A 71211-nucleotide genomic window follows, 5' to 3' on the forward strand; every position below is an offset into this window, starting at 1 on the left:
CATGCAGCTCACATGGTTATGGGGACAAACTCCAAACCGGGGGGAAAAAACATCTCTCTCTTTCTCTCTGGAAAAGATTCTAAGAACTCTAGAAACCTTCCTGCCTGGGGTCACTCTGAGCTGGCCATGCCATGCACAGAACCCCAAGCCTGGGTTCACGTTCTGCTCTCCCCATATCCGAGTCTGTTTTGACTCCATTCAGTACCACTTTGCTATTTCTCCTGTAAATGCAGCAGTCCTACAGCTTCGTGGTGCTTCAGTATGGAGGAACCATTTCTATCTTAACAGCCAGTGACCCGGGAGGTTTATATATATGGGAGGACACTAACCTTTGGTCTAAGTGTTTCATCCTTGTTCTCAGCTCAGAGAGGGATTTTTATTTTCCTCTAAACATCTGTGAAATACTTCTTGGCCATTTTAGAGTCCTCCACATATGGGACTTGAAAAGACACTTCCTTCTCTGTCAGTAGTATTTCAGACACTTTTATACAAAAGGTAACATCAGATGACTATTTGCTTGTGTCTTTTTTAATTACATCAGTCCTTGAATGAAATGCTCGGGCAGCAGGGCCCATCCTGCCTGCTAGGTGAGTGCCTTACTCTCTCAGAGAAATGGTCGGGCTCATGGCTGCTCTCACTGCCTCCAGGGATCTTTCCAAATTGCATTTCTCAACAGGAGGGGTGAAGAGCAATTTCTCTCCTGGTCCCCTCACAAGCTTTTCCCATAGAAGATTACAGTTCAGTAGCCACAGCTCCCTGTACACAAACCTCTCAGGCAGAAGAGAAGAAACCCACGTCTCCCTCTGCCTTAACCACAGGGCTTCACTGGGAAAAATAAACCAAGGGAATGGCAGCACATCTCCCCCAGCTCTGTGAAAAGCGAGACCAGACAGCACAGGCAAGGCTGGGGGATGTGATCAAAAGCAGAGCAGATGGAAGACCATCTCCTTCTTGCACCTCAAGTGATGCCAACCTATGGAGCCTGGTCATGCTGGAGGATCTTCTGGAAGCATGGATCTGTGTCCACTTGAACTTTTAACTTTGAAAATTAAGTTTAAGCACCTCAGAAATTAAAATACAACCAGGTAGTATTTCTAAGATCAGGAACCTGAATTTCACCTAAACTTCTTTTTGGATCAAACCCTTGACATTTTCTACAAAATGTTATAAAAATTTAATCTTTATGGTTTGACAGAGTTTCCACATGATTTGAGAGCACTGTTGTGTAGGAATGGACATGAAATACATGTTTAAAACTTAAGCAAATGCACAGATGCTTTTTTGAACCTGGGTGCCCAAAAGTATGTCATGAAACTTCTCCTGGCTTGACCTGTGCCAGAGGAGCAGAGGAGGGTCATCTCTTATGCTGTATTCCATTTATTCATTTTGAGTGTTGTTTTCCTTCTCCTTTGAGGTTGCATTGTAACCAATCAACTAGAAAATTTCCAAGCCATTAGTGTGTCCCAAATAGGAGAGCCATGTTTCCCCATTGCCAAAGAGCAGGAGGACAGGGCACAGTGGCAGCACATCAGGGTCCCAGCCAGTGGCTGAGATGAGCCTTGGCCATCACAATGCCCTCACCAAGAGTGACAGGTGCCCATTCAGGCTGCAGGGTCCCTCCCATGCCACATCCAAGGGTGGCAGTGCAGGTGGCTGTCTGGGTTGACGCCGGGTACAATACTAATTTCATGAGGGATTTATTGGAAACAAGACTTCAGATTGAATTATGGTGTAATTATGAACTGTTTTTGTGTGTGCTACAGGACTGGGCAACTTGCCACTGGGCACAATCCGCTGTGCATCAAGCAACCGCAGGAGAACCTGACAGTGCTGCCAGCCCTCCCCTCTCCCTCAATTAAACACTCCTTCTGACTGCCAGTTACACGAATTAAACTGTTCTAGCCTCATTTAGAATATCATAAGTGAAGAGCGACAGGCTGAAACCATCAAACACCCTCAGCTTTCAGCAGCCCTATTCCTGCAATGACCATATGCTTGTGCACAGTTGTCTTTCTCAGCTGATCTGATACAGAATTAATTGACACTCAGATTTTAGCTTTAACATACCAGCTGTTAGCTGTAAACCAACAATCAGGGCTGCTCTTTAATCAGAAAAGGTACTAGCCACCTTAAGGGTCTAATTTTTTTGACAGCTACGAGTGATTTCTTATGCTTACATGATCCAGGCGTAATTTTAGATGAAGCTGAAATACTACTAAATGTACTGCTTAAAAAACCAAACACATCCCACTCTTTTTCTCTTTGGCTGGATGATGTTTGGCAGTTGGCAGAGATACAGACACGGGGCTGGAAGATAAAGGATGCGTGGCTGTGACAGTGGGCAAGGCACAGACTGGATTTCCAGCCGGGGAATCTCCGCCGTGGCCCACGCCAGTCCTGGCTCCTCCCAGCAAGCACCCTGAGCCTGATGCTTCTGTGGGTAGCTGGGAAACCTCCTTGGACAACTTCTCAGCTGGTATAACAGAGCATGAGTGATTTACCCCAGCTGGAAGAATGGGTTTGAACTTGGCAAATGCATTTAACAACAAACGACTGCTCTTAAAAAGCAATTGTATCGCAGGATAAACTAAGCTGTGAGGGCACAAATGGGGCAGCAAATGTGCTTCTAACAGTACTTGGACATCTCACATGGGCAGCCAATTTCTAAATTTGGGCACCTAAGTCTCAACACATTTAAAAATGTGATATTTTTCCTGTTCTTTTGTTTTTGCTGATCTTTCATTCTGCTTAGAATGATATTTTTCTTTGAGTTCTAATAAAATGAGTTAAATAATTAATGCCACAATCCAATAACTGATTATAGAATTTTTTTCTAAATTGCATGTAGCACTGTTCACATACTAAATCTTTTTGATTAATGATTTTTAAAGAAGGCTTGTTACATACATAATATAAAAAAAGTAGAGAGATGTAAGCTACTGAAGTATAATTCTAAATACCTTTTATGAACAGTAATTTATTTTATAAGCTTGATTCTTGATGTGTATGTAAGAAATACTAACATGGAAGAGGTATTTTAGAGAAACTGCAGATAGAAGCCTCCTCTTCCATACCCCCCTGAAATCTAGTTTATGTCCATAGGTGAATTGCTGCTGTGAAGCCACTGCAATTTGACTTTGTACAAAAAGGGTCATTGAACAGAAGGTCAGGCAGCTGGCCATTTCCATTTCAAAGATGCTATCAAAAGGGCAAGAGGCAGTTCATCCAGCAGCCCTTTAGCAAACAAGATTTTCTCCTTTCTCATTTATGATATTTTTTTATGCTAAAATAGTTTATAGGCTACCGAGAGAAGGGCCTTGATTCATTTTCTTCGGAAAGAAAGTGGACTAAGTGGAGCTTGGAAAGGACTTTGGTTCAAGAAATCATAGGAGCTTTTGAGTAATGAGGAGCCATTTGGTGTCCACTTATCAAGAGCCTGGCAGTAAGGCAATAAATCATTACGGGGGACTCTCCGCTTCAGCTGAAGACAATTGGAAAAGGTAGCTCTTTTATTATAAATTACGGCTTATCACCTCCCTAATGGCAGGCCTCAGCTTTATGAATACTTGAGCTTATTAATCAAGATAAACCAAAAAGTTCAGAAAAGTTTGGGATCCTGCATGCCAACGTGCCATCGCAGAGGGAAGTCCTGCAAGGTTTGTAGTGCTGCCTGACAGCCAGAGGCACAATCCATCCCTCCTGCCACTTGCTGACAGCTCAAATGATACTGGTTCTTCTGGGATTAGAGAATTGCCTCTCACCACTGAGCAGCTAAAATTCACCCATTACAGCGATTAAAAATAGGCTGTTCCTCCGCCAGTGTTCAGTGTGCACTTGCATAGTGGGATGGACAGAGCAAAAGCTTCAACCCTGCCCAGGCCGGCGACCCTTGTGAAAGTGCCCCTGCTCAGTGAGGGGATTGGTAGCTTAGTTGTCACTTAAAGAAAAAGAAGAGTATCTTGCTCTCAGGGAAAGAATGCTTAAAACAATTTAGGTCCCATATTTTACTCTACTCACCATTCTGCTTGTCATCTCAGAGAGCTTCTGCACTGCAGCTTCATGGGCTGTGCTTCACAAATACCAGGGGAAGAAGGCTCTCTCAGCTGCACGCTTTGGGACTGAATTACCAGACTGCTTGTGGGCAGGAGGTGCGGGTGCCCAACTCCACCACCCAGCCCTTAGGAGGATCAAAACACCAATACGGAAATTTCTGAAAAGCAAATTAACCAACCTTTCTGTACAAATCAGTGTGAAAATTTTGGGCTTCATTAATTCTTTTTTTATTGATGGATAGAACAAAGGATGATTTATGGAGCAAATTTTGCAAGTGGGTCCCCACTGCAAACAGACTCCTGACCTGTGCTTGGGTTTGTACATGCAAAACAACTGATAACAGCCCGAAACTCTAGTGAATCTTTGGTCATTCTCCCAGGCCTTGCCATGTCAGAGATAACTGACTGAGTTCACAGCTTCTTCACCACCACAAATATTTTCAGAAACATGTCAGTGTAAGTTCAAAATATGTCACTGTAAAATGTTTATACAACATTGAGCTGAAAATCTATCGATATATCTGTGCTATACCAATACATCCTGATAATAAGAATGCTTCATCACAGCAGGCCAATATTTATTGGAATAAATCAACCCCTTGCCAATGTGGAAATGAAGGTGTCTGTTACCTGAAATTGGAAGAGTTGTATATTCAATTATAAAAACTAACAAATGAAGGCTTTAGCTATAATACAACAACATCACTCCATTGACTTGATGGAGCTGCATCAGTTTACATCAGATAAGTCTGGTCTTAAAAGCCTTACCAGAATATCTGGAGAGGACTTGAATGATATTTACACGGTGTAGTTTCACAGGGTGGTGCAGCCAGATATGCAGCCAGCAGAGCGGGCCCCTGGCACCTGACAGAGAGGGTGACATTGAGCATCAGCCAGTGAGCAGCACTCCCCACAGGCAAACACCTGCCCCCACTCAGCCCCCTGCAGCCCTGTCCACTGGCACCCAGGTGTGCAGGAGTATCAGTGGTCCTGTCTGGCGAGACCCCTGGGAGGCATAGAGGAAGCTCTGAGGCCCCACAGGCAGGGGCCGCATGCACAGGGAGGATCCTGGTCCTCTGGAAACTGCTCTCCCAGCTGCTTTGAGAGCACTGCCACCAGCACACCCCACTGCTGCCAGAGCCCAGCTGCGAGCTGCATCCCTCGGTGCAGAGTGAGTAAGATCAGGGATGTGGCAATGGAGGGCTGGGGAGGACTGTGCAGAGAGAAATGAGTAAATATTTTCTGTCATCCCTCCATAACTTTATCCCTGTTAACAATATTGATTGTGGAAAGTGAAGGTGAAGTATATGGTTTTAAATACAGATGTTACAAGTCATAATTCAAATAAGGACATTTCAAACATGTCTGAAGCATGGCAGTAGCAATCAGCAGCACAAGGCCACTTGAAAATACGGTCACTAACAGTCCTCTGAAAAGCACGAGGCAAATTGCCAGCTAAATAAGAGCTAGAGGAGCACCACAGCCCGCTGTGTTTTCCAGAGTGGTCAGTTATGAGTTAGTTCATTGCGTCCTTTGGAGAAGGAAAAGCATTTCCCACTGGCAGGTTTCTGCCATGCCCCTGCTCCACAAGCTCGGCTGCTCTGCCAGGGCTGCGGGGCCAGGGCAGCACTGCCTGCCCCGGAGGTGCCCTGCCCTGTGCCTCTAATGACACTGCTCTGCTCCTGGGCAGCAGCAGCAGCTGATGCTGCTGTTGTTTCTTTGACAATAATACAGATTTTAGACTTACTAGTCACGGAGACATTTTTCTTCCTCTCTTCCTAGTGCAGCATAAGCTACTTTGACACCCCAGGGACGGGCTTAGGCACAGCTCTGCAGTGGGTTTGGTGCTGCAGCGGTGAACCTGTGACCCCTAGCACTGCTGTGGGCATGCAAGTGAATTCAGAGGGACCAGAGGTAATTCTGGGGCTCTGCATCTTCTGCTCATCAGCTCTGCCTCAGCATCACAGCTACACCTTGCGCCTTTAGGCTTAGCTCAGTTTCCACTTGCCAGGAGGGGAATTAATTAAAATGTTAAGATCTGCAAATGTAACCAGACCTTAAGGTGCAGCTTCCCCCACCAGACTAAAGAGTGGGCTGCTCTGGGATTGCTCACAGCAATTATAAAATGAACTATGCAAAAAACTGTGAAGCAACCCATCAGCTCTCAGGTGGCTTTGGAAATGCTAGAAATTGTCCTCAGGTGTTTCAGAGGGGCCTCCAGTCAACCCCAAAGTTAGGCTCATTACCATAAGGGACATATGTTTGGCTTTTAGGTAAACCACTGGCTCTTATCAGATTTTAAGGTACTGGGAACATCAGACTGTCACCTTTAAGCATAATAATGTTTTCTCTTTAAAGTTCAAACATGGGTTTTGTAACCATCAAAGTCAACGGGAGCTTTGTCGATGAGACCATGCTTATGTAAAAACACTACTGAAGAGGCAATCATTTCAAGGTTTTGTATTTTAAAAGTGTAAAACAAAGAGACCTTCCTTTCTACAAAGCAATAACATGTCAGAGAAGTGCAGACTTATAACCCAAGGATCTATACCAAAAACCTGTAAAGGGAAAAGCTAACAAGAGGTTGTAAGAAAAGGTCGATGAAGCTATACAAAAGGGTAAATATTCTGATGGTTTCCTCTCAAATACATTGATATTAGGTTCAGAAAGAATTCTCCAGGTATGTCTGGTGCTCAGTTTCCCAAGTAAATACTGCTTACTTCTGCTTTTAATCCAATGTAAGACCATTGGTAAAGGTCTGAACAGTTTGTGAAAATTCACCTGAAATTTTCAATCTTTTCAGTGTGCATTCTTGCAGGTTGCAGAGCTGGAACAATTGCTATTTCATTATATAAAATGCTAACATTAAACTTGACAGCAATTCCAGGGCATAAAATTTCAGCAGAGCTGTGGAAGTGGTAGAGCAGCTATCTTCGACCTTTGGACCATCATAAATGGGGAAAGAGGTGTTTGTCTGAAAGGGAGAAAGTATTACACTTTTGGAGGCTGTTGCAGCTGTTATTAAGGCAGCAGCCTCCTGTCAGCTGTGCTCCTCCAGCACTGGCTTGTGGGACTCACACACCTGACAGGGAAGTACACCGAGTGATGTAAGGGTGCAGGGGAAAATGTGAGGCAGAAACACCAAAAGATGACTACACCAGACCCTATTGAGGGAGACAGTTGAGAAAAGCACCCCGATTGGACCTTTTGGGTGTATAAGCTGTACTGAGTTACTGTAAGAGACGGTCCGAAGATCCCTCATCTGCCTCACGATCATTGCCGAGGACAGAGACTGAACACAGGAGTCCTGGCCTGGCTGAGGTGGGATTGTCTGCCAAGTGTTGCCTGCAGGTGTGCCCGCTGGGAACTGGTACGCATTCCTGAGGAAATTTGTGCAGGTCACAGTGGACTGCGCCGTTCTTGCTGCCCAGGCGGGAAGGACTGCGCCGAAGCGGAAAGGAATGACCTGTCCTGTACACCTCTCCGGTACACCTGTCTTGTACGTCTGTCCTGTACCTGTTTCCCAAAGCAACGGGCCCCATAACAATGGCTGTAGATTTCCCAACCTCTTGGCCAGTTGCCCCTCACTTCTGAAAAGGACTATAAAGGGACCTTCTGAAATAACTGAGCCCGAGGTCTCCCCACAGAAAGAAGACGAATCTATTGGCGGAAGACCATGAGGACTTCGTCTCATCCATTGGTAGCTATTGCCCCCCCTCTTTTTTTCTTCCTCTCTACTTTGTTTTTCTTTATCTCTCTCTCTTTCTCTCCTCTATCACATTACTGTGTTGTGGGCACTTAATAAAGGTGCACTGTTTTGATTAAAACTGAAATCTCTTGTGTCCTTTTACACTCTGAGATCGATAAACGAACCATCACGACCCCCGCTTGCATATGTGGATCGTGACAGTTACCACCAAGAGGTGCCAAAAAACAGCCACCAAAATGGCTGAGGAGTGATTTGGGCTGAGTGAACATCAGTACAGAGCCAAAGTAAGTACTAGTAAGTAAGTACTACCTCTGAGTCCTGCTTCAAAGAGAGGTTTTCTGAGAGCCTTGATGAGCTGGGCACAGAAAATATTAAGGAAACACCAAGTACCAGAGACTTCTGATTTAGCTTAGGGTTGAAGGAGATCCAAGTTTGAGGGTATCAATAACAAAGGAAGATATAAATCTGTAATATCCTCTGTAATCTCATTTTTATCTCATAGCTGAAGAAGCTACTGATAATGTTTTAGTTGTGCTGAACCAAACCTCATTATATCCATCCCGGTCCTCTCCTCTTTTGCTCTCCAAGAGGCACTCGTTTTCCTGTCTGACTGCTGAGCATCTAAGCAGTTTTTCCCACTAACTCTGTGTTCAGGAGAGTGATGAAGCTGTGTTTTCATTCACAGCTTCAGAGCATGCCCCTGGTAGGAATGCCCTTGTCTTGGGTGCTGCATGTGTGTCCCCTCGGTACGCTCACTGCGATCTCCTCTTGCTGTCAGAGTGGTGCTGCTATCACTGACCTGTGACTATGCTGTGATTTAAGGGGCTTCTAAAGCCCCATAGATGGAGCCAGGCAGCCAAAATGGAAAAAAATAACTTCAACGGTTTTGCTGCCTTTGCAAGGAGAGAGTAAGGAGAAACATGGGTCACTCTATGGAAGTGAGGTCAAGACAGACAAAACAAAGCTGCAGCCTCAAAAAATCCCTCAGGTGCCCTGAGTGCTGCTGGCACCTTCCTCCCGCGGCCCCGGCCTCTCCTGCCCGCTGCCAGGGCTGTGCTGGTGGCTCCTGCTCTTCCTCTGCTAAGCCTGCAAAGCAAAGACAATCCCCTTTCCCACTTACACAGTGTTTGACCTGCCCAGTGCCCCGAAGGAATGAAGATGCGGGGTGGGGGAGGGCAGGGGAGGATGGCTTTGTCACCTGAAGGGAGAAAGCAAAGGAAACCAGTTAAAGTGGGTGTAAGGCTGAATTTTGCCACCAGACCTGCTTCAGAGGAGCCCTGGCCTGGTACCTTGTATTCCTGTAAATTCTGTGAGTTTTGAAACTGGTGAATTTGAGACTTTCCTAATAATACAGAAAATATTTCCCGCAGTGCTAATGACAGATGTAATATCACAGTTAAAATAAATAATTGGCACTTTTAAAAGCACTATGGTATTTCAACTGCATTCTTATGATTCAGGTATTTCTATGTCTATTCTATGGAATAGACATATTTTCTTTTGACACCTTTACAAGTTGGGTTCAAAATGTATCATTACGAAATATGGTCAGATGCATTAAAATTATAATTAAAAAATTACTTTTTACCCTGACATGAAAAATTTAAAGCTGATACCGTGAAACAAAGTACTTTAACCTATTGGGTAAAAGGAAAGCAATGTTTTATTTTAAAAGTGAATTATTTTTCAAGAGTTTATTTTATAATGGTATAATGACATTTGTGGACCCTTAACCAGAAATATTAGTCCTCACATTAGCTCTTAGAGGGAATTCTGCACACCCATATTATGAATTATAATTGCTTGTTTCTGGGTTCACAGTGAGGACATCAGAGAGGAAGCAGTACCCCCCCAAAACCTGTGTGAAGGCCTCAAACTGCCTTAGCAGCAGCACTGGGGGCGTGGGGGCCCTCCCCACTCTGCTGCTCCCCAGGGCCACCGAGCCACTGCCAGCTGTGGCAGCCCCTGCCCCTCATACAGCACCCCTCCCTCTGCTTTCATGGGTAACCCTCTCCATAGCAGGACGGTCAGAACGACACAAAATGTGCTAAGTCAGGGTTTTTCCATCATCACCAACTGGAAAACAAAAAGAAAAGAGATTCTGCTTTAAAGAGGTTGCACAAACAGGTTAATTGTGAAGGGACTCAGTGTGGGAAGCACGTGTTTGAGGAGTCATTCTCCTAGAAAGCCATGAGGTTATAGAAACTGGGAGAGGATTGGGATGGATGCAACTTCAAAACTGTGACCAGGAAACCCAAGTGAGCCAAAAGGTCTCAAAGGGAAGAGACAGCCACAGCCCAGGGAATGCAGAAAGCCAGAAGAGGGTGCTACGATATCTAATTACCCAGAGAACTCATTTAAATTAGTTTAAATATTTCTCTGAGTCGGCTGTGAAACCCTCCATCTGTCATGCACACAACCCAGTGGGTCCTGACAGGGCACCACTCTAAATCCAGTTACCTCCGGGGTTGGTGTGGGACAGGTTACTGGGCTGCTGCAGTCTGTGTTGGAGCCTGCACCCAAGGGGAAGAAAATGCAGGATAAAGTTACACACTGAGAGCTGAAGTCGGAGTGGGGAACACGTCTTTGGGCCTCATGGCTTCCCTGGCCACCACTGCCTGCTTTACACGAGTAGTAGCCTTTACTGCACCGGTGGTTTCAGCGTGTGGAGGTGAGGCTTAAGGGGAGGCAGGGGACTGTTGCTCAGTTGCTGTATTTTTGCTTGTTGTGTAGTGTTATCTCCAGGTAGTTATTGCTCATACAAGCAGTGCAGTTGCAGGAAGGCTGTGGTGTACTGTACTGTACCTAGTTCAGGTAATGTCACAGATGGCTGTTTTGCATCTCATGACCCATTTTAACTCATCTGATTTAAGCCTTTACCTGACCAAGAGTGCCATAAAACGTACTCATAAGACTTATATCGTTCATTACTTCAGAAAGTGCCAAACACAGGAGGTGAGACAAGTCCCTTTGCACACAGGGAATCATATTTCTCTGCTACCAACCAGCAATGCGCAGGAAAGGACAAAGAGCCCTGGTCCCAGTGATGACATGACACAAAAGCTGAAGTCAGGTGCATTTATAAATAGTTTCTGTAGGTACAGGTTTAAGGTTTCTCTTCTCTGGGACACTGCAGGGAGAGTTGTTGTCCACTGAGCACCTTGTACTGGGCATCTGGACTCCACAGTCTATTAACAGGAAATCTGGCGACTGAAATAAAAATTGAATCAGTCCAATTGCCACTGCTGTTAGTAAGTATCTGTAAGCTGCTGAGAGCACAACCAGTGCTTTGAGAACGTGAGGAGAAGCGATGATTTCCTGTCCTCGGGAGCTTTGCCACAGAGATAAAACAAGTCAGGCACAAGATGTAGCCTAATATTGTTTGCATGCCAGAAGCCTCTGTGCAGTAATTACAGGGATGCCTCGATGTCATAATTATTAAGAGCTGTCAGCGTTTCCATTACAATCCCCCTGTGCATGGAGCAAGTCCCAGATGCCCCAAGGCTTGTGCAGGTTGAGGCTGCATCTCTCAGCTGCATCAGTTTGGCCAGACTGGGTCCTTCCTGGCCACCACATGATCCTGAGGCACCCAGGGAGTGGGAGCCACTCTACACCAAGGAGAGAAAGAAAGGATGTTCCAAATCATGTTTTAATGATGCACTCAGTTCTTGCAGACCTTGGAACAAATCCTAACAAGGGGACATTTCCAGAGGACAGGAGTATCATGTTCAGGGTGTCAAATTACACCTGAGGTGCTCGGTCTGAGATCTCAAGCTGCTTCCATCACACAAGCCAAGTGGACTCCACAGCAGTTTCCAAATGGAGCAGGTCAAAAAGTAGTGATGGAAGTTGGTGGGAAATATTTTTAAAGCTTATACTTTTTTCCCTATCTTTTTGCAAAGTTACAGAGTTTAGAGTTTTTACGAGCAAATGTAGTCTTCTATCACCATTTTTGGAAATAATTCTAGCAGTGCAAAGGGTTATTGGAACATGAGACACTATGCAATGTTTTTATGCCAGTTATTATAGAAGCAGGAGATTTGGAGACACAGGGTGAAAATAGAGTGTTTTTTCTTGTAGGGCATCATTTTTCTATTCCCATTCTGTAATAGCTCACACTTGAATAAGTATGATTTAATGCATGCTGCCTTACAAAGGCAGAATTTTAAACAATATGTTAAAATGGACTTATAAAAAAAAGAATCTGAGGAGGGCAACAAGGTTGGTGAGGGGCTTGGAACACAAGCCCTATGAGGAACAACTGAGGGAACTAGGGTTGTTTAGCCTAGAGAAAAGGAGACTTAGAGGTGACCTTATTGCTCTCTACAACTCCCTGAAAGGAGGCTGTAGCCAGGTGGGGGTTGGTCTCTTCCACCAGGCAGCAATTGACAGAACAAGAGGACACTGTCTCAAGCTGTGTCAAGCAAGGTGTAGGTTGGATATTAGTAAAAAGTTTTTCACAGAAAGGATAATAAAGTACTGGAATGGTCTGCCCAGGGAGGTGGTAGAATCACCATCTCTGGATGTGTTTAAAAAAGACTGGACATGGCACTTGGTGCCATAGTCTAATTGAGGTATTAGGGCATGGGTTGGACTCGATGATCTTGGAAGTCTCTTCCAACCTCGTTATTCTGTGATTCTGTGATTTATTGTTCTTTGTCTGTTTGTTCCTCCTGTAAGCCTAAATACAGCTTTCTATCCATGGTAATTTACACTGATAGCAAAGCCAGTCAGTAGAACAAAATGTTACACATACTAGGGCAATATGTGACCAAAAAAAAGATGCTATTGAAGCTAGAAAATATGTTAAATACCATGGAGACATAAACAGAAACTGCAGACCCACATGTCCCAGGCTGAAACACTGGCCACTGGATCTGAGAGCTGTTGGGTGATGCAAGCAGATGTGAGGACTATCAGCACTTTTCAAGTGCCTGCTCTCTGCAGGCACCACGCAGGGAATTGAGAGGCAAAGACATCCTGCGAGTGTCCATTTCAGCTCAACCTAATTGGCTGTGGCCTTTCAATCAGGCACTTCATGAAGACACTCAGGAGTGTGCCTGCTGCTCTTCTGCATGGGCAAACTGGAGATGATTTGAGCCACAAGTTAAGAAGGGATGGGCCACCCCACTGCCATAATCAGTCCTCATCAATCGCCATGTTCAGCGTGGATGCAGAAAGGCTGAAGTGCAGCTAACAAGACTTTGTCAGTTAAAAGCTGGAGCTGAGGGTATCACAAGTGTTAAAACACTCTATTTACTGTACGTGAAGGTAAAGCAATCTATATCCCAATCGCTGGAGTCATTTGAGGCTCACAGTTTGCTGACAAATGTGGATGGACAGATATGTAAAGATGATGCGTCATGAGCTCTGCTGATGAGTTTACGGCAGCCCCTGAATTCACATCAAATGTGTCAAAGGGTGACAGAACTACATCACACAAACCCTGGCAGTTTAATTTGGTGTCAGCTATTAGTGTTGACTTTCAGCACTATTGCCGCTCAGTGTTTCTGCCAGCAAGGTGACACAGCCTCCAGATTGCTAAATTTCTTTGTTGTAAGAAATAGGGTTTGCTCACTGCACAGTAGTCCTCTAATAGAGGAAATCCAGAAGGTCAGAAAACTATTTTTCCAGGCTGCAGCACTCCATTTTGTGACCTAGACTTTTCATTACATTATTTTTGGTTAAGTATTCAATTGTGTCACTACACAAGGAAAATATCTGTGTCTTCGGTTTTTTAATTATTTTAAGTTGTTTGGAAAGGTCTTATTCATGTTATGGGCTCTGCTCAGGGATGCTGGAATTTACCAGGTGTACTGAAGGACTGTAGAAGTGTGGAAGGCTTTGAGAACTGAGTTTTCCAATCAAAACGTTTTTCAAGGCAAAATGTTGTTTTAATGTGTTTTGTTCATCAAACAGTTCCTTGGAAGATGGTTTGGGAGTCTGTCAGTAGACCCAGAATGGAAACACCACTGCTTCCCCTTCTTCTATCTCTTCTTAGCTATTGTTGCTAACCTTGCAAAGAATTTAAAAAAAAAAAAAAAAAAGAAAAGGAATAAAGTGGAGTAAAAGGCAGACAAGTAGGAAAACAAAAGCTACACTACTTGAGAACAGGAAAGGTTTTATGGGAAATGCACCCAAACCCAAAGCATTTCAAAATGTGTCATGTAGAACAGTTTCCTTTATCAACAGAATAGGTGGGCAAAAAGAACAGTTGTGTCTTCCAGAAAGACTTGAAATGGTTGGTATGTGACTGCACTCCTATGCAGATGTGCAGTGTGAATACAGACGTGCCCAGACACTGCTCCAGGAGCGCCCGCTGGGCTCCCGGCGGGGATCGGCTTTGGTGCTCCCAAAGATGGAGATGAGAAAATACAGCTCCCATTGCAGGGAGAGTGTTTAATACACACTCGCTATCACTCACCAGCACAAGTTTAAGCGGCACATAAGCCACTTTGACACAGCAATATATCATTCAAAAACAAAACCTGTGCACTCTGCACCAGGCAGGGGTGGATAGATAGCTCATCAGAGGGAGAGAGAGTCTTTCATCAGCTGCCTTTCACCGGGTGATGACAATAATCATTTCAACACAGAGTACACAACCTAGAGTGATGAAGGCAGCAGAACACATCTGGCCTGATCTCTTTAATACCGAATATTTTAAAAACCTGAGAACATTTGTCGGCGTGGTTCAACACAATGCCTGAGCCATAGGAGAAGAAGTTACATTTATTAAAAGAAGAGCCAAGAAAAAGGAAGACAAACTGTTTGTGACAAAAAAGCACAGTTTGTGCTGCATCCAGTTTTAACCGTGCTAGTAACTTCACACTGGGGATGTTATAAGGTCAAAAAAATTTTACGGCTTTGAGCATCTGATCCAAAACTGACCAAAGTCAGTTCATTGCAGTCCCATGTATGTCAATAAGCTCTGGCTTGGGACCAGTAGTTACACCAGCCATGTGCTGTTCTACATTCAAAATTCAGTCCTGAGATTGTGCTTGTCCTCAGGGTGCAGCCAAATGCTGGATAAAAGCGGCCAGCATCACCCCCATAGGTTCCCCAAGTGGGAAATGGATGCAGAGCAATGAACTTGGTTAACTGAGGCCACCCAGCAGGTTCAGGGCCAAGCCACACCTGGAAACAGGAAAACTCCAAGCCCTTAGGTAGCATTCAAGTACATTTGGGTTGGTTCCAGCCCCAAAGCAAGCTGCCAGGTCTGGGGGGGCTTTGCCAAGTGTTGTGTTATTTGCTGGCAGCTCACAAGTCCCATACAGGTACAATCCCGTGTGAGAACTTCACACAGATACCTCCCAGACACAGTGCTGAGGGACATTTTTGGTCTAGAGCTCAAGGACAGTTTCCTGCTTGTCTACTCTGTTCAAACAGCACATGATAAGGAAATAAAGATGTCATCCATCTTCTGTGCTAGCCCACAAAGGACTAGGAGTATGGGAGAATTGGCTGTGTGATGGGACATAGGGGTGTCTGCTTTCTCTGCCATTCAGGGCCACTGATATTCAGGAGAAAACAGCCTGTCAAGGCCAGGAGATCGTTTCTTAGCATCTGAAGGAACCTGAGTGGTTCCCACACACAGCTACCATGACATATTTTTTCTTTCAAGTGAAGTACAAACAATGTCCCAAAAAAAACCTGTTTGCATTCAAGTTAAACATAATGGGTATCATTCAGATTCTTGATGATCTGCTCAGCAAGTCTAGAGATAAAGCCTTAAAATGGAGCAAAATTATGTCTTAGTTTTTCCAAGGTTTTTTTACAGTATTGTCTATATACAAACCTGTTCTCTGCTCAGCAGCAGGAGTTTTTCATTTTCTGTATTTGACACAGAGACTTTATTAAAACTCCTCTCCACAGTTAAAGATGGATTAAACATGGATTAAAAATGGATTAAAAATGAATTCATATATTAACATGTTGGTCAGAAAAAAAAAAAAAAACAGATGGAGAAGGGCGTAATAAACAAGACAATATGAAGAAACAAAGCTAATTGCCAGCCTGGGAGAGCCATGCAGCACATTTCTAGTAAGCTGTCTGTCTTAAACCCTCTGGATCAAAAAGTGATTAATCCTATGGACAAATGTAGCCTTGATGGTAGAGATACTCAAAATCCCCTAAACAGAGCGATGCAGTGTTATACTTACCATTCTGAAGGCCTCAATTAAAGGCTCTTTAACTTCAGCCTTTCCCATTATGTTCCCTGATGTACCAGGAAGCCCCCTCCTCGTGGCAGCCTACTCTGAGCCTCAAAAAATGCCTGATGCCAAGCTTTTCTGGAAAATAGCTTTTTTAAAAAATAAAAGCTGCTTTCCTGTTCAAAAAAATACAGATTGTTTTTGGACTGTCTCTGCTGGATTATTTTATTCAGCACATCTCCTGTCTGGCTTATTACACCTTGTGTTAAGTGAGTCTTTTAGGCTCATCACTGCATCACTGGTGCAATGCACTAAAAGGCTTTAGAAAACACATCACACTAAAAGTATGGGTGCTACAAAGTGCTCTTGGCACTATTTGGCAAATCACGGGAGGGAAAGTCTTTATCAAAGCCAGGCAGCAGTTAAACAGTTTGTTGCCTTGCCAAATCCCAGTCTCCTGGCTCCGGCGCTGCCGTTCAGCACCGGGCACGGCGCGCCCGGGCAAACTGCAGCCAGGCTGTGTGTGAGGGGAGGGCGACCTGCCGGCACTGGTGCTTCTCCCCGCTGCAGTCCTGCGGTGGCAGCTGCCGAGGAAGGGCTTTGCTGGTGGCCCCAGGCTCCCTTGGATGCCTCTCAGTTATTCTCAGTGTTAAAGAAATGCTCAAAACAAACTTGCTGATACAGCGAGTGAAAACAGAAATTTGAGGGAAGACTAAGCAAGGACCTTTATTGATTGAAAATTTAGGATGTGAATTACGCCGCCGTGCTGGGGCCACTCAGAAATATGAGCCTCATATGTCCAAGTTCAGGGGACTGGAGTGAACAGCCACAAAAATGGGGAGACTCAACCCCATGTGTTTGATGCCAGAGCGAGAGGTAAAAAGTGTGAAACAAATGTATCGTTCAAATGTTTTGCTCCATTTGCGAACCGAAACCAGAATTCTGATGCTTACAGATAAGATCCTTGCTATGTACAGTGCAAGACCTGAACTTCCCTGCAGCACTGTGCTATTTCACATCCCAAACACTGCTCATCTATTGAACCAACCGGAAAAGACAGTGGTTCCCAGGGGAGGAGGGCAGGGAGTGAATACCTTCCTGACCCCTACAGTTGCTCATTTTATGCCGTGAAACATGAAATTTGATTACTCTTATCATTAGCTTGGCTCACATAGCTACAAATGTTATTAGTAGCCATAAAATTATTGAGGCCCTTTTAAAATCCGTTTTTAAAGAGTGTGTGACATGTATTAGCAGATCTGAAACTCTGATTTCAAATACCCTCACTCGAACATCAGAAACAAAATGTCGAGCTAAGCAACAGTGACAGGGCTTGAGATGTGCTAATGAAGAGTGGTGCCATTGCCTAAGAGAAACATTACACATTATTAACACATTAGCCCACTAAGGCACTGTGCCAGCTGTAATAAGCAACCAATTTGGCATGCTAACTTAGATACACAGGACCATTCAGAAAACCTTCATTCTTTTTTTCCTCCCCAATGACAAACACCTGGTGCAACTCGTTCCTACCTCACTAATGCCCCAAAAATCTCTGCTTAGCTGGGCCCAGATTCCTGTGCACGGTTGGTCACTGCACTATTAATACTTTGACACCGATCTTTCTGATGTGAGGTCCAGTTCACAAATTGGCTACATATATTATCTGTGCGTGGGAGTGTGGGAGGGATAAATCATATTCATTATTCACATTCATGAAATTCCAAACACATGGGAAGTACTGATGGTGTCCTTGGGGAACAAGAAACAGCTTGTCAGAGATATCCAAGTAAAAGGGGTGCAAAATCAATTATGAAAGGAGGTGTTTCCTGCTCTAACAAGCTAATTACTGTACATCAAGTCACAAAGGGAAAACTGATGCTTTTTATTTTTTTAATGGAGATGCTGTCAGATTAAATCAACTTGGAAGGACAACTGGGTTTAATGTATTCCCTCAGCTGATGCTCTCTTTAACACATTTACGTATGCAAACATGTTAATATTCTGTCAGAATCCATGAAGTAGGGCTGGCAGGGCAGAACCTAACAAAACAGTTACGTGACCCTGCTCCTGCAGCTTATTTGCGTCATTTGCATACGCTGGCAACTCCAGCTCATGCTGAGAGTGATTGGCTTGGCAGCCACCACTGTGAAAGCAGGAGCATCTCAACAGGGAAGTGGCACATCCCTGCTGCTGGAAAGATCCATTTTAGGAGACAAACCAAATGTATAAATTGCTAATGAACTATCCCTTCCTGTCCAGCATAGCTAGCAAAACTGCAGATGGTTGATTCCTCCTGGGATAATAGGTGAAACTGGGGTATTTGTTAGATGGCTTCCAGGTTATCTGCCAGGAGCAAACAGCCATGTCATGCTTCCCTTTCCACAGCAGGAATCAGAGCAAGGGGTATTTGCTGCCCACCTCTCCCAGCCCGCACCCATCAGGGCCCACTGGCTTTTCTTGGGGCTCCTGCCCCAGCGCTTGTCCAGGAGAATCCAATGCTTCTTTGCATCCCTATATCCATTTCTCCATCTGTCTCTGCCTTTTCTTACAGACCCACAAGCATGCAAAAGCTTGCAGTCAGCAAAAGCTCCCTGTGCACACAAACCTCCACACTGGGCAGTGATGCTCACCTGTGTTAGGGGTCGAGGCACTAATGTTTCCATTCACTGCTCTCAAAAAGATTAATTGTTTTCGTGCAGCCATCTGCACTGGAGGCCAGGGGTTACACCCTGCCCACAATGATACCGTGTACGAGCAAATACCCAGAGAGCAGTGTACAGATGAAGGCTTGCACTGCTCAGCACCCAGCATGACGCTTCCTGCAGCACCAGGGCTGGGTGACAGGGATGGTTTGCGCTGCCTGAAGTGCCCAAGAGCCCTTGCCCCAGGCACCAGCCAGCTCCCTGCCTCTACCAGCAAGCACTGGCCTCAGCGCAGTGCCAGGGCTGCAGGGGCTGCTGGATCAAGAAAAGGTCATGTCACTCCACGCACCTCCTGGACAGAGAACCAAACCCAGCCTCAGGTCTCAGTATCTCATCAGAATGGGTTTGGCAGAAAGCAGCTTTGGTGCTTTGGCCAGCCCAAAGCTGGCAGCCAAGCCCTGGCAGACAAAGGGCTTCCAAGGGAAGGATGCAGGCTGTGCTCTGTCCAGCTGCAGCTCTGCCGGCCTTGGCAGGCTCCAGCGGGATGGCTGCACCCATCTGTGTCAATCTGTTCCCACCTCTGAGCTGACTGGAGCTGAAAGACAGATGACCTGTTATATATTCTCTTACTTTTAACTATTCCCACATGATCGGAGTTTTTCTGGGATATAGATAATAGGTGCACTCTTGAAGTCTTTATCAGGGCCAGGTTGTCACTGGTCCCTGCAACACCAGGCATACAGAGGAAGATTAGAGGGAGCAATCAGATTTCCATTTGTGCAAAGCAAAGGCAGGAGAAATTTCTATACTTAGACGTGGTAACAAGCTGCTTTCCATCATAGTCAATGGGCAAAGCCTTGTCCTAAAAGAGCTGGAGCATCTCCCAATGCACACCACCCACCGGCAGAGCCAGCCAGGAGAGAAGGTTGTATTTTCCAGGAGCAGTTTCAGCTTGGGCACTGTCACAATGCTCCTTCAAAAGAGGAGCATAATCAAACTCCTTACTCAAGCAAAACTGCCAGCACGGCTCCACCTAAATGCAAAGAGAGTAAGGATTCGAAGCCTGCTTTAAGACAGGCCAAACACCTGTTTGTTTGGCTGTTGTCTTCGCTCCTACTGAGTAAGCATAGGCAATGCTAGGGAAACCATGTCATTCATAAAGTGTATTGATATCCTTGAAGCCATTCAGCTCCTTCTTGAGGAAAATGCACAACCTGTGGCTTACACTCAGATGGATTCACTCACTTGTGGAATGTATCCCTTGATACCATTGTCTGACACAGGCTTTCCTTCACACACACATCTGCAGACAGCAATTTCCTATTACAGATGCTGCCCATCACCTCCATGTTCCTTTCTTCCACCCACAAGGAATTCAGATGTAGGCACTTCAGAGCAAACAGGGACAGCCAAGGGAAGTCCAGCCCAAGTTGCCTGTGATTTAGCACAGACCCAGAAGCACCTCGTGGAGAGGGCAGAGCCCAGCCAGCAGTCCTGGCCAGCACACTGTGCCCGAGGCCAAAGGCACATTGTACAGGGGAGCCCTTTTCTCCAGACTCCATTTTCCTGTGCTCCCAGGCAGTGCTCTCTGCACAAACAGGAATGGTGATGCTGGTAATTATGAGGGGTGTTCCCCACAGGGAGGTGGGGTGGCTGAAACCTCAAAAAATTCACCCCAGAGCAGCATGCATGCTTGCAGGCAGATGGGAGCTGCTGCTCTCAGATGCACTATGCGAGGGCAAGGGGAAAGTGAAGAATGAAGAAGTGTGAGCTGCAGGGTGTGTCAAGCCCTGCCTTGCCACGCAAGGTCCCCCTGCTCTTTCATGGCTGGAGTAGATGACTGGGGCCTCTGGGAGCTCTCTGAAGAGCCTGCGTTGGCCCCACTTGCTAAGATGCACTGTCCAGTGAAGTCGTGTCTCCTCAATAAAGGAGAAAATGGAGAAGATGGAGACATCTGCGGGGAAGCTGTCAGGTTTATTAGATACATGCGGGTTTGGGGACGGAGCACCTAGAGGATCTCAAGGAATCTGAGCTCAAAGAAATAAAGGCAACTTCAAAAGGCACAACCAGACCAGCAGAATCACTTAACAACAATAATTTTTTGCTGGAAATACAATCGAAAACACCTGAGAATCAAATCGGGATTCAGCCTATCCCCCGGCCTGGAATTGCAGCTGCTATTGATTCTGGGCACTAGATCTTAGGAAAGCTCCTCTGTAAACTCCTGACACTGGCCATTACAAGCGATCCCAGATGTGGAAGGATTTATGGGATCCCCACACCTTAAAATATGCACAGATTAAAGACTGTGCTAGTTGTAAAGCTAGAGGGAGATAGTGCTCGCTCCCCCTCCTCCTCAGTGCTGGGTGTCACAGAGGTGCCACTGGCTGGCAGGGGCAGCGTGGGCTCAGTCTGGGGACCATGGAGCCAAAGCAGCTCATGGAGATGGAACAGCACATCTGTAAACACTCTATAGCAATCCATGTGAGATGACTTGCTGTCTCTACCAGGAAATCTGGTACGAATCACGAGTCAGTGTTTGCCGTTAATAATCCTTACCCAGGAGAGCCCTTTAGCACAACCTGAACTGCCTTTGCCAGGGCGCAGAGGAGGGATGGGCCCACCTTTCTCACCAGCTGGAGGAGAACAGGTTCTGACAGGGTGCTGCAACCTGCTGAAGCTCCTACATGCCCCACACCAGCATTGCAACTTTTCCTTTAATTTCATCTCATGACTCTCATCCAGGGATCCCAAGGCAGAAACGGGGAGGCTGAAGGATGGAAACAGTACTCGTAGACTTTGCAAAGAATAAAGCAACCTGATCCACCTTCCACCCATTCCACTGCCCCTAATACCAGGGGAAAAAATTGTGTTGACTCAAGTCAGGAAGAGATCAGCCCCTTTGTGCTGCCAGAATGGATGAGGCTGTTCACAGTGGTAAATATCAGGTCAGCTGCCTCCAGAGAAGGCAGTTTTTCTTCTGTGGCAAAAGACAGGAGTGTGTCCTCACTGTGTATACCTGTCAGTAGCACAGCAAACAGCAGCATCACCAGAAGGCAGGTTGATGCTCTATAATTTTCTTGTTATTTGTCTTTAACAAAACGGTAGTCTTTAAAGTAAAGAAATTAAAATCTTCCTGATTGGAAAGCTGAGTGTGTGGCAGTTGGTGGGGTTTGATTTTGGACAGTGAATAGAGCAAAGCAAGCTGCCAGCTTGTGCTCACACACATCTCTGAATTGTCTGTGAGGTCTCAAAACTAATGATCGATACGTTGTCTGTTGTGGTAAACAGACATTTTTAAAAGATTCTTGCTTCATAGTCCACAGAAGAATTTGATTTCCATGCCTATTAAATAATAAGAGATTTTATGACAGAAAATGTAAGATCTGTCATGTGACTAGGATCAACTTTTGCCAATAATCCAATATCTGACCCTACAGCAAAATAAGTAGTGTTTCACATCTCCAGTGCAGCACCCACCCTGCTTTTACACCCTGATGGGCTGCACTCTCCCTTCTCCCAGGACCTTACCAGTCTGCTGCCAGCTTGTCTCAGGCAAGGGAGGACAAGAGAGCAAAAAAATACACCAACATTCCCTGCGTTTCTAAATAACTGAGGGATGAGGGTGTGAGGGAAGCCACACAGATTTGCAGGATCATTGCAGGCAGGATATCATCTCCTGTTCCTGTGTGTATTTTAATGTAGGGGTTGATGTCATGTTCCTGTGCATGCTAAAGTAATGACAGCCATGGTTGTTCTCACATTTTCTTCACACACCTAGCACAGTGTGAGCCTTCGTCTTACCATGCCCTGCTCTGTGCTTGGTCAGGGGTTGCCAGGAGGGATGTGAGCTCACAGTGTGCAGTGGTGCACGGTGTCTGCCCCAGGGATGTACCAGAGCACCAGGACACTCTCCTTTAGGGGAGAACTTCACTTTTTGCTAGCAGGTGAGAGAGCGAGCCAGCATAAGTAACAGATATCCCAAGATTCTCATTAACAGATTAACAGAGCTCAGAAACAGAAAGGCAACTTCCCAAGACCTGCTGCTTCATGTGAGTGGCATTGCTGCCACACAAATGCTTTAAAAATGCCAGACCAAGCCCCAGCTGAGCTGTTTGGAGCCCCACAAACCTCTGCACTACTCCAAGTGACATTTTCTTTTGCTTCTACAGCCTCTAAGGTGAATAACTTGCAAGACTGTTACAGGCAAGAGTTTCAAAGAGCTGGTCAAGCCCTTCAGAAAAACAAAGCTCTGCAATCATTAAAAAATACTTGTGTTACCATGTTGAAAGAGAGAATTACTGCCTTCAGCAGCAGACAGTAAGTATATCAAACATGAAAATCTACCAATCATACCAAATGCTGATGTCATGAGGGGTATATAATCTGTCCTCAAAATGAAGGACATGGGGAGTTCATTTGCTAGGTATAATCCCACTGAAATTATAAATATCGTGGGTTTTCATGAGACAGAGGAATTTTTTTCCATTCTTCATTGCCTTGATCCAAAGTCAGGAATGTCTCCGTCTCTGAATACATGTGAAATCTGCTCCAGGCAGAGCAGCCCAGTGTCGGGTGATGTGGCCAGAGACCTCTGATTCGGGGCACTGTGTCAGAATCCTCCTAGGCAGAAGCCACAGCTCAATCTCTGCCTCAGTTTATCTTCTAACACACCCAAAGCAAGGAAGAAGGCTATCAGAAAGACTCTGTGAAATGAGTCAAACGTGACAAGACTCCCTTTTGGACCCACAGGGCTCCCCTGAGGGAGGAAGGGGCAGGGGATGAGATGCTCGGATTGCCCTAGCCACTTCTGGGGCAAACATTTACTTTAGATTAAGTGGCGTGTAAAGAAGAGAGGAGCCCTCTCTGGCTGGCTGCTAGGGCTGATAGTTAAATATTTATAATGTCCAAATTAGCATAGTGGAAACTCAATTCATCAATTTGTTCTGGTCTGTTTGTGAGAAGGAGAGGGGGTGTCAGGCACCCTGCGGGAGATGCAGCCGTGGGTGGGCAGGGCGCGTGTGCTGCCTCCAGCACGGGTCCGCAGCGTGGCTCCCTGCTGGCACTGACTTGTTGCCCTGCCTTACCCTTTTCACGGGGTCAGGGAAGAGGCCGGCTGTGGGCAGGGCTGCAAGGATCCCTCCTCTCCCCCAAACCCACCTGCCCGGGGGGCAGCTCCAGACCATCGGGAAGCTGCGGGGAGCAGCCTGATCAGGCAGCACCAGCCTGGGGCTACCCGAGTAGGGGCTGGAGAGGGGTGGGGGCTGCCCTGGAAAGGTTAAGGCTTTTCAGGCCAAAATCCCCCAACAGAAGGCAGGGTCAGCCTCGGAGCTGAAATCTAAGTGCTAATGACTGATGCCCTTCACCCCTCCGCTGCCTCTAAAGGCGAGTGCCCTGGATGAGCCGGGGCCGGAGAGCATTTAACATTTGAACTTCTTCTCGTCTGCGAGGCAGCAGGCCGTTGTGCGCGGGGTCGCTGACCCCCAGCCCCACTCCCCCCAGCCCCTCAGCTGCCTCCCAGCCCTAATTGAATGACAGATGGTCAGCGGCAGGGAGAGGGCAGGAGCGCCGGGGGCATGGGGCCCTGTTCCTGCCCGCGCACCCCCCTCGCCGGCCGCCCTGGAGGCTGCCTGGCACCCCGACCCCGCAGCCACACACCTGGGGGACACGGGGCAGTGCGCAGGGCTGGGCTTGGATGCTGAGTTGGGGACACCCCGGGGCCGGGGGCAGCTCACGCCAGCCTGATTCCAGCCTGCACCTCACCAGTCCTTCTCATCCCTCTGCCACACGACAAAACATCACTAAATCCATGGAGACCCGACCTGTACAGAGTGCCCAAAGCCTCCCGCTGCTCCTGGCAGTGCCAGAACCGAGGAAGACAAGGAGCTGGACTGAGCTGCCGAGGCTCCGTGGGGACATGGGGCAGCCACAGCAAGCCTGGGCAGGGGAGGCACACCAGTGGGCGGCCCCTTCCCCTGCCTGTGGCCCCGGGGGCTGCTCTCCCTCCCCTCCGTGCCTCTGGCCGGGGGTTCTGGACATGTCTTGCCCTGGGAGAAGGATGCCACAGGTGACAGGAAGGGCCTTACTGCAACCGCCAAGGGGTCTGAGGAAGTGGTGCTTGGCAGGGCCAGTGTGCCCCAGCCTCCTGCCCGCAGCCCTGCCAGCTGCCTTCCGGGCAAAGCCGGGGAGTCCAGGGTGGGCCCTCGGGGAGCAGAGGCTGTGCAAGCGCAGCCCCCGCGCCCCCCGCTGCAGCCCGCTGTCCCTTTAACGGAGAGCCGTGATTCCCACAATTACTGGGATTACAAGGAAAGGGTTATCGATTTGCAGCCTGCACTGTGTGATCAGCGCCCGGGCGGCCCCCCCACCCCCAGCCCACCTCTCCTACTGTAAGCACGAAACCATTTATAAATGTTTTATTTCACTGATCGCCTCACCCTTGCTGCATAATAATAACCCCGGCAGCACGGCGATATATTCTCTCCACTCCCCCTCTCCCTGTGCCCGCAGCCTGCAAAAGGCACCAACGTGATATGCAGCAGCCCCTGATTTGTGTGTATGTTTTAATTACCGCCGGAGAAACCTGTACACAAGCATAAAAAAGGGTGAGGGAAAGGGAGAGCAGGCCCAGACGGCGGAGGCAATGGCAGCCTAATGCACCGCTGGCTGACAGCGACTTCCGCTCAGGCACCTTCTCCAGATCGAACCCTTCGATTGTAACTGAAACAATTTGCATACTGATTCCTCTCATAGCCTCCCGATCCATAACCAGCCAGGCAGCTATTCAAATGCAAGTAGCATCCCTAAATGCAAGGCTAGACTGACCAAAATGCGCTGTCCTACAAGCAGGAGGAGAAGAAAAAACCCTTGATTATTATTTCTATTTTTGTTCCTTTTAACCTTTAAAAGATTTAGCTGGAAGCTGTTGGTTTATGGCTGGGGATGTAAGGGAAAGAATTGATCCTGAACTGGACTTAAAGATGGAGCAAAATGGGGCGCTGAAGAGATTTTTCGTTGTGTTTTTTTTTCTTCTTCTTCCTATTTTTATTTTTACCTGAGCCACAAACTGAGGCTCTTTGGGGGGAAAGAGGGTCTATCCTCTCTCCCATCCCCTTTCTCCACCAAAACCGTCTCAGCTCCTGCAGACCCAGGGAATACACAAATTGCTGCCTCTGCCTCTGCCTCTGGTGCCTGTTGGGCTGATGAAGATCGTGTAATTCTGGCTGTAAATTCTTGCGTTTAAGTTGGTCCAATAAAAGATCTCTCCTACACCTTGTGAGGGTTTGGTGCTTTATTTTTTTAACGGGACTGACGTGGCAGCCGCGGCGGTTGCCTTTTTTTTTCTTCTTCTTCTTCTTTTTCTTCCTCTCGTTCTCATTTGAAATTATGCAGATAGATTTTTTTTTTTTTTTACTTTGAGTGTTCTCCTCCTAGGGACAAATCTAGGAGGCGAGCCCGCAGCGGATGGCCGTCCCAGCGGCGTGCGGCGGACGGCGGGGTAAGCGTGCCCAGCGGGGCACGGCGCGGGCGGAGGGCCGGCGGGCGGGGCGGGGCGGGGCGCGCCGGGGCGGCCGCGGCCGCGCAGCGACAGAGGCGCGGAGCGGGGGCCGAGCGGCGCCCGCGGCCTCCTCCGCGCCCGCGGAGCGGGGTGCGAGCAGGCGGGGGAGGGAGCCTCGTCCGGCGCCTCCGCGCCTGCGGAGCGGCGGCCGGTCCCGCGCGGGGGCCGCGGGCAGGGACCTGCCAGCCCCGCGCCCGCTCCGCCGCCGCGCAGCCCAGCGCAGTCTGCGGCCGCTGCCCGCCGGCGCGTCCGAAAGCGGGAGCGGTCCCGGAGCTCTGGCAGCCTCCATGTTTGGGGCCGTTCCTTGCTAAATTCACCGTGAATGTCCCCGAAATCGATCCCGATAATTTTCTGCTAATAAGGGCCCCGCTTTTATTTCAGTTGGGCTAAGCAGCGGTACGACGGCCATTGCGGGTCGGGGGATCGATTGCGAGCAGGTTCTTCCGCAGGTTCTTGCGCTGCAGAGCCCAGTTGCACGGATTCCCGAGCGTGTGCCTGTCGGGTCGCTGTACGCGGGAATATACGATAGAGATGCGTAGATGTTTTATTATTTAGCGGCAGCCGAGGGAAAGCTCTTAGGATGCCGTGGAGCTGGCTGGATCCTCGTCCCTCTAAAATTCCCATTTGCCTCGGGCTACGACCTGTTATTTGACCTTTAGACACCCCGGAAGATAGCTGAGTTTTTCTTTCGAAATAGAAATAAACCTACGTGGTGGGATGAGTTCGCCGAGGGGAGCCGGGCCCGGCCCTCGCGAGGGTGCGCGAACAGGGAGAGCTTTCGGGCGGGGGCCGGGGGTGAGCCCAGGGTGACACGCGTTCATTTTGATTTCATTTGAAGACATTTGATGGTTGTAGATCTTTCTCTGGTTTGTTGCATCACCACAGCTCACTCCTTAAAACAGTAATTCAAGATGTAAGTAAAAGTGTTTTCATTTTTATTGATCCTGCTAACATCTTTCATTACCCAACACGTAACCACAACAAATGATTGCTCATTTGATACGCAGAATTTTATCGACGCTCTCCCAATCCCGGTGGCGTTGGGCGCGGTGCTGCGCGGCCGCGTAGCGGCCAGGACGGGAGGGCGGCCACTGCCCGAGCCCCCGGGCCCTGCCCGGCCCTGCGCCCGCCGGCGGGGCCCGGAGCGCTCCCCCCGCACTGGCCCTGCCGAGGACAGTGCAGTAAGCTTCGGGGGGAAGGCAGCGCACCCCCAGCTTGCGCAGGGCCCGGCGGAGCGCCCCGGGGCTGCGGGGGCTGCCCGCAGGTCGGGGGCTGCCCGCCGCGTTCGTTCCCTCGCAGCGGAACCCAACAAGTAGCGGGAGGAGAAGCGGCCGCGCCGCCGGCCCCGCACCGCCTCGGCCGCCACACGCCCGGCAGCGCGGGCAGCCAGGCGGCCCTTCGCTCTCCTCTCTAGCTCCCATATTTTAGAAACACACTAAATAAATATTTTTAAAGGGGATTTTTTGTTTTAAAAATACAAAAAGAAATCACCAAATCTTTGGGGCTAATAGAGAACACCGAACGAATTGAAACCTCAGGTCCTGTTTTATTTACAAGATCCCTTTCAGCTAAGGGCGTGAAATGTTTTTCAGCCACCAAACAAATGCTACTATTTTAACTCTCTTTGCGAATATTATTCTTGCCCTTAATACTAGAATAGAAGGCAGGTTTATGAGGGAGAGGCTCGAAGAATTGGTTTCGATGCAAGAGACCTACAGTGAAATTAAACTAGGTGGATTCTTTATTAAATGATTTTCGGTCGTCTGTGGTTTTATGAAAATAAAAGGGAACACTTTGTCATTTTTAACAATGTAAGTAGCCAATAAATCTAATTTTCACATTGATTTCTGTAGGAATTAAGTGATATCTACACTATCTGCTGTGAATTGTTTTTGGAAACAAGCGCGACTTTCTCCTGGTGGAAGCTGGTTTTTAAAATAAAAATTACCAGAATATTTTTTAAGTACTTCTTAAACCATCAGGTTTTTAAAGTAGGGAAAAATTATCTATGAGATCGATCATGTATATCTGAGGTGGCATCTAGACAAAGAGTTTTATAAAATGCCCCAAGACAGGCACAGGAAGAGCATTGAACGGAAAAATGTCTAATACAAATAATTACAGAGGCGAAGAGTTTACAGAACCCTCTGTCTGGCATCCGGGAAAGGGGGAAAAAGGATTAAAAAAAAAAAAATAGTGAGCGACTATATTCGCTCATACATGTAACTAATAAAGATCTCAGCTGAGGAACCCTGGCGCTGCGAGTATCGCTGCCAGATTAAAACGTGTCCCTGACTTAATTGCAAACTCGGGGCCACGTGCTGCCTGCGCGGGCAGGTGCCCTTCCCGGGGCCCTGGCAGAGCATCACCTCTGTGCACCCGCCGGGGATTTAATGGCACCTTTCCCTAAATAATAACCCAGATGAATAGTGTTCACCAAAGCGCTATTGATCCCCATTGTGTTACCGGCCGTGGGTTTGGACTGCCCGAGCCGCTGTGACCTCGAGGATTACTTCTGTTTCGGGGTACCGAGGCGCGTCCGTGCGGGCGAGGGGCGGCGGAGAGGGCAGGAGCCCCCGCGCCCCTCCCGGCCCGAAGAGGGGAGGGAGTGCCAGGGCAGCAGCGGCCCGGCGCGGGATGGGCCGCGGCCCCCGACGGTGGGTCCTGCCCGCAAACACCCGCTCCGCGAGCGGGAAGGCTCGGCCCGGCCCCGCGTGTCCGGGGCACGTCGTGGGCGGCGGCTCCCAGGGAGGAGGAGCGCAGCTCCTTCCCTTTCCCCTCCCTCCAGTTACCCCCCGGCCTGCCCGGCGGAGGAGCGGGGCCAGCGTGTCGCGGGAGGATTTCCGCGGGCCATCGGCCGGGCAGAGCGGGCGGTGGTGTCCCCAGGAGCCCGTCCTTTGCGCCCCGGGAGTGTTTTCCTGCGCGTTTCCCTGGGCGTCCTCGCAGGATCTAAAGCCCAGGGTTGCAGACCGCCGCGCCGTCACCGCGTGTATCACGCGTGGGCTGTGCGTGGACCACACACCCTCCTGAGGTCGGGGGGCCGCCCCGGCCAGGGACAGCACCCGCCCGGTCCCAGCCTGCCTCCGAGAAGGCGGCAGTGTAGAGTTCAAACGCATCTAACTATCAGAAGTCATTTATCTGGTTTCATAAATAATGTTCTTATTATCTCCAGCCCCCTTAATTCATGCTCCTGTCCGCTTGATTGCGGGGTTTCAGCAGATAAAAAGTTTATAAGTTGGTCGGGTTCTCGTTTTCCTTTTTCCATCATTAACATCATTAATATAAGCTATCAATAATCCTGTCGTTTGGAGCATAGCTTCACAGTATTGATCTGCGCAGCTATTCATCTCTGCCATAGAAGACACGGAATAATTTTCGCATTACAGTAGCTTGGATTTGCTTTTAATTCATATTTAAAGCTGCAACTGGCTCTGTGGAGCTCTCTGCGAAAGACTAGAGGCGCCTAATTAATAATAAGTTAGAAACGAAGGAAGGCACCAGCGGATAAATAATTAATACAGACATCTCTGTCTCTTTGAATATTGCTACTTTAAAAATTTAGACTTACCAGGGCCATACTGTAAGTCTGCAAGTTATATTGAGGAGATGATTTAAGAAAGCTATTTTTTTTTCCTGAAATACAATGCTAAATTATTTACGGTGTTTTGCAATCTTCCATAAGTTCCTTCATTAACAAGCGCTGCGGTTTGCTCCGGGGGGTGCGGGAGAGCGCGGCTGCAGAGGGACCGCGGCGGCTCGGCCGGGCAGCGCCCTGCAACCCTCGGGGCTCGCTCAGTGCCCTTTCCCAGCTCCGCGTCCTTCAGACCCCCAGCCTGGGGGCTCCAGAGGGGAGAAGGGAAGAGCACAGTGCCCTTAGGCGGGTGGCAGCGGCCGGCTTGGAGCAAGTTCAGTCACCACGCTGCCGACCCTGGGTTCCACGAGGCTCCCCTCGGGCAGAAGTCCGGGGTGAGGGTCCGGGGGTGAGGGCTGCGGGAGGGGGAAAGCCAGGACCCCCCCCGGGCGGGCACCCGCAGCGAGCCCCCGCCGCGCCGCAGCTTCCCCTGAAAGCCAGGCCCTCCCCCACCTGCCCCGGCCGGCGCAGCCCTCTGTTCTCTGTCTGCCCCCGACAGATGTATATGTTTTTGTCGCCAAGCAAGTTTCCAAGAAGCTCGACAGGGGAAAGTCTGGAAAAGTTAATCCCCCCCGGCAGCTGTTGGCTTTGGGAGCCTTCGAGCGTCACCTTTGACACGCTCCCCGTGCGAGGGGACCCGGTGCCGCAAGCTGTCACCGCACAGGAGGCGCGGGAGGGCGCGGGCGGCGGCGGCCCCCTCACACGCCATTAAAAGAAAATCAAAACGGAAAAATATAATGCAAAAAAAAATATTAAAAAAAAAAAAAAAGAAAAGAAAAGAAAAGAAAAGAAAAGAAAAGAAAAGAAAGGAAAAGGAAAAGAAAAGAAAACCAGCACTGTCCGGTCGGCTGCAGGACACTGTGATCGCTGCCCCCGGCCGGGCCGCCCCGTCGGGCGGGCCGCGGTGCCCGCGCGGTGTTTGCTGGCGTCAGGCGGGAGATTACGGCCGTTTCATGGTGTCATTAGCTCGGATTTAAAAAGCACACACACGCCACGCAATTCAAACAAGCAAAGTTGCGTTTTAAGTCCGCTCCGAGTATCTGCTGATCAAATAAAGACTTAAGGGCGGTAACGATTATTCTGTTAAATATATGGTACTTGACTGCACAAGCAGTAATTGATTAGCGCACCGAAATGAGCTCTCTCCGGCGCTCGCCCTTCGCCAGTGGGGCGGGAGGCTCCGCGGGGGACCCGTGCCGGGGTCCGCGACGAGGGGAGCCCACGGAAGGGCACCCCCGACGGTGGAGAACGGAGGCTGCGGGGAGGTGTGCCGGCCTCGTCTTCCCTGTCCCGGGCTCCTGCGAGCCCATCCCGGGGTCCCGGGGCACCCTGAAGCTGAGACGGGGCCGGGCGCCGTCGGGCCCGCGGTCCTGCGCTGTTCTCCGCGCCGGCGGCTTTTGCGCACCAGAGGCGCTTGGTCGCTGGGTCACCCCCAGAGTAACGGAAAAAATAAAAGATGCGTGTAGGGCCGGCGGGAGCTGGGTGCGCTTACACGGCCACTCTTTCCCAAAGTTAGAGATTGAACCTCGACGGAGGCCGGCGTGTCACAGCACTCTCCAAATGGTTTGGGGTCGGGTTTACACCCCTTTCTTGAAGAAAAATCTGATGTTGCAATTTCCTGCAAACTCGCGGGAGTAACATATTCGCTATGACGTTTGCTTTGATAACTAATCGCTAAATACATGGAGATTAAATATTTTTAATTAAACTGTAAATTGTGTACAGATATTGATAATGGAGAAGCTGACAATGTTTTGATTAGATCTGTGACATCACCTTGCGTTGGCTTGGGAAACAATCACAGCTGTTCACTTCGGTCTTGAAATGTTCTCGATTGTTTTCTTTTATTATTGTATTTTATTGTATTTTATTTTTGTATTTTATTGTATTTTATTTTATCCTATACATTTTCTGAGTTCACTGATTAGGTTTCAGGTTTATTTTTTTCTTCTTTCGCAGATACACCTTTCCTTATCTATTCCTCGCTATCAGAAATGGAGACACTGTTAGCCTTAACGTTACAAAAATTTAGAGAGCTGTGGAAGCGTTTAGAATTGGGGGCGGCTGGGGCGGTAGGAACAATGCGGGATCTGTATTTGGGAATTTTTTTAGCACAAAATAAAATACGGGGAAGCTCCTTGAGCCCAGAGAAAATGAACTGCAGTGAGCAATTGATTTCTTTCGGAGACGGGGGTTCAGTAGCTCTGAATTCTTAAAAGTGTGTGTGTGTGTGCGTGTGTGTGTGTGTGCGTGTGTGTGTGTTTTAATTGCGGAAAATACATAAAAACGCTGTGGAAATTCTGAATTTATAGAGGCGAAAAAGTACACTCGCTTCCAGGGCCGTACACGCAACACACACGCAGCCGATAGCTGTGATTCTAAAAGTTCCCTGCGAGCCTCCCGGCGCCTGGTGATTTTTGAGCTCTCCCACCGCAGGCACTCGCAGATTGTGCACACGCAGCCGCGCACGTGGCCGGTGCCGGACAGCAGCCCCCACGCCGGGCTCCCGGGCCATGGTCCCCAGGAGTATCCCAGGAGTGCGGCGGTGCCTCGGGGAGAGGCAGCGGGAGCTCCCGCTCAGCTCCGAGTCTCGCTGCGGGGCGGGGGTGCGGGAGGACGGGCCAGACGTTTCGCTGCGAGGCACGGTCCCCACGCGCGCACCCCGCAGCGGGGCCACACCTTGTGCGGCGGTGGCATCGTGGACGGGCAGCAGGGCAGGAGCGGGGCAAGGCCTGGCTCCGGCCGTGGGGCTCCTCGCCGAGGCCCCGCCGCTGCCGCGCTTCGGGCTCAAAGCGCGGGGAGAGGGGTCTCGCTGCCTCGATGAACCGGGGAGCAGGGAGACCCCACGGGCTCCCGAGCCGTGCCCTTCCCCTCGCTCCGAGGGGAATCTCCGCGGGCCCTGCCCGTAAAGTTAGGGCAATAGCTCCGAGAAAAGTAACCCCAGGGGCTGGTTTCCGCTCGCTCCCAGCGGGACTCTGCCCTAGGACCGGACTGCTGTCTCTGTCCCTGAGGCCTGCGCTCCCCGTGGGGCCGCTGGCAGGGACTCCTGCCTCTTACCAGGGAAGGGGCCTTGGAGCTTTCAGCGGAACGCGGGGAGGGTGACAATCCCCCGGCACAGACCTCTGCACGGGTCCCGCGGGACGAAGCGGTTTGCCCTTTCTCTGCGTGCCGCCGGTGGGGGCTTTGCCAGGACAGGTGCTCAAGCCCTGTCCCCCCTCCACGGAAAAGACACCCAGGTCCCGGCCTGAGCCCCAGCGCGGCGGAGATCCGCTCGCTGTCCCCGGGCCCCGCCGGGGCGATGGGGACAGGCGGCTCCGCGGGGTGCCGAGAGCAACCGCGGTCCCCGACGGCGGAGCGAGGGGAAGCGGCGGCGGCCTTTGTGTGCCGCCGGCCCGGTGCCGCCCGGCTGCGGCCCCGCGGCTCGGCTCGGCTCGGCTCGGCCCGTCCCTCCCGCCGCTCGGCGCCGCGCACACGCTGCATTCTGCCCGGCGTGGTTCGTTATTGTTAATGGGCGAACAATAGGCACATCTGCCCTTTCTTCCAGCATAAAGGCACCTTAGCTAACGAGGCGGGCCGGCGGGTGAGCTCGCTTGTTCTTTCTCCTCCGCCTCCCTTTCTTTCTTTTGGAAGAAAAAATAAAAGAAAACCAGCGGCATGTCCGGCTGCTGGGCGCCTCGGGACATATGCTCGCCTTGCACTGCCGGGCATGCCCGGGGTCCCCGGCGGGGGCTGCCGGGGGGCGTCCCTCCCCATCGCACTGCCCGGCCGGACCCCGCGGGACCTCCGGGAGAGGAGCGGGGCGGGGCGGGGGGGGGTACGCGGGAGCTGAGTCGCAGGGTGGACGCCGGGACGCAACCGCCCATCCCCAGGCCGGGCAACGGGAAGCTTCCCGGTAGGGCACCTGAGAGGAGTGATACCCGGGCGGGCGGCTGCGGGACAGCGTGGGTAGATACGGCGGGGAGTGCGGGGAACACGGCGGGCACGGCCCGCGGGCGCCCCGGGGCAGGGCGGCCCCATGTCACCTCCGGAAGCTCCCGGTGAGGAGGCTCGGCGCTCACGGAAAACGCGGAGTCACCGAAGGGGCGGGGCGGGGGTCCCTGCCGGCGGGGCCGGGGCGGGGCGGGGCGGGGCGGGGGGTGCCCCTTTGTGCCCGGGGCGGGGCGGGGCGGGGCGGGGCGGGGCGGGGCGGGGCGGGGCGGGCCCCACCCGCGCGGGGCAGCGGCACCGCCGCCTCTGGGCGCCGCCGCGCGGGGCTCGGCCCCTTAATAGGGGCGGTGACGTCACGGGGCGGGGCGGGGCGGGAGGGGCGCCGCGCGCAGGCGCGGTGCGGCGGCGGCGGCGCTGCAGCACGGAGCGGAGCCGGGGCGCGCGGCGCAGAGAGAGCGAGCCATGGCTGGGGATGGCGAGCGACGCGGCCACACACCCGCCGCGGCCGCGGCTGCGGGGCCCGGCCTGAGGGAGCGGCGGCCCTAGGACCGGCCCGGCGGCGCCAGCCAGCAGCGGGAAAAAAACAAATAAATACATTGCCACAAAATAAAAATTTAAAAAAAAAAAAAAAAACCAAAAAACCAACCAACAACCAACCAACCAAAACCGGGAAAGCCAGCAGCCCGGCAACAGCAGCAGCAGCACCGCCACCACCAGCCCGCAGAGCTCGCCCGCCGCCGCCGCCGGCCCGCGGGAGCAACCGGCCGCCGCCAAGAGCTCCGGGACGCCCCGCCGCCCACCAGATAGATGTGCGGTCCCGCCGCCCGCACGGCCGACGATGAACGCGCAGCTGGCGATGGAGAACATCGGCGATCTGCACGGGGTGAGCCATGAGCCGGTGCCCGCCGCCGCCGACCTGATGAGCGGCAGCCCCCACCACCGGAGCGCGGTGGCCCACCGCGGCAGCCACCTGCCGGCCCACCCGCGCTCCATGGGCATGGCGTCCATCCTCGACGGCGGCGACTACCACCACCACCACCGGCCGCCCGAGCACGCGTTGACGGGCCCCCTGCACCCCACCATGACCATGGCCTGCGAGACACCCCCCGGCATGAGCATGAGCAGCACCTACACCACGTTAACCCCTCTGCAGCCTCTACCTCCCATCTCGACGGTCTCGGACAAGTTCCCTCACCACCACCACCACCATCACCACCACCACCATCCCCACCAGCGGATACCGGGCAATGTGAGCGGCAGCTTCACGCTCATGCGGGACGAGAGGGGTCTGGCGTCTATGAACAATCTCTACACCCCGTACCACAAGGATGTTACCGGCATGGGGCAGAGCCTCTCTCCGTTGTCTGGATCGGGCCTGGGGAGCATCCACAACTCCCAGCAAGGGCTGCCCCACTATGCTCACCCCAGTGCCACCATGCCCACCGAGAAAATGCTCACCCCAAACGGATTTGAAGCCCACCACCCTGCCATGTTAGCCAGGCATGGCGACCAACATCTCACCCCCACCTCCGCTGGCATGGTGCCTATCAACGGGATCCCACACCACCCCCATGCCCACTTGAATGCCCAGAGCCACGGGCAGATCCTGGGCTCTGCCAGGGAGCAAAACCCTTCTGTAACTGGTTCGCAGGTCAACAGTGGAAGTAATTCAGGGCAAATGGAAGAAATCAATACCAAAGAAGTAGCTCAGAGGATCACCACCGAGCTCAAGCGGTACAGCATCCCTCAGGCTATCTTCGCCCAGAGGGTGCTATGCCGCTCTCAAGGGACGCTCTCAGACCTGCTGAGGAACCCCAAGCCCTGGAGCAAGCTCAAATCCGGCCGGGAGACCTTCCGCAGAATGTGGAAGTGGCTCCAGGAGCCGGAGTTTCAGCGGATGTCTGCTCTGCGGCTTGCAGGTGAGCCCGCTGCGGGGTGGTCGGGGCACGGCAGCGGCAGAGCGGGGCCTCGGGCCTTGGCAGGCCGCCCCAGTCCCTGCCTGTCCCTGAAGAGCAGCACCGATCCCCCGCTCCGCCACCCCATTTCTCTCCCTTCCCCTCTCCCTCTCCGGGCTCGGCGCACCGGCACCGTCCGGTTCCTCTGCGCCGCACTCAGACAAAGCCGAGCCGAGGCTCGGGCTGCGCAGTGCGGCGTCCCGGCTCTCCCCGTTCCCCGGCCGGGGCGCACCCGCCAGGCTCTCCTGCCGCCGGCAGAACGATGCCCAGCGCTCCCGGTAACGGGACGCCGCAGAAAGCCGCACCGGCCGGCGGCAACGCTGCCCGGAGCGCGGAGGGCGAGGCGGAAATTGTTGAATTGGCGGCTGAACCGGGCCCGACCGGGCCCGCGGACGGGGTGCGGGGGAGCCCCGGTAACGCGCCGCCGAGAGGAGTCGGTGCGTCTGCTTTGTGTCGGGGGCGGTGGGCTCGGGTCGCAGGGGGACTCGGGCCAGCGTCCCGCTAGGGTTGGGTGAGCTGGGAGAGGCGTTTGGCTCGAATGAGCCGAGCCCTGCGGGCGAGCGGTGGCTGAGAAATGCTGTTGGCTGAAATCGTTGGATTTCTTAATTTTTTTTCTTAAACTGATTGTAGCTATCATTAGGCCGTGGAGTTTTGAGTTTCGCGTGGATGTCTCTGCGTGAGACAAATGTCCGCGTGTCCGCTCCAGAACCTCATGCCGCTCTCGGCGCTTGCTGCCCGGTGTGCTCCCGAGCGGTTCCCGTATTGTCTGCTCAGAGATGGCCGTCCCGGTCCGTACCTGTGCTCCGCCGCAGCCTCCCCCAAACCCTCCTGTCTGCGCTCCCGGTGCAGAGCCCGGGTTTAATATACCGTGAGTGAGGGTTTGTTAATTAAGTGATAGGTCTCCATTAATTTGTCCCTGGAGAATGCAAGACAGTCAATCCGAGTTGGAGCCGGGGTCACTGATCCGTTTCACAGACAAAAATAAGGGAACGGACTAATCTTTCTCCTTTCAAAAGCACAAACTGGTCTTGCGCTTTCGACTACCGCGACGGTGGGAACTTGCGACCCTTTCCCGAGTGTGCGGGGACGCAGCTGGGCCACCATCGTGCTCCGTGCTTATTTTCAGTCAACCACCTCGTTCCAGAAACCTAAAGCAGAGCTAGGAAGGGTCCGGGACAGGGCCTCCCTCCCCGCTGTAGCTGGCCCTTAGGTGCCCGCCGGTGGGAGGACGTTGCTCTCTTTGGCTTCCACTCCTGCGGACTCAGTTTCAAAGGTCTGAGCTCTCAGAAACTGCCCTTTCCGCCTTCCCTTTCTCACCAGCCACCCCACCAGGGAAAAACCCTCGTCTTGCTGGTGCTACCCAGGAGAGGAGGATGGAGTTTGTTTTTTCAATATCGCCGTAACGATTGCTAAGGCGAACTTTCTTCGATTTGGAGCGTATTTTTACGACAATTTGGTCGACCTGAATCTCCGCTCATTTGCATAGATCGATACTGGAAACAACCCCTCGATTCAGAGCCTGCTGGCATCCTTTCCCTGGCACTGCCGGCCGGGAAGCTCTGCCAGCCCCGGCTGCTGCAGGGCCGGGAGGGAGGGAGGGAGGCGGCCGTGCTCTGTCCAGCTGCCGGGTCCGGAGGGTCCCATTGTTCGCTTCTGCCCCCAAACCGCCCCTTCTTCCAGCCACCTCAGCGCCGCCCTCTCATAAACGGATCCCGGTAATCCCGTTAGAGAGACAAAGCCTCATTATTCCGCCTTCCCTTTCCGATGAAACCCGAAAGCTGGCACCTTACAGGAGCAGCTTCCCCGGGGCGAAGAGGGACTCGCAGCCCGGGGGGATCGGGGTGGGCCGCCCGCACCGGGACGTCCCCGCGTCCCCCGCAGCCGGGCCGGGCCCGGCAGGGCTCTCCCCGCCTACCGGGGGCTCCGGGCCTCGCCGGGCGCTGCCCACCCGGGCGCCGGCAGCACGTGGGTGTTTGCATAGCGCTGCGTCCCACTCAATGGGGCGGTCCTGGGGCCCCCGCCCCGCCCCGCGCAGGCTGCGCGCCCTTCCGCGCCCCTCCGCGCCGCGCTGCCGGCGACCGGCTGTAAATGCATAAAGTATCGATTTTATTTTGTGCAGGTTTTAAATGTGTGATGATCTTACTAAGTGGTAAAAATCTGCCCCGATTGATATTGATGTATGAACATCAATTCAAAATAACATAAATTACTGCAGCCGACACAAATTAAATTTCATGTCCAAATTATAACTCACTCCCGGGCGTTTAGAGAATTATCAGGTAGATAAATACCCAGAGCCGCCTTCATTTCTTCCCTTTCTGATTTCCTGCAGACAACAACCGGAAGGTAGTGAGGGGGATGGAACCTACTTATTTTAGGCCTCACGGTCTCGCCTTGCACTTTATCTTGAGTATTTGCCCCTTCCAGCCGTCCCTGGGGGATTCCTACCTCCCAGATTACAGAAGCTCCGACAAATAGAGGAAAAATTGGTAGTTACATGGAAGCAGGATTGAGGTCTTGACACTTCCTGGGCTATCTCTTGAAATGTAAGCAGAACTGCTAATTGCAAAGCTGACCTCTTCCAGCCTCCATCTTATTCATCCCATCTCCCTTCTCTTCTCTTTTCCTTTGTCTGTCCCACTCTCTCTCTCCTCTCTATCACTGAATATTTATCTATTTGACTCTCTCTGTTAGTATTCCCTCCCTCCCCCCCGCCTTCACTGACATTTGGAAGGGCTGTGAAGGGACACCGAAAAAAATAAATACAATTAAGAGAAAAAGTACATCCCTTCTGCAGCCTGCTGGGATTTAAGGCTGATTTTTTTTTCCAGTTTTGTTTCGTGTGTGTGTGAGAGAGGAAACAGTAGGGGATAAAGAAGGAAAAAAACCCGACTTTGTCTTGTTCAGGAAAAAATAATCTGCTTCGAGCGATTCATTGTTGGAACTGCGACTGCCCGCTGGCCTCGCAGGGTAGCGGCCAGGGGAAAGGCGGCAATGACACATTCTGAGAACGTGCCAGAGCAGTGTAAGGGAGCCCAAGGCCCTTAGGAACTACTGCAGGAGGGGGTCCTTTGCCGAGGTGCGCCCTCTGAGCGAGCTCGTCCCAAAGGGCCCCTCCGTGGGGGCTCCCCGAGCAGGTGTCAGCAGGGGGAGGTGCCGTGGGCAGCCCGCGCTCGTCCGTGGCTCTCAGGAGAGGGCAGGCCTGTCCCTCCAAAGCTGCTCGATGTTTGCCTGCGACCTGACAGGTATTTTTCATAGCTGTACCTCTTTTCCTCCACTCCTCTTATCCTTTCTCCCTCCTAATGTGAATCCCGGCTAAGCTGAAGCCTTGGGAAGCTGGCGAGAAAGTGTCGCCAAATTAACTGTAAAGAAATCGATGGAGTAATCAGAGCGTTTTCCACATTAAATATGAAATCTAATGACGCCGTTTGCACCTCTCGCCCGCCGCCGCCCCCGAGCGCGCCGGGAAGGTCGGGGCCGCCCCGGCCCCGGTGGCCTCATTAGGGGCTGTTTAATTTTTACCCTGCGGGCACTTTGCATAAAGGCATTTGCATCAGGGAGGCGACGGGCATCGACCGGGGCCTTCACCGGCGACACTCCGAGCGCGGACCGGGCCCGGGGGAGAGGCTCTGCCCCTCCTGGCCCTGCGGACCGCCTGGACGGGGGCGGCCCGGGCCTGGCTCGGCGCACCTTGGGCCGTGACAGCGGCCGCTCCGCCGCTGCCGGTGCGGTGCTTGGGCCGAGGCAAGGGGCCCCGTCCTGGTGGGATCGGAAGGTGGGAGAGCAGCTCCCGTGCCGCCCCCGGAGCAGTCGTGCCCGCCACTGCAGCGCCCGGTGCGCAGTCGTGGGAGCGCTGGGACGCACTTGTTTGCCGTCCGTGTCCTTCGGCGGGATTGATTTACAGCCGCGTTTGCCCTTCGTTAATGTTTGCCCAGCGGGAGGAGGAGGAGCGGGGCCGGGCGAGCCGCGTTCCTCCGCACTGGGCCGGGCCCGCTCCGCGCCCGTCCTGGCAGAGCCCCCGCCCCCGCAGCACGGCTCGGCCCTCGCTTGTTTGTCTTGTTTGTCCGTGTGTGCGTTCGCTCGGTCGGTTGTTTGTTTTAATTACCCGCCGCGTGGCGGGGCGGCACTCGGGGGCCGTGCCCCGATCCCCCCCTCGCTGCCGTTTGAGTCGAACAGCCTCAAAACAGGGCCGCTCCCGCCCGTGGGTGCTGTCGGGGCCGCCCCGGGGGTCACACAGCCGGGCTGTGGGCGCGATGCCCGCCCCGACCGGCCGGGGCCATCGCGCCGCCCGCAGCCCTCGCTCGTGGCCCCTCGGTTCCCGGGGGCTCTGCGCCATCTACTGACCGCCGGCGGGCGGCAGCGGCCCCGCCGGCCCGGGCACCACGCCCGCACCGGGCAGCGGCGGCGGCTCCCCGGGCCGGGAGGCGGCGGCTCCGGGAGCGCTGTGAGCGGAGGGCTCGGCGCCGCCCGCGCTGGCTCCGTCCTCTCGTCACCCGCGAGCGCGGAACGAGTGCGGCCCTGCCCGGCTTCAGCACCGCGGACAGCGACCGCCTGCAGGGCCCGACCCCTCTCCCGGCCCCGCTCCGCCTCCGCCCCGGCGGCCCCGCTCCCGGGCGAGCCCCGCGGCGGGCCGGGGCCGGGCCAGCCCCGATCCCGCTTCACGGACGAGGCCGCCCGTAGCCCGGGCGCAGGTGCTTGTTGAACTGCCTCACGGCTGCCGGCCCCGATGGGGAGCAGCATCGCATCGACTGTACGTAGCGGCAGCCGGCAATTAGTGCCGCGGTGCTGCGGCGAGCGCCGGGCTGAGCGTACGGGCCGCCCGCGGCGGGAGCGGCTCGGCTCCCGGCAGGGCAGAGCCCTGAGGGCACCTGTTTCGGGGATGAGTGTCTTCGGACGGGTGCGTGGCCAGAGGGGAAGCGAGCTTCCCCCAGTACAGTAACTCAGCCAGCCAGAGGGGTCGGGATACCCCAGGAGGAGAGGTGCGCGGCGCCAGGACTGTGCCCGCTGCAGGTGCCACCCGTAGAGAGCCCAGGCTCCTGCCGGTGCTACAGCTGGGTTCTGGCGTGTGCGATCTGTCTTTTACACAGCCAGGAAGGAACGTGATGGTCAGATTGAGACAAAATCATCTGGAAATCCACAGGCCAAGTGTACTTCGGTGCCTGGCTTTGCTTGTACAAGCATTAAACCACAGCTCCTGCTTTGCCTCAGGCAGCCTTCACCTGTCTGTGTAGCCGAAGGGTCCGCATAAGCTCCACACAAGGGACAAGTTAGTTTCCAGGGAGTTCTAAGGTGACTGAAGAGCAGGAGCTGTTGCTGAAGTGCTGGTGAATTTCACCTGAAGACTACCGGCATCCGGGGAGTTTTTCCTGAAGACCGACCGGGACCCAGCATGGCCGCGTGTCGGGTGCTTCCGTGATCAAATCGATAAATGTCGATTCGCCTTTCACACATAAATCTATCTGGATTAATCATACACGGACAGACAAGTGACTCTCTTTGGAAACGCAGCTGACTTGAGCCGTTTTGCTTTAGAAGAAGTCAGTTTTATAATGCTGAAAGATTAGTTTATAGGAACAATTTATTAGCTCAACAGAAGTTTTCATTTTCCCTCCATTTTAGGGCGATAGGAAGCCTCGGTGGTGACATTTTCCGTACAGCCCGAACGGCAATTAAAGCGCGATGGATGTGCGCAGCAGGTGTGCGGGCAGCACCGCGGGCTGCTGCGGGGTGCGGAGCGCGGCGCCGGCGTGTGCGGGCTCTGGTTGGTGGAGCTAGAAATGCTGCTGCTTCAGATAGAGGAAAGTATTGAACAGGAGGGCGCGGGAGGCTCTTCCTTAATGCTTGGGTGCAGAAGCCACTGAAGTGAGCCCGGGCTCAGGTTTTGGATGTTTTTAGGGTGCAGAATTCTGCACTCGTTGTCACATGCATTACAAACACGTCAATAAGAAGTGAGCCACAGGCGGGAGAGTTTCTCGCAGCCCCTTTTCCCCCATTTCCCCCCGCACAGACAGGCTGCTATACAGCTTCCTTAACGTCCCCCCAACTGGAGGAACTTCCTTATGTCATCACTGACTCATTTCTCCTTTATTTGAAACATATCTCGTTATTTTGAATATATTGGAATTGACGGAGAACTTAAAAAATTGGAGCCAGGGAAGCGGGAGTCAGCAGGCAGGTCCTTAGGAGCAGAACCAGAGAAGCAACCCGGGTTTTTCAGTGAATCTGGCGACCCTCAATGTTGCAGTGAAGGTTTTGCAACGGATTGCGTCCACCGCTCAGAAACTCAATTTTTGGCTGCTGTAGCAGTGTCCCGGACTGAGGATGCGGGAGGGGGAGGAATGACCCAACCCGACGCCGAATCCGCGCCCGAACGTCTCGGAGACCCGCGGGCGGATTCGCTCCCACGGCTCGGAGCCGGCGTCAGCGGGCCGGGAGCCCGGTGTGGCTCCGCACCCGGGTCTGTCCCGCGGAGCCACGCGGGCGGAACAGGGGCGGGGCGCAACAGGGGCGGGGCGGGCCGGGGGCGGGCCGGGGCGGGAGGCGCGGAGGGGTGCGAAGCCGCACGGAGCGGGCTGAGAAGCGGCGCGGCCAGGTGCGGAGCGGGCGGTGCTGCCCGGGCCGAGTGGGCCGAGCCGCGGAGGCGGGCGCGGCGCATAAGCGGAGCAGAGCACAGCAAGAGCGGGTGGTGTTTTCCAGCTTGCGCTATGCGGAGTGTAGCGGTACAGAGCGGCTGGCACTCCCCGGCGGGGTGCCGTAGCTTGGTGCGGTACGGAGCGGCAGCGCGGGTGAGGAGCGCATGGCGCGGTGCGATGCCTTGGGGAAGGAACCACGGTGGGGTGTGATGTGGTGCGGAGCCCGCGGTGCGGTGTGATGCGGTGCGATGCAGTATGGTGCGGTGCGATGCAGTGAGATGCGGTGAGATGCAGTACGGTGCGGTGCGATGCGGTGCAGTGTGATGCGGTGTGATGTGGTGAGATGCGGTGCGGAGCCCGCGGTGCGGTGTGATGCGGTGCGATACGGTATGATGCGGTGCGGTGTGATGTGGTGCGGTACGATGCGGTGCGGTGCGGTGAGATGCGGTGTGAAGCGGTGCGGAGCCCGCGGTGAGATGCGGTGCGGTCCGATACAGTACGATGCGGTGCGGTGCGGAGCCCGCGGTGAGATGCGGTGCGGTGAGATGTGGTGCGATACAGTACGATGCGGTGCGGTGCGGTGCGGTGAGATGCGGTGCGATGCGGTGCGGTGCGATGAGATGCGGTGAGATGCGGTGCGGTGAGATGCGGTGAGATGCGGTGCGGTGCGGTGTGATACAATACGGTGCGGTGCGATGAGATGCGAAGAGATGCGGTGAGATGCGGTGAGATGCGGTGCGGTGCGGTGAGATGCGGTGAGATGCGGTGCGGTGTGATACAATGAGATGCGGTGCGGTGCGGTGAGATGCGGTGCGGTGCGGTGAGATGCGGTGCGGTGCGGTGCGGTGCGGTGAGATGAGATGCGGTGAGATGCGGTGAGATGCGGTGAGATGCGGTGCGGTGCGGTGCGGTGAGATGCGGTGAGGTGCGGTGAGATGCGGTGAGATGCGGTGAGATGCGATGCGGAGCCCCGGGCGCTGCGCGCTCCCTCCCGCGGGCAGCGGCGGAGAGCGGGCGCCATCCCGCGGCCGGGGGCCGGCAGTGCCGCGGGGGCGGGGGGCCGGACGTGGCTGACGCGGTTAAAATATTGATGCAGTCGCAAAAATCGTTCATTAAGGCAATTTAATCTTTGCTATTAAATGTCCTTTCAATTCATTTGGGGTAATTAAGATGCAGTTTAAGTGATTAAATTCTAATTACTTATGCTAGGCAAAGAAATATTTGTCACAGTAATATGGTTAACTAAAGACCTAGCTAAAGAATTTTAACATTTACTTTAAATGATATCACAGGGAAATCAGGTGCTTTCCCCTGATTGATCCACTTAGCAGCATATTCAGTAACAGCGATGTCAGTTTGCTGGAGTGGTTACAGATCCATCAACACTAAGTTTGTGTAAACCCCTGAATCCTGAACTGCTGAGCCAGCACTCCTCAGTCAGATTCACTTCATTATTCCAGGGGCAGCAAATTAAGGTCACTCATTTTAATACAGTGCACAGGAGTGAGATGTTTACCGTTCTGGCTCAGCTGGGATCTATATGTTGGCAGGCTGCTGTCATCCTGTGAGCTTCCCATATACAAACTTATTTTCATCTCTTTTGATGTTATGAAACAACAAAAGAGTATTCCCTGGATTTGATGGCAGAGAAATGAGACACAGATCAAAAGATCTCTGGGTATATGGAAACACCTACACCCTGTATACGTGTAAATACAAATCACTAGAGAAGCAAGTGCCAAATGCTGAATAATGCCAGGATTAAAAAGAAATAATTTAGTGTGGGCTCAGACATTTCAGAATAGACTATACTCTTTTCAGTTGAAAGGGAAAAGGTTTGGGGAGCAACCAGTGACCGGTGTCACCCATGTAGGCTTTCATCACTAGAAAGCTTTAAGGGCCTTATCTCACAGTGCTTTAGCGAGTGCTCTTTCAAGCGTCAGTGCTGTCTGCTACCTGCTGCAGCGGGAGCTCATGGCCACGAGCTGCTTCCATGTGTGGAGGCTGTCTCATGCAGAACCTTTCCGGAGGGATTCCATTTCCCAAGCACCTTTGAAGACCCAGGGGCAGTGACAAGAAGGATGGGGCAGGGCAGGGGACCTGTAAATGGTGATGCATCAGAGTGAATGTCACCCAGCAGTTGTGGCTATTATTCAGGCCAAACAGATTTGTTTGGGTTTAGTTCATGTGGTGACATCTACCTTCAGGTAGCCTGTGTCTTATATGCCCTTTTATTTTGTTTTTATATTCTCCCAAATATGAAGTTTTTGATAATTGGGAAAGATCTGTTGTTTGTGTGTCTCTCTGCATGCCCCAGAGGTGTTATTCACATGATAAGGATGGAACTTATCACACTTGATGTGTTATTATGTGTTATTGCCACCGTGAATTTACCACAAGCTTTTGGCTACCTGTTCCCACTGAGCTGTTGTAGCCAGTGTGATTAGAGCTATCTCTGATGGCCAAAGTCCTTAAGCAGTCTCAGCCTCCTGCAGAGATCCTGCTGCTTTCTCCACCAGCAGGTAGAGCCTCTGACAGAAGAATATCCTCCAGGATATTCTCCAGTTTATACCAGTGAAGAGTTTTCACTCTCCAAACATGTTATTGGATATTGTGTGATGTTTCAAAAGTAGAAGCAGATGATTTGGGAAGGGATTCTTAGGTGGACACAGTTCAGACTGTAGCTGAGGCAGGTCCCAGGCTTTACAGACCTGACACAACAGAGATTAGAAAACACACATAAAGAGAGACTTCTTAAAAGGCTTTTTATGTCTTTAAGACAGCCCTGTACACGTGAGGTTGGGATAACTAAAAGACTAGGCTTTTGCAAGAGGAGGGGTAAAAGACCACCACATCCTCTCATACAAGGCACTTGGTGACCATCAAGTAATAATGGCTTGTGGTCAGCAGTGACCCAGGCCAGAGCTGGAAACATGACCCGTCACCTCAGGGTGAAAGGTCTCGTATCCTGTCATTGATGACCCACACACAGCGTCCGCTCCATGTCCACAGGCTCTGAATTCAGCATGGCTGCGGAGGCATTGTGTGTGTGTCTCTCAGTGGCTGGTCTGGACCTTCTCTGGGTGCAAACAGAAGAGAAAAGTGCTCCCTGTTGTTACGATCTGGTTTAAACTCAGAAAAGCAAAGCAAGCTAAGTCTCTGTGCATAAACTGGAAAGAACTTAGAAGGCTCAAAATATTCCCAGAAACGAGATTAAAACCAAACGAGGTTAGATGTTGTTGCCGAAAAATGGATGTATTTTATTTAATAGTAGAGAGGCAAAGAGAAGGGAAGAGAAAAGAAAGAAAGAAATGGAAAAAAGAAGTGTGCGTGGGGGTGGGGGAACAGGGAGAGGGGTTGGATGGAAGCCCATCACCCATCTGAGGGTGCCAACGACGTCTCGTTGCTCCCCTCCATCCGGTCTGCCGGTGGTGAGGGTCCCCCGTGGGCGCCGTGGCCACGCCGCCACATGCTGCCACAGCCGAAGGGTGCAGAATTCCGTGGGTTAATGCACACTTTGGGCCAGGCGGGAACGCCCACGTGCCTCTCTTGCAGGGGCCGGCTTGACACTGTCCCTTGCAACACTGAGGGTCTGTTGCATCATCTCTGGTGCTCTGCTGCAGGGTCTGGGGGCCCCTGTGCTGGGCCATGTCACCCCTTCTGCTGTGGATGAGCTTCCTCCCCCCGGTGAGGACCCCGCAGCTGGGCTCTGCACAGTGGAGGATGGGCAGTCACTGCACCTCTGACCAGAGGCTTTTCCAAGGTACCCAAAGCCCTTCATCCCCCCACCCTTTGGTGGAGGGTCTGCCAGCCTGGCAGCTGATAGCCCTGGGGCTATGGTCTCCACCTTTGGAGGTGTTAAGCCTGTGCTCAGTGAATGTCCCCAGCTCTGAGTTGTTACTTTATCTTATCTTCATCAGTGAGCAGGGTACAGCCTCACTCTGGGCCCCATTCAGGGTTCGGTAGTCTTTTTTGCAGCTTTTGTAATACAGTTTAAAAAGTCCTTTGAGAAAATGTTTAAGTCATGAACTATAATATTTCAGTCTCTGACACCTGTAAGCAGAGAACCAGTGTGCACTGGCTTTCTCCTCCACAGGGTGAGGAGACTCCTGCCCGGGCACTGGTGGGCCATACCCTTCCTTTCCAAGAGCAGCCGTGCTGCTGGTGCTCCCCTCTGCTGCTCTGTGTCCCTGCTCCCCTTCCAGCCCCGTTGTACAGGCACAAATCTGGTTGTGGCCATTGTGTGCAGCTGTTCTGGAGCTACAGGAGCTGCTGCAGGCAGCCAGTGAGCAGTGTGACCCTCAGAGTGTGTGTCCTCAGCCCATCTGTGCTTGTGTTCTCCCAGTGCCAGGCCTGAGACCTCCCAAATCCACCTTCTTCCCTGTCGGCGCTTTTCCATCCCCTGTCAGAGAGCTTGTTCTGTGATGGCACCACAGTGGGCCACCAGCTGAGCAATGCCTGTCTCAGGGACAGTTGCCCCCTGCCATCAGGGCTTGGGGCAGGGTTTACCCAAGTAGAATTTTCCATTGTTGTTCCCCCTGCTTCAGTGACAGTTTTCCAGACGAGCAGCCAGCAGAACTTGTGGTGATATTTTATTATGTACACAAACCAAACCAGAAACCATCAGAAAGTAGGTTGAGAGCTTTAATGGTTTCATTCTTTGCTTCTGTTTTTTAGAATGGAGAACTGGAGTTTTCCAGAAACACATGTACACAGGTACACACCAAATGCTCCTGAAAATTGATATATGGTAATCAGGTTTTTTCCTTAGATTTTAAAAAGAAATCCACCCTCTAGGGATGAAACACTAGATCAAGCATCAGGGTTAACACCTGAGCTTACTACAATCTTGACTTTTTGACTGGGTGAATAATGTAATTCATATCACAGATAGGCCAAATATCCTCCTCACTGTCTCGACCTAAAGATGCAATTAGTGCATTTTCATAGGGGGCACGATCCTGTTCACACCCCTGGCAGAGCAGAATTAATCCAGCTGTGCTGCACCCAGCTGGGGGCTGCAGGAGAGCGTCAACAGAGAGCGGAGCTGCAGAGCTGAGACCCCACTCCTGTACCAGGCACAGGCAGCTGGGCCTCAGTGGGATGTACAGACCTTACAAGGTTTGGCAAGTTTACTTGACCAAATCCCTCGAGCGACTTAGAAGGAACAAAGGGAGACAAAAATAGATTGATGGGCTGTGTCAGGAGAATTGCAAGTGTCAAAAATATCTGTTGCTCAGGGCAGAGGAAGATGGAAGTGACTGGAAGAGGCCAGAGTTCAGGACTGGATTTATAAGGCTCCTTCTGGCGCTGATAGTATTACATTGTCATATCTGCACGTGTGTTGCCAGAGTCAGGGTGACTCTTTATCCTCTGCTTTTCTTTTTTCTTAACGAGATTTTCTTAAAGGTTTTTTCAAAAGGCATCACAAGGAGCATTGCTCAGCCAGGGCAGCCTGGAGACAAAGAACAGGGCTGCCTGCAGCAGGGAGCGAGGGCAGGGTGCGAGCAGGTGTGTCCTGGGAGAGGTGCACGTCTCTAAGGAGCACAGCACCCTGCAAAGCACCTAAATTCAATGTCTGTGCTGTGGGAGAGGATCCACTCACAGTGCTCAAGGGCAGGGGCACAAGAAGGACATCAGTGCACATTACTGTTACTATCTTCTGCTGCGTTAGATAAAAGAGATGGAGTGTGTGATAAAAACACGGGACAGGCTGTGGTGTTTTTCCAAAAAAGCCTTTCAGGTGGCTTCTCTGGGGCTGAGCTCAGCGCACATTAGGGGAGGACCTGGCGCCAGGGGAGGACGTGGCCAGGGCAGGCAGAGCCGCTCTGCCGGGGCGGGACCCAGCTCGGGGCTGTCAGAGAGCCCGGCAGCCCCGCTTTGCCGTGTGAGCTGGCTGGTCCCTGTGCCTGCGCTGGATCCACTCTCTTGTTGGAGCAGATTTTATCCCATGGTGTACATTTGTTCTCTGGCAAGCTGGAAGCTACAATTTATTATTAAAATTGATTGGCTCCAGTGCAGGGAAAACGATCACAAGGAAACCCTATTACAGTTTTTCACTATCCCCATTATTTATTTTTAAGTGCTATTAATATTCCTGAGCCTGGACAAGGAAGAAGATGAGAGGTGGTATCCACTCCTGCTGCTCACAACTTGAGGCCTGGCAGCACCAGGTCTCTTGGAACAATTGGGCATGTTGGGAAGCTTTTGCCCTCAATCTGCCTCTGGCAAATGCTAATGGAAGTAGAGCTGAAAATATTTGCAAAATGGTAAAATAGGCTTATTAGTATCATAGACTGGATAGGTTTTATTTTTTTCTCCCTAGTAACGAGCTCTTTTTTCTTACCTCTGTGATGTCACTAGCATTCATTACGAGGTCTTTGATAGAACTGAAGTTAAGGAACAAGGTATGTTGTAACTCTTGGGACATTTTCTATGGAAATAATTGTTCAGAAATACTATATTTCAGGAAATGAGCACAAGTTCAGGAAGACAATGTGTTATGCTGGCTAGTTTCACGATAGATGGTTGGTTTTTTGTTTTTCCCTACTATTTCAGAGAACTCATGTAGTAGCTTGTGATGGAAGCCCCAGAGGCTCACCTCACTAATTGAGCTGGCTTTGTACCTACTGCTGTGAGTGTCATTTGTGATGTGAAGCACCGAAGCACCGCACAGCCCTGATGTGGATCACGCTCTCCAGCCCGTTAGGATTCTGTGGCAAATTCTGATCTGGACGGAGTGTCTAGGTGGAAGATGGGATTGGCATAGTCTTTGAAAAAGGAAGGTGTAGAGCAGCATGAGCAGAAATGGAGCACTAGGCACAGAAAATGTGGTTGGCACCTGGTTTATCTTCTTTTCTGCCTGAGCCTGTTAGCAGGGGCAGTCAGAGCTGGAGGCTGAGGCTGTTATAAAGCTGAGCTCCTGCAGCTGCTTTCCCAGGAATTTCTGATTATCAAATGGTCAGACATATATAAAAGACTGAGATGCTGTTGGTATCCTCATTCTTAATATTTGTCAGTAAATAACAGACTATTCTTGCAAAAGCATTTTTAACCCTTGACTTGCCAATGTTAACCTCCAGTGGGGATGCAGATTACTTCAGCAGGCACCAATCCCCGCAGTGAATTCAGCAATTTGGCTTCAGTAGGGGCTGGCATGCATAAGGAAATCTGGTTTTTAGCCCAGAAGCTCCACGGTGTTTTAGAGGTCAGTATGTAACTTCAAAGCGTTCTTCAAAGGTTTTCAGGTAAAAATACCCGTAGGAGATATGAGTTTGGCATCCCAGTCTATTTGATTGATGTGTGATTTCTTATAGAAGAGTATGTGGCTGGAATATCTATTGTTAGGGAGCTTTTCAAAAGCCCCTCCTCAGAGGGGAGTGAGCCACCAGTGTCTTGGTCCCTGCCTGGGCCAGCAGAAGGAGCTTCACAGCTCCTGGATCCTGATCTGTGCAGTTTCTATTTCTCAAGTACAAAAGGTGGATGACTGTTTTTATACCTCCTTCGAGCAATGAAATCCTCATGCCAGGACTGGCTCTTGGTAGTAATAGAAGTTGTAGGAAGGACCTTTGCAAAGTAATTTGCTGTTGTCATTCCAATAACCATGGCATAAGTGGAGATACTGCACAAAATTCTTCATATACTCAGTACTGATCTCCACAGAAGCCAGGACGAGACAGACACAGAGAAAGAAGCTTCATATTACCTTCAGAAGCACATCTCTCAAACAGAATTGAAGGACATTGTTAGAGAAAAAAGGGGAAGCAGGCAACTTCAGATATATCTGGAAGTGAGACAGAGGAGTCTGTCCTCCCAAGGAAGCTTTCATCCTAGCAAAATGCTAACAAGATGAGCCAGCAGACAGCCAAAGGCTGACGGGGGGATCTGGCAGCCTCCCTCACATCCCATCGGATCCTGCCTGGAAGGTGATCTGTGAGGCAGATTTCAAATTGCAAGCATCCTTTAATAATGTAGAGCAAAATAACATTCTCAAAGGGAAGGAAGGGATGATAAATGAAATAAAGTGCAATTCTATAAGGAAGATTTACTATACCATTGTTTTTCATGACAAAACATGTTTTATTTTGTGCAGCACACATTTGGCCTGATTGACTGTAGTAGCACCCTGGTTTCTCACAGTTCCTTATTTCTCAGTCAACACAAAGCTACAGAAATGAATTGAAAACAGCTAATAATGGTGAAACGTGGTCAAGGTTGACTTTAGAGTTCACTGAATTTCCACTCTGCCTCCTAGAGATATTAAAGTGTTAAATTCTCAGCAGTAATGGGTGGTATCAAAATGTAAGCTCTCCAAAATAGTATTTGCTGAGTTTTAACAGACAGCAACACAGGTATTTTCTAACTTTTATTCCTTATACTTGTAATAGTTCATAATGAGTTAAAAAATTAAATGTCCCACATCCTCTCCAAATTTGGAAGCTGACATGAACAGTCCTTTTCCCTAGTTTGCCCTGTACTGTGTTCCCACATACTCCCCTGCCAGCCCTCTCTAACTGTCCTCCCCTTTCTTGCAGCATGCAAGAGGAAAGAACAAGAACACGGGAAGGATAGAGGGAATACACCCAAAAAGCCTCGGTTGGTCTTCACTGATGTCCAGCGTCGAACTCTACATGCAATATTCAAGGAAAATAAGCGTCCGTCCAAAGAATTACAAATCACCATTTCCCAGCAGCTCGGGTTGGAGCTGAGCACCGTCAGCAACTTTTTCATGAATGCACGGAGGAGGAGTCTGGATAAGTGGCAAGACGAGGGCAGCTCCAATTCAGGCAACTCATCTTCTTCATCAAGCACTTGTACCAAAGCATGAAGGAATAACCACGAACTAAAACCTCGGTGGAAAAGCTTTAAAAATAAATAAATAATTAAATAAAGACAGACCAGGACCTCAAAATAGCAGGTTTATACTTAGAACTATTTGAAAAAAATATTTATAAGTCCAAAGAAACCAAAGACTTATTTCACCTGCATTATGACTTTGTTCTAAGACACACACTTTAGTAGGATGACGACTTGCAAAAAACAGAGAGGAAGAAGAAAGCGAGGTGGAGGGAATGAAACGGAAAGCAAAGAGAAGAGGAGCAGACCACTGGTCTTACACCTTTGCCCATCATCATCTTCACCGTACTTGGCTGTTTAGTGGTTTGGAGCATAGTGATTTCCTGTCATTGAACAGACACCCCTTTGGATACAGCTCTTCATGTCCACAGCAATTGCCATGAAGGTGTTCCGTGTATCTGTACTGCGTACACGCCAGTGGGTAGGGACTTAGTCAGGGCTGGTCTCCAGAGAGGGCTGTGCCATGGCACAGCTGACAAAGCGTGGAGTCGTCTGAATTCCTTGGAACGGTAGTGTGATTTTTGCTGTTTCACAGTTTGAGCTTAACTGGTGCAATGCCCGGAAACAAGTTCAAACTAGGCAAAGAAATTTTGAATGGTACCTAAACCAGTGCATTCTCTTTGTTTGTTAAGGAATGTTCAGATTTAAAAAAAGGAAAACTATTCCATCCATAAAAAAATCGACTAGCTACCAAAGAACACATTTAATAATTATATTGCAGGTATTTTATTGCAATGATTTTAATATTCCAAAGCTATTTTTACACAAATACTATGTAGAGTTATAGGTATAAACTAATCTAACTGTATAACACATAAAACTTGTAATCAAGACTGTTATTTGCAATTAGTAAAACCACATTATCGTTTCTTTCCATGATTGGCAAGAAAGAATGTCACCCGAGGAGATCACAGCCCCTGGCAGAGCACGGGAACCGAGAATGGGATGCTGCTTCCATTGAACTCAGTGAGCCCTTTCCTCACTGGCTTCAACGGGAGCACACGAAGGAGCCACGTGTTAGGATGTGTGACATGTGTGACATGTGTGACATGTGTGACATGTGTGACATGTGTGGCACTGTCCCCAGGCGCTGTCCCCGGCCGGAGCCCGGAGCAGCCTGGGCGCAGAGTGGCTCAGCTCTGCCATCTAGCCTGCGAACAGGAGACCTGAGGCACTCAGGGTGCAAAAATGAAGCGAACTGAGGGATGCAAAACCACAGGGCTCAGCGTCTGATCAATACTCATTGACATTAGTGAGCTTTTTTTTACCTATCGACTTTTCCAGGCAAAGGAATAGTAATAGCTTTGAAGGCTCGTGGTCTTTTCCTATTGAAAGCAGTGGTACAACATCAGTTAACGTTGGTGGGAGGAGCTCCAAGAGGAGCTCCAGCAGTGCTTTTGGAAGGAGGAATTGTGAACCCTCTGAAGTCAAGAGCAAAATTCCCCTGACACCGAGTTACAGCCTGATGTTTTGTGGCTTTGTATCTATGTGTAGCAGGCTGAGCTTTTGTCCCACGCATTCTTTCTTGCTCATCTATTAGTCAGGATAATGCATGAAATAGTTTAAAGTTTGTAGCTGAAAAGCTTTAAATGCTCTGTTGCTAACAGACCCATAGGAGAGAAATCATCCCGTTCCTACTCTGATAAAATTAAAGAGAAAAGTGTGCAACATCTGCATATTAAATTTTAGTGTAAGGGGAAAATAGACTTTAAAAACCATACATGTGCCTGTTAGATTTCTAACTGGTATTTCAAATTACTGTAGTAATCATGCTAGGTATATTAAATTCCAAAATAACCAAATATGCAGGTATAGGCCCAATGTGAGGACTAGAAATAGGTAATCTTACTTACAACCTTTTTGGTTTTAAGAGGGAAAAAAAAGAAAAGAAAAAGGAAAATTCAAGGTAAACTAGAATCCAAACACTATAAACAGTAGCAGATACTGGTTTGGGGGATGAAGCCCACTCAAAATACCAGTGACATCAAAGTAGAGCAACTTTTGTAGCACCAGTTATTTCCCAAGAGGACAGGGTCTAGTCAAGGTTCAGGGTATACAGTTTATTTCCACTCAGTGTTTAGAATACAGATGACATATCTCTTTATTAAAATAAAGTGAAATAAACCCAATATTTTTGGCACTGAATATTTCTCCGTATTTCAGTATGTTAAGCCCACTTTAAGGCTGACAAAGCAATTGTCTATGAAAATGGAATCTAATCTGGAAGTTTTTTGAGTCTCTAACTTACCTTAAATTTTAGCAAGCTTTCTTTTGAAGTGTTCCATCCCCACAGAGACATAATTGACATGGGAACATTAATAAGATCACATATAAAGTACCTTATGAACGCCGTCTCATTAGTGTAAGGTTAATAAAGGACAGTGATAACTAACGGTTTAGTTTTTTCCAGCAAAACACTACTTTGTAACATACCTATAGTTTAGAGAATAAAGCCTTATTTATTTAAAACTTGAGAATTTAAAAATGCAGGGAAATTCAAAGTACATTGCCACATTTTTAGTATTTCCATTGTATTGTCTTTATAGACTACTTGCTGAAACCAAAGAGAACTTTCATACCAGCATTAAATTTGCACCCAATATGCAATTTCAGGATCTGTGATACTCACACATGCAAGCCCCTAAATAGGACAGTGTATATGTACATGCACACACATGTCCACACACACTCAAACTGATGCACAAGTTATAGATTTTAAGTGTTTTGGGTTTTTTACATGTCTGTTTAAGTATATATAAACCTTTTGGTTTTCTCTAAGCCATTAGGAACAAACCACTCTTCCCATAAGCAATACACGCCTCATACTCTGAACAGGCAGACAACACAATTTTCTTTAATTGCTTACAAAACATGAAGCAAATAACTCTGGAACTGCTCAGTCTACCTGGAAAGCTGTGGTACCTCTGAGCAGACTGCCCGGCCACACCGACTGAAGCATGGACAGGTTACCTGGTGCTCCCTTGCTCTGACTGGTGCCATTGCTCAACAGGGCACCCTCGAAGGGGAGTTTCTTCTAATGCTGCATTTAACATTACCCAGGAAACCTGTCTCCGTCTGTTAGTGTTAGTCTTTCAGTTAATTTCATTCCTGACAAAATGGAAATTAGTTTCAAATTCAACAAGAGGATCTAAAACTCTGCCAGGAAGGATTAGGAGAGGGAGAAGAACCTGAGACAGTTTGGGAGCATCAGGAGATGGGGCTTCAGTCAAAGATGACTCCATGGGCAAGAGGGCATTAGGAACATGCATTCAGCTAACAGGCTGCATCCAAACCTGACCGCAGTGACCCACAGGGGGAGGCTGGCCAAGAGGTGAACTGTCCGCATCCATCCCCATTGTAAATGGCATCATTAGATTTCTAGGAAAAAAAGAACAAAACAAACAACAAAAAAAAAAAAAAATAAAAAAAAATCCCCCTTCAGACCACCCCACAGCGCTCCGTTAGCCCTGCGTGGCTTTCCAGGGCCGCAGCCTCCTCTCCTTACTCAGGTAAAGCAAACCCCACCAGAGCGAGCCAGCCAGCAACGGGGCTTTCGCTTGAGAAGTTGCTCCTGGCACCCCACGCCAGGAACAAATTCCCAAGCAGCCGAGTGGCCGGGGTGGCCTGGCGTGAGAGCAGCCCCAGGGCTGCCCATGGGCACCGCTCTTCTCCTGGGGTTTCAGGATAAGGCCGTGGTGGTGGTGGGCACTGGCCCGGGGGCTGCTGCTGCCCGGACGGCTCGGAAACACTACTGAGCTTATACCAAAGAGTCTTAGGACACCTCTCCTCACCTGAGTTGTAAACAAGACATTTTTACCCCAAAAAAACGTTCCTTCTTTCTACTACTCTTCCTCCTATCCTCCTTCTCTTCCTCCTCCTTTGTACATAGGGATGAAAACTATGCATTTAGCAAACAAAGAGAAAGCACTTACCCTTTTCTATCTCACTGCGTTTGGGTGCATTCAAAGGCCCAGGGGCTAATTTTGAGACTTTGCTTAGCCTCCTGGTTTATTACTGTGGTGTGGTTAGCTTTACAATACATTTGGTAACTATTTGCTAAAGACAAAGAAGCAAAAGGTAAGGAATAGCTACTTCCACGTGTTAAAAAAAAAAAAAAGAAAAAAAAAGAAAAAAAAAGTGTGTAAAGATCTACTATTTATAGTGTGAACCAAAGACGCTACCTCACTCGATTTCCATTGGTGATTTTAATCACATTGATGATACCAAAGAATACCAAAGATTTTTCATGCACGGCCTTGGTCTGGAAAGGGAACTCATCCTCCTTCTTACTCCCATCCCCCCGACCCCCTTCCTCACCTTCACTCAGTGTGTAACCTTGTCTTCATTCTTAGTGATAATGCTGATAACCTTACGATAACTTCTCTTGCTACAACTGCTACTACTGATGATAAGGATAATAATAATAATAATAATAAATAATAAAGCTCTAGGCAAACATGTTGCAAACTTTGTAAACTCATAGGACGAGTGCCTTGCTTGAACCAAAGTGTTAAACCGCTGTTGACCTCTTTATCTCTCACCTTATACTCTTTGAATACCTCAGCCTGTTAGAAAGGCCACTAATGAAAAAAAGGAATAATTCTTCACCGTGGTGCTTTTTGCCGTGCAACCATGCAATGAAACTTTCTTTGATACCAAAGGAAAATGTTTTTTTTCCACTTTCTTGCTGACAAACCAAAGGTTCCCTCTTCTTTCCCTCAAAGCAACTTGAGTCCCTCAGCCCAGACAGGCCGTGCATCGCTTTTACCAATTCCTCCAAATACCTCATAGTAATAAATCTTTAGGGTTATGTTGTATAGAGAGTCTATGTGATAAGGCAGAACTTACTAGTTTGATAATTGTTAAGGTTACTTAAAAAAAGCTTTATAATTCTTATTTATTTTGTAGGGGTTGTTTTGTTTGTATATTCCTTTTATATTGTTTGGTTTGGGTTTGGGTTTCTTCTTTTTTCCTCTTTTTTTTGGCAGAACTTCTCTGTTATACTCAAGGAAGATCATATTCCTGGGAATGTTTCGAAGTGGGTAAAGATCGCTGTTTGCAATGAGTGCAAGAAAGGGAAACATGGCTTCAATTACTTTTCTTCCAGCTAGGATGCTTTGTGTTTGCTAGTCGATGTTCTTTTCACAGGGTAAAAAAAAATATTCTCTGCTGTGATAAATGGTTCCTATTTTTTCTCTATAATGTGCTGTGACTTTTAATTTAATTCCATTTTGTATACGCTTATTTAATCACTGCTTTAATTTATGACTATGTAGTTTTGAAAAAAAATTGTATATAGTAGATTCAAAAATGGCCAAAGCTTTATGTTACAATCTTTTCATTCTTGATGCTGAGATGAACTGAAGGAGAGTGCTTCTCTTGACTGCAGGGTGTATCTTCAGCCTTGTCTTGGCATGCACTTCCACCTGTGTTACAAACACTGCCAGGTTACCCCCCCAGGCCTCCCTTCCCCCCAACTTGTACATGCCAAAATAAGTGTTTCAAGGTAGTACTTTTGTCACTTAGAAAGCAGAAAGGCATTATTAGTGTGTTTTTTCTTTAATTTATTTGTCTTTTTCTAGAAAGATTGCTTTGTGGGTGAGACCCGCACATCCAAAGAATTTAAAAGTCGTTTAATGTTTAAAAGCACTGGCATTTGTGAGAGATTTTGCTGAGTTTTTCTTTTCCTTCGCCATTCGCACGGGTAGCGCAAGCAAGCAGCAGGCGCAGGCCTTGGGAGAAAAGCTGACTTGAATCTGGAAACCTTGCTCACGGAAAGGCCTCTGCGGCGGGCCAGGGGGCTCGGAGCGGCTCGGGGTGGGGGCCACCACAGGTCACCTGCTCCCCAGCCAGGGCCCGCAGGCAGGGATGGGATGGGGTCCCTGGGGCACAGCCGGGTCCCCCGGGAAGCTGCAGCTTCTCCCAGGCTCAGGCAGCAGCAGCACCGCAGAGCCCCGGCTGCGGGTGGGTGCGGAGGGACCTGTGCTGGGTCCCTGCGAGGGGCACCGAGCCTGCCTGGGCTCCCCGCGGCTCCAGGGGGGAACAGGGCAGTTTGGAGTTGAAAAGCCAAAAAAAAAAAAGGAAAGAGTAAGGACAATGATACTTCCGCAAAGCTGATGATGGCATCATGGCACAGAGAATAGGATGCCACTCACTCGTGTTTTATTTTGCATAAAGACTAGATTCTGGTTCAGCTAAATGTTGTGTACTGACACGGTTTGTGATGGCTGTAAATATTTCCTTTCCAGTGCAGTAGCTGAGCCCCAGGTGTACCTTGTTTTCCTTTGAGGGGATAGTGAAGGGGTTGAGGGAGGGAAGGACAAGGGCAGGGCCTGAGCTTTTGGTCAGAAGTTACACTTCCTAGGTACATTTTTATACTTCAAGTATTGAAATGGGGCAATAAAGACACTCTGAATGAAGGATCATTAAATGATCTGTTGGTGGGCATTGGCTCAGTGTCTGCTTTTAATCCAGGAGCTAATGCTGTGCAATGAGTTCTGCTTCACGTGAAGGGGGAGGCAATGTCAGCCTGTGAATCAGCATGAGCCATCGAGCACTGGACAAACTGTGCTCAGGGACCCGCGGTTTCCTGTCCTGTTCCGGTAGTTTGGTTTTTCACGGAATGTTCTGCATTTACTGCACTTGCTGCATCCTCACCGTGGGGCCGCGCTGGTCGCGTAGCGCGGCCCGAGCAGCGGAGAATGCGCGGTTCTGCCATCCCGGTGCCCGGGCAGCGGAGAATGCGCGGTACAGCCATTCCGGTGCCCGGGCAGCGGGGAATGCGCGGTTCTGCCATCCCGGTGCCCGGGCAGCGGGGAATGCGCGGTACAGAATGCGCGGTTCTGCCATCCCGGTGCCCGGGCAGCGGGGAATGCGCGGTTCTGCCATTCCGGTACCCGGGCAGCGGGGAATGCGCGGTACAGAATGCGCGGTTCTGCCATCCCGGTACCCGGGCAGCGGGGAATGCGCGGTACAGAATGCGCGGTTCTGCCATCCCGGTGCCTGGGCAGCTGTGAGCGCACCCCGCCCGCAGTGCGGGACCCCCGCACCCCGCCCTGCCCCGGCCCCGCCGCAGAGACGGCGCCGGAGACAATCACAGGTCCCAGCTCCGCAGGGGTAGGAAACCTTCCCAGAGCAAGCGGGAGTTCTTCCAGAGCAACGGAACAAAACCAAAAAAAAAAAAAAAAAAAAAAAAAAAAAAAAAAAAAAAAAAAGAAAGAAAAAAGAAAAATAACGAAAACGAAGCGAAGATTTTGCTAAAGCCCTTTGCTGCCATCTTTAGTTCGCCCATTAGGAAGCAGCAGTAGTTTATGCGTTGCATCTGCATTTCAGACTAAGTGATTATTGTACCTAATTATGGTTGATTGCTGATATTTCCTCACTCTCTCTCTTAGTCAAGCGCTTCTTCTGTATTTTTGTGTGTAGCGATGACAAGTGCAGTGCGCTAGGCATTGCCCTGGGTTGGGTATGAGTATCTCCTGTACTGCGTTAAGATTTCCTTAAGTTACTTTTTTTAAGCTTTGCTACTGTTCTCACTTTATGCCGTGCAATATCATCTGCTGTGTTTGCTAAGCAAAAAAAAGAAAAAAGAAAAAAAAAAGAGAAAAAGTAAAAAAAAAAAGAAAAAAGCAAGTGATGATGTCATCATGCTTTTCAGTGTTACAATGTTTCAGCGTTACAATGTTTCAGCGTTTATGTAGTCACAAAAATGTAGTAAATAAAAGGTTGGATTTTCCAGCACTTTAAATTTAGACATTTCTTGCCTTCTTTTGTTTCTCCGTGTGCAGCCAAGGCACTGGGCTGAGCCAAGGGGAGCAGGTGAGCCCCGTGGGCAGCCCCAGCTCTCCCATGGGAGGGGCAGCTTCGGTGGAGCCCTGGGAGGGACATCCACGGGGTGGGGGGAGAGGGGGGACACCCGAAAGGGCACCTCAGGCTTCCCAGCACTGTGTCTTCTTCCCTCCATCCACGCAGGTGTGCAGCCCCCACCCCCAGCAAGCACTCCCCATCTGCCTGCAGCCCCCCCTGGCTCCCCATCCCATCCCATCCCATCCCATCCCATCATGGTGGGCTCCAGGAAGACGAGGGCCAAGTGTCTGAGAGGCGAGTGTGGCTCATACCAGATACATTTCTCTAATTGAGGGAAAAAACATTAAGAAAGTAAGTGGAGCAAATAATCTTGGTTTCCTTTATATCATCTAAGGGTATGGATGGCACCAGACTAATTCACAGAGGTGTTTCCTTTTGTGTGATGGAGTCCACCCCAGGCCTGCAGGATCAATATTTAATTGTTTAAAGGGATATTGTATTCCTTTCCTGTCACTGTTGTTAATGCCTTCGCTCTCTGTAATCCCACGGGGTCTTTTCCTGGGGATCTGATCAGAAAGATTACCCATCACTCGGGAGTGGTGGGAGGAGAGTCCCAGCCATAAAAGATTCAGGAATGCATTGAACCGTTTTCTCTCTATCTCCTAATGAAGTGATGAAGCGTGTGCCACAAAATTTAACAGGGTTTTGTGGCAAATCAGGTTGCACTGCTGAGAGGAGGATTAAACCTTCATCGTTGTCCCATAAATCATGGCATCAGCTACATTTATTCTGATGGATGGTCTGGACTCTGCTGACAATATTTTATCTCTGGAAGTGCCTGCAGCCTGTGCCCTGATGTGCAATTTCTTTTTACTGCTAAGCTGAGAGAGGCACCGAGCACATCCCTTCAGAGGCCTCCCCCCAGGCTTGGTATCCCAAGACCATGTCAGAAACCAAAGCATCACCAGGATCCCTGTCCAGGGCAAGCAGAAAGGCAAAGGAAGATAGGAAGGCAGAAATGTCCTCCATCCCCAGAAGGAGTGCCTCTGGGACTTGCTCATCTGCAGCCTCCTCCCCGCCAGGCCTGGGAAAACCCAGCGCTGACTCAGGTCGGTATCTCCATGAGATGGTGCTGGCCAGGGCCGTGGTGCAAGGTGAGGGTCCAGCTGTGTTCAGCTGAAATAGAATCCGGAAAATAACCCAGAGATGCCACAAGGGTTGAAGCACGTCAGGCAAACACGGTGAATGTTTCCCAGGTTCTCATCCCATGGGCCAGGGGACAACAATGGGTGGCATGTGGGCAGAGCTTGTCACAGCCACAGCAGGTCCCCTTGCTGTGACCACTATCCACACCTCCTGCCCCTTATTTCCTTCCCAGGTGAGTAATTATGGTCACTAATGTCCGCACCAGAGCATGTCCCTGGGCTGCACCTATCCCACAGAGTGGCTCACTGCCCCAGGTCCTTGGGCACCCCTGGCCACCCCGGCCAGGCTGTAGGGACAGGCCAGTCGCAGGCAGGGACAGCTGGGGTGCCCAGGAGCCTGCACAGCTTCCCAGTTACTTCATCAAATCAGAATTTATGTTTCTACTGGAGCTACATTTAACTCTGGTGTGTGCACCGTTTATGTCAGCATGCTCAGGGGAGCAAGCTGGGCTTATCACAGCAACGCACAACCCAAACACCGAAACGAGCTTCACAAACTTTATCTTCTGAGCACTGGCAGAATGCAAGGTGAGCAGAGCAATGCAAACCTTTTGAGACAAGAGGAGCTGCTCTTGTCTCAGCTGCACCTAGACCCTTTCAGGGACGAAGAGAGCAGCAGCAGCTGGGCACTGCCCTGAGCCACCCTCGGCGGCAGGAGGGCAGCGATGCAGCGGCCGCAGCCTGCTCGCAGGGGGCCAGCCCAGGGCAGTAGAGGCTGCCTGAGCTGGACACTACTTCCCAGCCACAGGAGCTGTGCCTGGTTAGGGGGGAGATCTGGTATGTTTTGGGGGGAAATATGGGCTGCTTTGTGTTCAGGTTTGAGCTCCTCAGGGTTTTGTGTTTATATGTGGGGGGGAGGAGGTGGGTCATGGCTCGGGTGCCCTGTGTGGGGTGGGGCAGGGCTGCTGTCAGCGTTATGGATTACCAATAAGCGCTAAAAGCCTCCAGCAGGGCTGTGGAGGAGAGGTGGGTAATGAGGCAGGGGACAGAGCTGGAGGGATGTGCTGCTGCTGGGGCCTGTGGCAGGGACAGCAGGTATGGAGGGGTGGCTGTGCTGGGGCTGCCTGAAGACTGGGAAAGCACCTGGACAAGTCCTGAGCAGTTTTCTTCCTTTTAGGGTGCTGGTGGGGCAGAGGAGGCTGCACAGTGCCCAGCTCCTGTGCCAAGGGGGCCATTATTCTCCCTGGTGACAATCCCTGTTTGGATGGAGATGGCATTATCACACCCATGCATCTAGGAGCCAGCACAGTTATTTATGTACAGGAAAAAGCCCTTTGTAGAAAATGGTCTATTCATCAAGCAAAATAATTTCCTGCCCAAGGAAGGTGCCCAGAATTTCAGTCTCAGTTATGCTTTCAGTACTAATTATCACTTAAGGTTAAAGATGATTGGGAGGGAAAGTTAATCCCTGTTATTGGCTTCCTTAGGAAGAAGTACTGCAATGCAAAGTGTAAGCACCTGGTGTAGATGAATCCACAGTGGCTGCTAATACATAAACCACATACTGCTCAGAATATCAGCTGAAAGTGGTTGGCAGAGGAGAGACTACCAAGGAGTGCCAACCCCACAGGCCCACCCAGTCCGTGTGCTCTGCCCTGGGCACCCAGTTGTCCCCTGTATCACAGAAATTAACCCTTGGCTTGACTGATGGTGGCCACACTTTTGTTTTGGTAGCCTCATGAAGAAAATACAACCCCAGACTTAACAACTGTCTCCCCAGGGCAGCACTGCTCAGCCAAGGTCTGTCCCCACAGGTGGGAGGGGCTGCTTGAAAGAGCTGCTGTCATGTGTAAGACAGGGTTTACAAGCCCTTCCCCTGGTAAGGGTGAGAAGGTTTTTTTCTGTGAGAAACAGGCTGATGGCCAGGCTACACCACCTTGTGCACCTGGTCAAAGGTTTTGTGCCTCTGGTGTCACCCGCAGCTCAGGCTTTTGGCACGCTGTTTGCTACCCCAAGGAACAGGTGCTTGAGCTTTGTCCTGCTGGACAAAACCTGTCCTGGTGGTTTGAATAGGACACTTAGCCTGTGCCTGGCACAGAGCCCTGTGCTTCAGCATGGTGTGACTCGCCTGCTGTGCTCGGGTGAAAGGCACCAAAGCATCTTACTTGAGCTTTGCTTGGTGGAGAATGCTTCCAAAACCTGCCAGAGGTGTGAGGGTGCTGTGAGGCGAATGGGAGACGCGTGGCCGTGGCAGGAGGATGTGTGAGACCCCTGCCCTGCAGCCGTGAGGCTCCTGCAAGGGGCTGCCAGCAGGCAGGGAGCAGTGGCCTCTTCCTTGGCAGTGTGTGCTGCCCAGGGTGACTTAGCTACAGAAGCCACTGTGTTCATCACAAATATCCCTGGTGATGCAGGGACAAGGCGAGTGAATTACTCAAATTACTTGAATCTCCCCAGTGGTGCATGGAGATTCAATCTCGGCCTGGCATTAAATCAAGTCAGTGACATAGATCAAAGGATACTGCTTTAATCACCTCGTTAGGCCACAGACATCATTAGTTACTCATTATGATGTGTTGATGCCGGCATTCTCTGTAACACAGTTATGTACACTCGCTATCAGACATTTTTCTCATCAAACGGGATGTCAATACTTTAACATCTTAATGAGTTACAGTCAATATCCATTGCAATAAAGCTCGTGTTTTCTCATGATTTCATCTACCCTTAGGGTTTTGATTAAAATGGCCGCTTTTTCCAGGTAATTGATTGAGGAATTAAGGAAATTCCATGTAGGAACAAGCACATGCTGCTATGCAGGCTCTGAAAACCTTCAGTTGTCTCCAAGTGCTTCAGATACTACAAAGGAGGCTGCAATTTTAATATGGATTTTGGACACTGTTGCTTAATTCTTCTTTCCCAATCACTTGTAAAACAGGTTTAGTATCAAATAAAGTAATTAAAATATCTAAGAGAGTATTGGAAAAATGTTCCAAGCAAGTCATTGGTTTGCAAAGGTCTAAGAATGAGAACAAGTGCTGCTGTCAGGTGAGCACCAGTTTGGATGAACACGCCCAGTAAATCAGAAGGTTTTCTGATTTACTGCACTGGCAAAATATTAAATCATTTGCAGGAGCACAAAAGCAGGCAGAACAGGCTGCAGTGTTTTTTCAGGCTCAGGTTGAGCAAGTGTAAGTTTGCAGAAGTCCCCAGTTGTTCAAATTAGGGGTGGGGCATCATCTCTTTCAGCAAAGCAGATTTTTTGCCAAGTGAAGTAGGACGGTAAAGTGTTGAAGCTGACCACCTTCTAGTTTCATCTGAGAAAAATGTTCATGCACCACTGACAAAAAGAAATTAAATATGAAAAGGAAGGTGACGTAGCAGCACCCAGCCTGCAGAGCTGACTCAGTGTCCCCTGGCTGTCTCCTGCCCAGATGGACATGACTGGACACCACACAGGGCTGTGCTGCTGGGGCTGGTTATCCCTGCTCTGCCCACAGCCCACAGGGAGCCCTCCTGCTCACTGCAGCCCTTTCACTTCCACCTGTCCGGACAAATCCTGGCTCCATTTAGACAGATTACTAAAATACAAATAACTTCAGTAATTCCCCTTTAAACAAATCTCCATGAAATTTGACACTTCTAATGACAGACCTAGGGCTGCAGTTTGGGACTGTAAAGCCACATTCAAACTGTCTTTTATTTTAAAAACATCTTTTATACAGGAAAAGACAGCAGAGGTTTCCTGGATCTAATTTAAATCCCAAACTGGACTTTTTTTTACTCTTTATGGTAGTGAAAGACTATGTGGTTGCTGGATTTGTAGGAATAAGAGAAAATTTGTCACTGAAAATAGCAAATGAGCCGTTGTGATTTGATCAGTCTTTTAATTAATTTTAGTGGGCTTTGCATCAACTGGCTGCTGGCAGCTTTTTTAGTGTCACTCACTTCTGAAGGAGGCCTACCCAGGGTAATTACCTCATTCACCTCTAACAGAAATTACATGTTCCTTATCTCTTTAATTAGAGTCTATATAATGTTAGTAATGATGGATTATCCATATATTAATTAAAAAGGGTTGTTTTGATGTTAGGCTTGCATATGTAGGGTCATCAGTATGAGGATATGCATTAAAACCAGATTTAAAATCCCTGAAGGGTTATACAGCCCTGCTTTTCCAAGGCACTTGACCTTAGAAGTGCTTTAGACTGCTCCTTTCTCATGTTTCTCTAGTTTTTTTACATTGTGCCTCACTTGGCAAACACTAAATTGCAGGAAGTCATGTGCAATAAGGGACAGAAACAAGTTCACTTTATTTGGCTCTTAGGGTGGTCAGTGGCATGATGAGGAAGAGAGTGACACCACCTGAAATGAATACACAGCTGTAAACTCTGCATCTCCACCAGGCTCCTGCAATTGGCCATTAGACCCTTTAGGGAAGTGAGAACAGACACAGCACATATGGTACTGGGATGCAGGTTTGCTGCCAGTTTTTGAAGGCTTTCAGCCCAGAAGCACGGTGTGACTGGCTGCAGAGTGGGTCTGTTGCTCCCCAGGGAGATGCCACAGGCCCTACATAGAACCCAAGGTCTTGTTTGTCCCCTCAACAGCCGAACTGGAGACGGAAAGGCACATCTGTCTGATCAGAGGTAAGGCAGACTGGGAAAAGCAGGACTGAAGAGACATCTTCATGAAGACTAGGTTTGAGACACAGTGGTCTCCTAGGATGTCATGTCCCAGGACTTATCCAGGCTCAGGCAACAACACGCCATATAGATGGGACTTGAAAGATGTGATCTTAATTTTAGAAAAAGCAGCAGATGAAAAAAAAGCTCTTGTTACAGAATGAGTGATGGGGAACCCATGGTGTTTTCCCAGCTGCAGTCTGAATTGGCAGTGTGGTTGTAGCATTATTCTTAGGCACTATTCCAGCAAAACACTTGAGTATGTGCTTAATTAAATCATTAATGTGAGAAGTTTAAAGGGCTGGAAAGCATGCAGCTAAATCCTTTGCTAGGGACTTAATATTAATGCCTCAGTTTCCCTTCTTCACCATAGAAAAGAAATATTTACTTCCCATACAGAGTGCTGACAAGCTTAATTCAATCTTCCTTGTAAAGTGCCTGGAGGGCTTTAAGGAAAAGGTGCTATAAAAATCAGAATATTATTCTACACTCCCTAGCAAGACAGCACTTTGCTTTATATATTATCCTACTGGTGATGCATCTCCCTCTGGCTGACAGCAGGATCAATTAATGTACATAAACCAAAAGAGCCTGTTTAGGAGACTTGTGGTCCATGTCATCTGCTAGCACCTGATGACAAATCCAAACTTGAAAAGATGGAAAAGTCAGAGATTTTAAGGCATTTTAGTGCAAAAGCAGCCAGTGGAAGACTCTGAAGACTGTGTGTGTCTTCAGAGTAGCGACAGGAAAAGGGCTGTTTCTCCAGAAATCTGTTATTTATGGTCTTTGCTATTCCCTTTTCAGTTTTTCTGATCTTTGGTAAGTTAGCAAACTGTACTCTCACACTGTTCTCATTTCATATTTTCTTCATTAGATTGAGAAGAATCTGGATATGACCTCAGAGGCAGCTGGAGTTAAGTGAAGACGAGGGAACTGCTGCCAAGGAGAGACCATCAAGTGCAGCCAGCATGGGAGAGGTTAGGGCAGGGTGGAGCTTTTTTTGAAACCCTCTAATCGTGCTTCTGCGTTTAAAAATGTTGAAAGTACTGTTCAGGACAGAGTATTGCAAGCAACACACATTTTCCTTAAGGTTCACTGATTTCAGCACAGCTAACACAGGTATTTTTGATGTTTTTAACCTCTGTTTTTTCATGCATTGAAATATGAGTGTACTGTAATGTCTGCAAAGGCAGATACTCAAAGTGAGTGAGAAGGTGCTGCTTCAAACTATCTCCCAGATAAAATGCAAATGATTGAAAATATGAAGCTCTTCACAGGTAGTTGCTGTGAATGCTTATTTCCTGCCTATAGTTTTGAATGTTGTGTTCTGACTAAACTTAATGTTTTTTCCTATTTTTGCTTTCTTTCAATGACAATAGTTAAACTACCATATAGTGAACATCAAGAATCATAGCTACTCCTCTGGCATTTTTGTGTTTACCGTTTATTTAATTAATATAAAATCATTACAGTGAAAATTACTCTTAACAAATCTCTAAAGTACATGAAAAAGTAATAATAGCAATTCACGAATGAGTGATTTTGTTTGTTTGATTTTTTTAAAATATGACCGTTGGCAACTCCTTTCTCTGTTGGTGTGTTTGTGCCCTGCCTTTCCAGGATACAGCCTCTTCGTGGAAATATTTCCTCGTCTATGTCTGCTGCACTTGGCACACAACAGTCTCATTACTCAACAGAGGCTCTATGTGCCATGAAAAATAAATAATTAAACTCCAGCTATTTCAGTAGGTAAACGCTGCCTTTCTCACCCCTGTGCATAAAGCAGCCAGTGTTCCACACCTGGCAGAGTTCTCTGGGAGTTCAAGCTCCTTGAAGTCCTGTGGCATGAAACCCTAAAGTGCTGACAGAGTGTGTGCCACCGCCGGGGCTGTCCGGGGGCAAAGGGCAGGGGTGAGCCGGGATAGGAGTGCCCAGCCCTGCTCTGGCTGGGGATGGAGACAAAGCTGGGGGGGGTTACAGCCAAGCCACGTTTGTACGTGTGTACATCCTCCAGCACCTTTTAGAGTTGTAGCTTCTACGTGTGCCAGGCAGATGCTCAGTCGTGTTTGCTCTCTCTCAGCAGAGACAGGCGTTATGAGGGCTGGCAGGGTACGTGGCCGGGGAGTTTCACACAAATACTCGAGAAGGACGAAATGCTGTTTAGCTTCCACCGAAAGAGAGAAGAAATGCACACCTGCCTCCCTGAGATTCTGCAGCTCCACAGTTCTGAGGGCAGTGCTGCAATGGCAATTCCTAGCAGCTGTGGGGAAGAACAGAATTTGGGGGGCCAGTGGGAAGCACCACTGTCTGAGCAGAGCTGATCAGTCTGATGCCTTGAAGTGGCTGCCTGAAGGAGGCTAGACAAGATTAAGAGAGTAAAAGCAGGTATTTATTTGAAGGGCCTTCAAAGGTACACCCTGGGCAGTCCAAAGCCTACGAGGGGCTCCACCCAAGATGGACACTGGGTCACGGGTTCTTCACACTTTTATAAGTTTGCTCCATTTGCATATCACGGTTAATTCTCCAATTACAATTTCAGGCAGTGATGTAATTACCCCAAGTTTTCTCCTCCTGTCAGAGGCTTTTAGTTTACATATTTTGGGGCCAGGGACAATAAGGTGTCCTTGAGTTCAGACCCAGAGAGGGTTTGTTATGTCTAACCAGCATGAGAGAACAGCAGCTAACAGGCTGTATGAAGTGTCAGAGTTACATACTAAATAGTACAGGATTTGAAAGGTTTAAAAGTTAAAACCTAAGGCATCAGGTCTTGCTCTTCTGTCTAGATTCAGCAGCTTCTTCTCATCTGTAATTTACTGTGTTTTCCCCTGAAAATACATCTTCCCTCACCCTGGGAAAGTGTGAGGAAACCTCTGGGTTTTCTCCTCACTATATGCTGTAGCTTCTTCTCATGCTGTGGCAGCTCAAGTGTTTTATTTTATAAACTAATTAGAAGCTACTGCTTTGCTAGGTAAGAATGTTAAGAACTGATCAGCACCCCAAGTACTTTCGGTGTTTGAGTAATGATGAAAAAAGGACAACCCCTCCATTTGGATGCCATTTCTAAATCACTCCGCCAGAAGTTTCAAATCAAAGCTGGTGGAGGGACAGGCTGTCTCAGACCACGCGGCTCCAACCTGTGTAATAAGTGCAGGCTTAATCCCTGCTAATGCCCTACAAGCATTGTTGAGACAGTGTTATACAACCACCTGGAGCTGCTGCCAGGTAAAGCCTTTGGGTGCCCTTCGTGCCGCTGGAGGAGTGTGCTATCAGCAGGGGAAATCCCGCAGTGCAGGCTCCTGCTCACACTTGGGTTTGGCAGAGCCGGGTGGCAGTCGCTGCGTGCGTGGCAGGGTGGGGACAGTGCTGGTGGCAGCTCACAGGTGCCTTGGCAGCACCCTCTGTGCCCAGCACACCTCTGCCGTGCATGGCTGAATGTGCTCAATGTGCTTTGGCTGCCACCTGGTCCATTGCAATGAGGACCTGGCTTCCAGGTTTTTAAGCATAAGGGGGGTGAATCCAGAAGGCTGATAGCAAAACACTGGTGAAGATTCATTGCTACAGTGACCAGAAACACAGAGGATGCAGAGAAAAAGCAACTTCACATCATTTATGGCAGAAAGGTACCTGCTGTAAGTTAGAACAGCCCTAAAGATGCTGTGATCTGTAGCAGCTTCCTGAGGCAAACCAGAATCCCCTTTTCATAAGCAATGTATCTATTTATGTAAAGCAGAGAAAATACTACAAGTCTCATGATGTTCGTTCCAGACAAGGAAAAATCTGAAGCAGTAAATGTGCAGAGTGAGTTAGTGAATCAAAGCTGGGCAATGGCTTTAAAAGCACCAGGTGTTCCCTGCTGGAGCTCTGTCGCTGACAGCTGGTGGCAGTTTGCTGCGGGCTCTGGACAGTGCAAAAAGCAGTCTCAATAGCGAATGAAGAGGAGCAAAACCCTCCCCTTCCTTAAAGCTGGATCATGGAAATGGACCCGTAGCATGGTGGGTTGTCACAAGGGCCCTGCTTTTGAAATGTGATCCATGTGTGCAAATCCCACACAGATCAGATGCTAAAACTGCAGTGATTCTTTGACACCTCAGCTGAGGAAGAGAACGAATGTGCTCTGTACTCATCTTTCCTTTTCTTAAGCAAAGCCAATTAAATTAACTTTGAAACAAGGACTTTGATTACTCTCTCTGACGTCATCTTTACGTTGATGTGATTCTGTGGACTGGTGGCATCACTGCTGATTTGCACTGGTGTAAGAACAACGGGACTCTGTGTTTCCTAGGCAGTGAAGCTGCTTATGTTTTGTGTAAAGAAAGAAACGCAGTCAAACAACTTAAAGGGGAAATAAGTTAACCAAGAAATTCAGAAGGAGCTAAAAGCAGTATGAGCACAGATACAGCTACAATATTCCAACTGTATTGCTAGTTTGAAAAAAATACACAGCCTAAATAAGGAAGTATTGACTTCACTATAAATGTGTACGCTGCTCTCTCTCATTTTTGAGTTCTAATTGACATCCAAAGGTGAGCAAGTTAATAACTTTCTGAAATTTTATTTATTATTTTAGTATACATACTGTACTTTATTGCCTTTCAGATCCTTGAATGAATGTAAGCTTCCCTTCCCCTTCAAATAATGTTATGCAACATGAGAATAAATCAACCGTAAGGATTAAAATTATAATTGACCTGGAGTGAAAGTAGGAGAGAAAGTTCCACCCAGCATAGCCTGAGTTGAAATTCTAGTTGCTTCTGTATGAAGGGGAGTTGACCTTTGTGTATAGCCAAGGATTTTGCTATTGATGACATCTGGCAGGCATGGAGGTTTATATACATATATTTATTTATCTATTTTCACCCGGTGAAATCTGGACTTTCAGTATTCAGCTTTAATGCTCTTTTTTTTTTTTGCTATAGTTGCTATTATGCTCTAACTTTGAGGATGTCAAACTCCTGAAAAGAGCAATTGTTTTGCTTTAGGTACAGTAAAGCCTACAAATGTTATGCTTGGGGTGAGAGACAGAGGCTTTGTGTGTATCAAGGGAATCTGGTGCATGAAGGGAGTGGAGCTGGGCCCAGGACTGATATAACTGACCTTGCCCGACATCTGAGGTGAGCCAGAGTGTTCTTCACTACAGTCATAGGATTACAGGACAGCAGCTCATGAGTGGAGTTTTAGGGAATGTTTTTATGTTAAAAAATGAAGCAAAATAAACCCACAAAAATTTGAAACTAGTTAAACCTGAACCTGGGTATATTTCACAGTTCTGTATTGAAAAAAATCAGCCCTGATGTCATGTGCAGCACATTCTGTTCAGTGCCCTTTCCATTCAGTCTTTACTATTAACACGTAGCATAGGCCACTAATGGCCATGAATATATTAAATGGACTATGGCTAATAACTATGTGATTAAAATTTTTAGAACAAGGCCATGGCAGTTTTCCATAGCTCTGACATTTGCCTAATAAGCCCAAACTCACTGACTGCTTTAGTAAATGATACACGACTTCTCTTGTAAACCTGGCATGGGGTTACATTAAATATTGCCTTGTATTTAACAACGTGCTACTTTCCTGCCCTACTCTCATAAGTCTAGTAGGAGTTGTGGCCTTAATTTAGCCTGGGTGGAACTATAGGTTGGACTCGTTGTTCCAGCAAGGTAATTGCTTCTCTGCATAAATGAATTATCCTTTTCATTTACAGTGCCCATGGAAAGTTGTGTGTCATTGCAGCACGCTCGGCAGTGTAGCTGTAGCAATCTTTCAGTATGTCGTGCACGTGCTCACTGGGTCGGTTTTGTCCCCGGTGGCACAGCTTTGCTGCAGGGTGAGATGTATGACAAGCTGGCGCTTTGGAGGGATGCTGGCTCTGCCTCGCTGCTGGCCTCCCCTACAAAATGGGTACTAATGTGACAGAGGATGAGCATCGCCTGAAAATGTCAACTCCAAAGGCCTTCCTGACAGGCTGACCAGGATGGCAACTCTGCTGAGAGCCGTGGAGAGACACTCAGTAAGCAATACCTGTGGTGCAAGCTCTGGGAGCAGGGGAAGCATATGAGGGCAAAGGCTGTGAGCCTGAGTCCTGCTGCAAAGGAGGAGCTGCCTGAAAGACAGAAGCTGGCTGGGATGTGCCTCCAAATTGGTGCAGTGCAAAGCCATGACCCAGCTGCTGCAGTAGGAGAGGGAAAGTAAACAGGGCTGGCAGAGGCACCAGAAGCTGAACTTCGTGAACTCCTACCAGATGGAGTTACACCAGCAATTAACTTGGTGCAATTACTTCCACACAACTGCACTGGAAATTATTGCAAGATAGATCAACCCATTAACAATAGGAAAACAGCATTGCAAAACTCCAATCACCTTCCAAGTGTTATGCACTCACTTTCCACTGAAATTAATGAAAATAATGCAAATGGGGTGCTTGGATTCCTGACAGATCACTGCATTGAGTAATTGGGCCACA

At 49.8% G+C, this 71211-nt stretch overlaps 1 protein-coding gene across 1 annotated transcript; it reads left to right on the forward strand.

Moving 5' to 3' along the window:
* Nucleotides 1-34375: 34375 nt before the first annotated feature.
* ONECUT1 (one cut homeobox 1) lies at nt 34376-58866 on the forward strand. Its single transcript, XM_048317928.1, has 2 exons — nt 34376-35591; nt 50794-58866. The coding sequence occupies exons 1-2, from the start codon at nt 34511-34513 to the stop codon at nt 51084-51086; spliced, it is 1374 nt and encodes a 457-aa protein (XP_048173885.1). The 5' UTR covers nt 34376-34510; the 3' UTR covers nt 51087-58866.
* The last annotated feature ends 12345 nt before the right edge of the window (nt 58867-71211 follow it).

The sequence above is a fragment of the Corvus hawaiiensis genome, chromosome 13 (genome assembly GCF_020740725.1).
Source record: "Corvus hawaiiensis isolate bCorHaw1 chromosome 13, bCorHaw1.pri.cur, whole genome shotgun sequence".
NCBI classification, from domain to species: Eukaryota; Metazoa; Chordata; class Aves; order Passeriformes; family Corvidae; genus Corvus; species Corvus hawaiiensis.

Excerpts from the sequence above, each read along its gene's own strand:
- ONECUT1 (XM_048317928.1), top strand. The coding sequence starts at position 34,511 with ATGAACGCGCAGCTGGCGATGGAGAACATCGGCGATCTGCACGGGGTG. Across the intron at positions 35,592-50,793 it reads GTCTGCTCTGCGGCTTGCAG|CATGCAAGAGGAAAGAACAA; the intron begins GTGAGCCCGCTG and ends CCTTTCTTGCAG.